The 72,089-nt window shown below is 35.1% G+C and overlaps 1 long non-coding RNA gene across 2 annotated transcripts; it reads left to right on the plus strand.

The window, feature by feature from the left end:
- The first annotated feature begins 19,314 nt into the window (after positions 1-19,314).
- LOC105374669 (uncharacterized) lies at positions 19,315-37,345 on the plus strand. Of its 2 annotated transcripts, XR_925815.1 has the most exons (5): positions 19,315-19,418; positions 30,545-30,610; positions 31,132-31,176; positions 32,957-33,008; positions 37,032-37,345. It is a non-coding gene; the product is annotated as an uncharacterized LOC105374669 (long non-coding RNA). The 2 variants fall into 2 exon arrangements; XR_925817.1 differs by lacking the exon at positions 31,132-31,176.
- Positions 37,346-72,089: the final 34,744 nt, after the last annotated feature.

The following is a 72,089-nucleotide window of genomic DNA, read 5'->3' on the forward strand; positions in this document are numbered from 1 at the left end:
ATGTCTTTTTACTTTTTTATAGCGATAGCATTTTGAAGTGGGTATATAAATATTCACAATGAAATTAGATTCTAGCATCCTCATAGTTTGACCTAAACATGTGATCAAGAGCTATGAAATAAGTTGTGGGAAAAACTGATGAGCTTCTAGACCATGCCTATCAAAGAAGACTTGTCCTCCCTTTTCCTATTTCTGTTTACTGCTTACTGGAAAGCGGATAATGATGATGGAGTCACCTTGAGCAATGCACGGAAAAGTAATATATTATCAAAAGAATAGGCAACAGGCATGGGGGCTCACGCCTGTAATTCCAGTACTTTGTGAGGCTGAGGAGGGCAGATCATGAGGTCAGGAGTTCGAGACCAGCCTGGCTAACATGGTGAAACCCCATCTCTACTAAAAATACAAAAGTTAGCCAGGCACAGTGGCGCATGCCTGTAATCCCAGCTACTCAGGAGGCTGAGGCAGGAGAACTGCTTGAACCCGGGAGACAGAGGTTGCAGTGAGCCAAGATTGTGCCATTGCACTCCAGCCTGGGCAACAGAGCAAGACTCTATCTCGGGGGGCGGGGGGGAAAGAAAAGAAAAAAAAGAATAGGCAAGAAGCATTTCATCCTTTTTAAATTTTTTTAAATTTTTTTTTTTTACTGTGCTGTCTTGACCCAGCTAGAACTTGGTCAGTTCTCCCTCTTGAGCACAGTCCTAACCACTTTCCTTATTGAGCTATCACACTCAGAGCCACTATACGTCCACTCTAATTGCCCCAGGGCCAAGTACTAGATAGCTAGGGATAGCCTTTATGTCCCAGAGATGGCCAAAATTATCCAAATTAGCCAATCACAGGGAGCCCTTGATACTTATCTAATCCCACGCCACTTGCCATAGACAACCTGTCCCCTGAGGCTCCAGCTTGCCATTCCCCTGTCCCCAGGTGTAGCACTCTGTGTAGCCCCACTTGGTAGTCTTCTATTTTTTGGAGTTGTAAAAAAAAAAAAAAAAAAAAAAAAAAAAAAAAAAAAAAAAAACTGCTTCTCTTCTATCCAAGAGTCATTGTGTTATTTCCCACCATGAAAAAAATATTCTTCAAATCTTATAAATCACTTTGCCACTGTGAAGCCACAATAACTTTCTTAGGCTATTTTATACTTTAACCATGATATGCATAAACTGTGGGCTTCTGTGATGTTTCAGTATGTCTGTGTTTTACTTTGGTTGGACAGAGATGAGGATATAAACTTCATATTGTTACAAATGATAGAAGTCCAGAATTAGTATAGCTTATCATTAACTAAAATATGGCCACACTTTGTATCAGAATGTGGTGAAATAAAGCATTCAGGTTAGATACACAGGTAGATAAGTAACTGGATGAATGAATGGAAAGTGAAAGGTAGAAAGAGATTACAGAATGTAGACAGAAACATAAATAACAGAGCAGATGTTCCCTTATTTCTAAACATTTACTTCACTGACTCTTCTCCATTCAAACCAAGCTAAATTCCAGAACAAAATAGCGTCACTGCAATCCACTACCGACAAATATTAGTGATATGTCATTGCCATTTTTGTCTCAGCCATCTAGTTGTTATTCTTTGGAGTGCTTGCTATGTTTTGCTCAGTTTTGAGAGATTTTACAAAAATTATTTACTTCGTCATTTCTAAAATGCAGATGCAGTGACAGGGATGAAAGCACTATTAAAAAGTCCATGACTATGATTGTATTGAAAGTAAAATAAATTCCACTGATGGAAAAATGATTAAATGTGCCCATGTGGATGAAACAAATTATTCAGTAGGAAGAATTCCGAAGGACACAGTATAAATAATACAGCATGTTGAAAGTGCTGTGAGTATGAAATTGACAGTGATGATTAAGAGAGGTATGTGATGAAAGAAAGACATAAAATAATAAAAAAAAATCATATAACTAGACATGAGGCCTAGATTTTCACAAAACAAAAAACACAACAATATCATTGATTGCCTATTAAAAATTGCAAAAAAGAAAAAAAGAATTGACATGAAAAATTTGCTCCAGATGGCTCTGAATTACAAACTTTGTGTAATCTGCACAATTTCTTTGTGCCTTGACGATAAATGAAAATATCACGAGATGTCCCAACAACATTTTAGGGATTATCAAAAAAGGATATTTTAAGGGAGAAAGATTACCTGCCTTAAAAACTATTCAGTGTGGATGAAATTGATGTAGTTTGAGAAGAGATGAGTGAAATAGATGAAAGGATAAAGAAAATATAATGTATATAAATAATGGAATATTCTTCAATCATAAATTGAAGGAAATCCTCCAAACTCTGGAGAACATTCTGCTAAGTGAGATAAACAAGAAACAGAAGGACAAATACTGTATGATATCATTTAAATGTGGAATCTAAAAAAGTTAAACTCATACAAGTAGGGAGTAGAATGGTGGTTTCAGTTATAAGATTAATTTAAGTTCTGAGGATTTAATGTAAAACTCTATTGTTTATTTGAAATTTGTTAAGAGAGCAGATTTTATATATACACACACACACACCACATGCACACACACAAATAGTAATTATAAGCAGTGATAGATGTACTAATTGACTGTAAAAACAGTACACAAATGTATAGGTACATGAAATGTATAGGTACATTGCACAACTTAAATATATGCAATTTTTCTCTGTCAATCAAATATTTTAAAATAAAAAAGAATGAATGTAACAAGGCATATATTAGATACTGTTAAAAGTCTTTATAGCGTTATTTTTGGACACCCAGGGTCCTTTCCTCTGTGTCTCTACCTCCAATAATATCTCAGCTGATAGATGGGAAGGAGAAGATTGTGCTTAGGAGGTTTTTGTTGGCCAAACCTAGAAATAGCCAAATTATTCAGATGTATATTTCAATGACCAGAACTCAGGTACAAGGCCACATCCTATTGCCAGGGAGGAAGAGAAATGTACTAAACTGAATGTCCAAGAGTAAAGGGAATCAAGTTTTTGTGAAACAACAATCTCCTCTAAATAGGCTCTAACCCTATATTTTTACTTTTGTTTGACGATAGAGTTATTTATAAGAATGTTTTTAATCTTCATTTTTATTCGGTTGTTTCATCACTTATTATTACTACATAGTTGGTCTTCTTAAATTATAATAAAAATGTTTTCTTTTTAACGTTTATAAGTTTGAGAACTCACTGAGGTCTTCTGTAAGCTATGATAATGATTAAATTTGATAAATGTTACAGTAATGTGTGGAAAGGAGATATTCTCAGTTTTACAGTTGAAAGTCCAATATATTAAATATGTTGATTTATTTTTATTTTTTCATTGTTGCATTTATTTACTTTTTCAAAGTCCAGATCTCACTGTCACCAAGGCTGGAGTGCAGTGGTGCAAATATACAGCTCACTTCAGCTTTCAACTCCTGGGCTCAAGTGATCCTTCCGCCTCAGCCTCCTGAGTAGTGGGGACTGCAGATGCATGCCACCACGCCCAGCTATTTTTTTTTTTAACCTTTTGTAGAGACAGGTTCTCATTTTCTTACCCAGGCTAGTCTCAAACTCTTGGCTTCAAGTAATACTCCTGCCTCAATCTCCCAAAGTGCTGGAATTACAGATGTGAGCCAACATGCTTGGAGTGTTGATTTTATCATTAAAATTCTTTTTTAAAACTTTATCTGTCAATGCTACTGCTGTCCTTTTATATTAAAATATTATAAAAATTTATTTATATTAATAGCAGATAGTCCATCATATATTATGATGTTATGTTACTGGATATATAATGCTCCTTTAATTCATTGTGGATTGTTTCAAATATTGCTCATGTAACAATATGAATTATTCATTTATTCTCACACTTAATTCAATGTGATTTTTCTATTGACTTTGCCACCATTTATCACTTTTTGTATTTGTTTAATACATTTCAATTAATATTTCATTTTTATTTTATATTTTTACTTTTAACAATTCTACACCAGCGTATGTTTGTATGCCTCACCTAAGTACCATATAAATTAAATGAAGCTCTATTGCTTGCCTTGCCTTTTTATAGGGCTATATTATTTGTCATCATTTATTGTTACTGTTTCTGTCTTAATTTACTACATTTCCATTTCATTTTGTTTATTTCAAGGTTTGTTAGTTATTTTCATATTTTAGTTTTACATTAATAAAAAGCTTACAGTTTGAATTTATCTGTACTTTAAAAATGATAATGGTTTTCTTCATTTTTATGTTTCTCATTTTCATATAGAAAAGCTAAATAGTTTGACTTCCTATATTATGAGAAATGTGGCATACTCTTTGGTCTATTTGTTCTCCAACATCCTATTCTTTAACTTTTTAGTCTTTATCAATTTATTTGAGTACACTGAGCCATTCTATGTATCACTTTTTAACAAGAAGTTTCCCTCAGATATGAAAACTACATTTTTTCCATATTTGCACCATTATTTTATACTTAAAATTGTCCACTAATGTATTTAAATTTACAGCACCAGCTTTCATTTTAAATTTTATTCCAGTATTTATTCCAAAATTTACATTTTAAGTTAACTGCTTTGATTTATTTCTATGTCAAGTAGACCAATTTGTATGATGGTATTTTGTTTTTACTGATGTATTAATTAATTTAATTTCCTCCAAACCCTTAGTAAACTGCTTAACAAAGGTCTCCATATAGCTGAGTAATGGGAAGGCCAGGATTTGAATCCAAGCCACCGAGTTCCAACGCTGTTCCCATCACTGCATTGCCGTGTTAACTGCCATTGTGCCCAAGTGGTTTTGTGGTCTTTCCCATGAACCATTAACAATTTTTATGTATTTAAAAAAGTTTGTTTACAAATATTCTTTCTCAACATCCTTTGGTTGTAGAGCTCATGTATAAAATACACTTGATTAAAAAAATTTGGAAAAGAACAGAAAACAAAATTTTCCTAGTTGGTTTTTAGGGGAAAAAACCAACTTCTTTGAGTGTAACTCTTCACTTTACATTCACATTCATTGACTGTTTTTCTATACAATTTAATAATTTGTAAAAAAAAAATTCTTTCTTTCCGGAGATGGGGTCTGGCTGTGTTGCCAAGGCTGGAGTGCAGTGTCTATTCAGAAACATGATCCCACTCTTGATCAGCACAGGAATTTTGACCTGCTCCACTTCACTCCTCCTTACGCCACTCCCAGGAGGTCACCATATTGATGCAAAACATAGTGAAAATACCAAATCGGCATTGAGCACTACAGCTCAGAACTCTTGGGATTACGGATTTTCCTGCCTCAGCCTCCCAAGTAGCTGGGACTGTAGGCGTGCCCCACTGTGCCCAGCTTTTTTCTTTAAACTTATCATTCTTAATGGTGAACTTGCATGTGTCAATGGTCCGTGTGGATGAACTGTCCCTTCCTTGTTCATCACTTGTCCTAGAGGCGCTCCAGCTTCCCCTCTTGGAAGGCCACTCTTTGGGGATCCTTATCTCTAGCAAGCAGTGCTGATTGTCTGATAATAGACTACCTCTCATCAGATTACCTGGTATTCTGGCTTACTTAGAAATGCAGATATGGTGAGTTCCGTGTTATTAAGTCAGATATAAAAGATTGCATTCCTGTTTCTCTGACCCCCAGCATGGACTACTTTCAAACAGACTTTCTGAGTCTGTAATTTTTGTTTTTTTTTTTTTTAAAAAAATAATTGTCCCAAAATTCAATGCTATTCTAATTTTTATAATTATTAAGATAGTTCTTGGTGGTTATGTGAATAGATGATAGAAAATGCCAAAATTTTGACTTGGAATATAGTCCCACAAATTTGGAATAGCTGCTTTTATTGATATATTTCCCTGGATGGTAGAGGTCCTGAATATTAGGGTTAAGCCAGAGACACAAAAACAGAGTTAACCCAATGCATACACAGTCGATCTTTCCTAACCATGGGTACCATATCCCTGGATTCAACCAACCAGGGATCAAAAATATCTGGAAAAAAACATTGCGACTGTACTGAGCATGTACAGACATTTTTTCTTGTCATTATTTCCTAAAAATGCAGTACAATAACTATTTACATACCACCAACATTGTCTTAATTATTATGAGTAATCTAGAGTTGATTCAAAGTATGCTGGTGGATATGAATAGGTTATATGCAAATACTATGCTATTTCCTATAAAGGGATCAACCATCTACAGATTTTGGTATCTTCGGAGGTGTCCTGGAATCAATTATCTCATCTATACCAAAGGACAACTCTGTGTGTGTGTGTGTATGTATGCAGCCCGTTGTACTATTTTTATTCTGAAAGCAAAGCTTATGACATGGCAATATGCTTCCTAATTAATCTCTATGAACAATTCAGGGCTGACTCTTGCCACCAACTCCCTCCAGATGGCTTACCTTCTATCCACACACACATCAAACATCAACCATTGTCAACTACCACTGTCCTTTCTGAATTTTTGTCTACCATTTTATTCCTTTAGGTTTTGATACTCTTGAATTCTTTGTACTTTTTTTTTCTTTACCATTGCCACGGTAAAAAAAATTTAACAGAAAGTTAGTGATGTCACTTACATGGCTTGAGGCCCTGGAATGTTTTGCAGATTGCATGGCATTATTTTAGATTCAGTCTTGTGAGACAGTTTACGCTGACAGCTGCAGTTTCTGGCACAGTCCATTGAACTGATAACAGGAGCCACCTCTTTTCTATGGTTGAAAATTGAAGTTAATTCTAACTTGGGTGTTTTCCATTTAAATAACACATTTGCCCATGTATAGTGGTGGCAACAACTGATGTACGCTTAGACTAAAGCTGCATTATTTCCACAATATGTGAACAACATTTCTCGTATTCATTTCACATAACAGAACACACTTTAGTACATGAATCATGTCCACCATTTACTCCTAATGGACAATGTCAGCAATGTAGGCATCCAGATGAATGGATGCTCTCATGCTTTACCTTTTAGTTTACCATCCACATTTGGGAAATTATGTAAATTCTATAGAACATTATTCTGTTGATCTTCAAATTCCCCTTTAATTTTTAAAAATGTCTTTATTATTCTCTAGCACATACTTTTATCTGTAAATTTACTTATTTTATCACACAGTAGATATTATAAAGGATAAAGGTATAATACAATATTTCTGTGTTAGTTGCTTTAGAAGTAAATAGATTAAATGTTATTGCTGGTCATCAGTGATTCAGGCATGATTTTACTTGGCAATAGCAAGAAACTTTTAAACTAATGAGAAAGAGAAAATGAGAGAGAGAGAGAGAGAGCCTAAGTGTACAGTAGTTCTTCTGTGGGAGTTTAGGACGTAGCAGACCCAACTGAAAGGAATAGGAAGTTTATTCTTAGAGATGATCCTTAAATTTACTCCTGGTAGATGGATTGAATTTAGATATGTCAATTTCAAATAAGGAATTCTAAGCCGATGAAGACTTTATGGCAATAGAAATACTTTATTTTGTATATCTCACCTTTTGTTATCTATTTCCTTATTCATTGTATATCTCATTAGAGATACGTATCTAAAACAGACACAGAATTAAAGTTCCTAAAATAAATAAAATAATTTTGCATATGCTGTCTTTATGTAGTTTAAAAAACCTTTTTCTTTCATAGTGTTCCATGATTTTGTGTGCTCAGTAATCACCATATTGTTTTAGAACAGCCAAGTGAAACTCTCATAGCAAGTAGCCTTGAAAAATAAGTCATAATCAGTTGGTATATCCCAGATATTCAACTATTGCCCCTCTAGTCTATTTACTAATGAAGACTGATGTGTATTTTGTTGTTTTTGTTTTTGCTCTCTGTGTCATCTATAAAAAATAATGCATAGGCAAATATTTGAAAGTATCCTATGTCATTTTGTCAACAGTCCGGGCCTATCTCATAGTTGAAAGATAAATGTTAATAATGTTATGTAAAAGTTTCATAGTGATGATTTAAGGGTTAATGACAGTGAAGACTACAACCAATTATAATTAATTCCCAGAGTAATATAAAAACATCATTAAGTCACTCTTAAAAACGAGTCCTTGTAAATTCCATTGGAAGAAAAATGTTTATGATCACATCTTAGGGGAAAACAGACTGTCTCCATTGTAAGCAGTTCTGTGAAAATAAATTTGAAATATACACACTTTTTTTTTATTGGGACTTTTAATATCTTAACTGAATATTTCCGAAGCCACAAGTGTGTTAAACAAAAAAAAAAGAACTGAATGTATGGTCGAAGCCAGTCTAATCAAGGAAAACAGTGCTATGGCATATTTTGTTTTCACTGTAGAAAAATCCAAATGGGACTTTCCAATGACTGAAACTGAAATTGATTTTATAAGCACTAACATTTGTGGGTGTTTCACACATGCAAGTACAGAACATTCCTCTTGATGATGAACCAAAATGTATCAAGACAGACATAGACTGAAATTCACCACTCCTTACAATCGAGTTTATATCACCCATGGTTTGATTTGTCTCACATAGTTTATACATTCTTTTTCTTACCAAAACATGTAAGTTAAAACAATGATAGATATTTTTAAACTAATGAGGTTAAATAAATGCGCAAGTATGAGGTTAAATGCTTGAGCATTATTTAACCTTGAGAAGTATGTTACTGTCATTCAAAAATTTGTTTTCTACTCCACATGTTTGTGCTGCTTCCAAATTAAAATAAAAACCCCTGTAAAAATAACTATAAATTTAAGAAATTAAATGTTTTGTCTGGAAAAACATCACAAAACCACCTGATAAATTGAATCACACAGTGGAACCATTTTAAATGTTTTGTTTTTTAGTAAATTAAAAACAACAGTTGAAAAAAAAGTGTAGATACCATTTTTTGAGCATAACAATTGAAAATCTGACTTGAAAATTATCATTTGGATCTATGACCAGAAGCACCCATTTATTGAGCAAGTATATATTTATAAAACATTTTATGTGAGCAACTGTGCTGGAGATTCAAAGACACTATCCAAGTCCTCAAAGGTCTTATAAACTAAAATGCACATAATATTTCAACAGTTGACATAATTCTTGTCAATAACATATAAATAAGGTCAATCGCAATACAGGCATAAAATCTGCAACTTATAATGTGTATACACTTTGCATCTAGTAGTCAAAATTATTATAACCTTTCCTACAATTTAATGTATTCGATTACATTTCAAAAATATGATGGAACAACAACAACAAAGAACCCCAGCATAAGTAGCTTTTGTAAACAATAGTCTAATATTGACTAGAAAACATTATTGTCTTTTACATATGAAAATTCTGATAACATAGTATGTCTCTATTATATAATACAGACAATTCCAATTTGATTTTAGTTTTAGTGCTTTTCTTCAGAGAAGATGCTATTTGATGTATTAATCTGGGTTTTTCTGATGTTTTATACAAACAAAATCATTTTCTATTGGTAAAATTGCTTTTCCTTCTTAGTATATATAGATGAATATGAGTCATCAAATATGGAGCAGTAAAATTTAAATATTAAACTATGAAGCCAAAAAATGTGTTGCCCAAACTACTAATCCAAATATTGAATGTGTGTTGGAAATGTATTTCTCGCTTCAGAAGCCTAAGTAATGAACATTGGGCTTTAGAGAATAAACAGCATGGTAGTGAGAACCACATCATTAGAGTTATATGTTAGGACTAAAGAATAAGTCACCTAGTGGAGCCAAGATCAGTACCCATTAGGTGTCAGCTAGTCACCCATGGATCTGGGTCATTCATCTTTGTTTATTTTTAATATCTTATGTTATTGGCTTTCTAGTTGTATCCTTTTGGCTTTCTATTTATCTTCTTTCATTCCCTATATTTGCGTTATTAAGTTTTTGCCTCCATCTGGTAAAAAAAAAAATTATACATTTTCTTACAAGTACTTGATTTAGCCTATGGATTTTAATAGACATACTTAACATTCCAAATGAATAGGGATCATTATCCCTATTACACATGGAACATATCACCCAACTTAGAATACTTAAAATTAAATTTTGTCTTAATATATATTTGATTTTTGTTATGCATTTTATTTTTATTTTGCTTTTATATGTTGTTGTGTAATGCAATGTTTGTTTAGAATTTACCATGTATTTACTATCTTATTTGCCCATTATTAGTTCTGTATCTCAGAATTTTATACCCTGAAAAAAAAACACTTAAAATGTCTTTAAGTTCTATTTTTTTGGAAAAATTTGTCTATGTTTTCATTGCATGTACATAGAATTTATGCGGAAATCCAAAGGACTTAGGAGAACTAAGGCACATATAAATAATAAAGCAAACACTAGAAAACAATTCCTATTAGAGACAAGATAATAATTAATATGGTGCAAGAAAAGAAAAATAGATCAATACAACTAATGGAGAGCCAGGCAACAGATCCACAACAATAGTAACCTGTTTCTAACACAGGCACCATTCCAATTTAGTGAGAGAAAAGAAGGTCTTTTCAATAAACAGTTCTGGGTTATTTGGTGATCTATGTATTTTGCGATAGAATACATACCTAAATTTTAAAGATAAAATAATAAACCTTTTAGACAAAATGAGAGGAAAATATATTTATGAATTGGAATTAAATAATTTTTCAAGTCTTATTGCATTTGTTTTCTATTGATATTATTAAAAATTTTCATACATGTAAAGGCATAAAATAATCCAGATTTATAATCCCACAATTCTGGAGGTAAAATGTTCTAAAATCAATATGTGAGCAGGGTTGCATATTTTTTTGGATGCTTTAGGAAAGAATCTGCTTCCTTGCATTTTCCAATTTTTAGACAGCATTTGCATTCCTTCTACTTCTTCCATCTTCAAAGCCAACAGAAGAGAGTATTTAAATCTCTCTTTTTGTCTTTTTACTTCTTCTTATAAGGTCACTTATGATTACGTCGGACACACTGGTTAATCCAGGATGATCTCCCCATTTCAATATCCTTAATTTAATCATATCTGCAAATTCCATTTTGCTCTATATGGCAAGATATTCACAGATGTCCAGATATTTGAGATACTGAATTCTAGATATTCAAGATCAACGTCCATCGGAATGTAAAAAATAATAATAATAATAATTCCATCTTAACATCTCCAAATGTCTGAGCCCATTACAACATCAACTCAAAGTCCAATATTTCTTTTAATTTTTATCAACTCAAAAGCCTCTGTGAAATCTTATATTTGAATCAGGTAAGCGTAAGAATATGGTGTAATTGATACTGGAGAAAAATTCTGCTCCATCTTTACCCTGTGAAACTAGAAAATAAGTTAACTGCTCCCAAAATACAATGGTGGAACACACATAGCATACTAATTATAGACAATCTTCTTTCAAAAGAAACACAATAAGAGGGGAAAATGGTTACTTGTCAAACAATTTGGAAATCAAGCTAGGCCAAAATTTAAGTTTTAAGATTTAATAATACTTTTATGGGGTTATTAGTTCTATCCCCTGGCTTACGGTTCTACCCTTGGACTTAGTCTTTCATTTTCATGAAGAGTATTTTATGTTTTTATCTGAGTAATTTTATTTTCATGTGGAATTTGGCTAATCTTAAAGCTTTCTCTTATTTTTTTGTTTCTGTTTCTTTTAGTCCAAGCTGGTAGCATTTCTGCTGGTGTAACATTCACAAGAACCTTCTAGGTTTTCTGTATATGGCAGATGAATTCACATCATTTCACAATGTGACTTCTCCACTCATCTTTCCTGGATAATATCATGTCTGTTCTTGCCTTCTGTGTTGAGATGTCTAAGAAGATCCATGAATCACTTGTATCATCTGTTCAAAGAGACTTTTTGTGACTGGATACTCTAAACTTTTGCTTCTTCCAAGGCAATATCCAAAGATTGTCCAGCCACATTCTTGACTTTCTTTGCAGAGCACACTTTCCTGACGGTGAATATTGATATGCCTAACATTAGCATCTTTTACAATTTAGATAGACTGAGAATTTCTCAAATCAAAAGTAATGGCTACGTTTTGCTTCACAGTTCTTCCCTCAATTTATCCATTTTCTCCATAAACAATATTTTACTACAAGCAGCAAAAAGAAACCAGGCCACACTGGTTTTGCTTGGAAGCCTGCTCAGCTAAATCATCACTTGCAATTTCTCCCTATTACATAGCTGTTTGATATACCCAGACAGGTAAGATATCTTCCACTATACAATAAGGACCGCCTTTTATACAGTTTACAATAATATGTTCTTAATTTCTTTCTAAACTCACACCAGCAATTACTTAATTGTCCATATTTCTACCAATAGACTGTGTATGATGATGTAAGTATTCTCTAAGACATTGCAGGTTTTTTTCTACCAGGCTTTCCACTTCCTTCTGAGTTCTCACTAGCATAGTTATTTACACATACATATATTTATATATTTACATATATATAGTGTGTGTGTGTGTCTGTGTGTGTGACAGCAGATCTTGGCTCACTGCAACCTCTGCCTCAAGCGGGTTCAAGCGATTCTCCTGCTTCAGCTTCCCGAGTAGCTGGGACTAGAGGCATGCGCCACCATGCCCAGCTAATTTTTGTATTTGTAGTAGAGACGGGGTTTTGCCATGTTGGCCACGCTGATCTCAAACTCCTTACTTCAGGCAATCACATGCCTTGGCCTCCCAAAGTGCTGGGATTACAGGTGTGAACTACTGCGCCCAATATCCGTATTTTTACAAGCAATTTGTTCAAGGCTCTTTCTATCATGCTCCTTGAAATATCCTGTGCTTCTACCCTTTACCCAATCCTAAAGCCAATTTCAAATTTTTATTTGTTATAGCAGCATCACATTTTCAAGTACTACAATTTTTACCAGTCTCTAATTACTGCTTAGAAAAATAGTACAAATTTAGTGGTCTAAACCAACAAATTTATTATTTTACAGTTCTAGAGGTCAGAAATCCTCTACTCTGTGTCAGGGAGGGCTGCGTTCCTTCTGGAGGTGAAAGTCGACAAACAGCTGCCTTTCATTTTTCAGTTTCTAGGGGTTGCCTGCAGCCTTGCCTTGCGGTCCTTTCTTCCATCTTCAAAGCCAGCAACCTAGCATCTTCATATGTTTCATTTGATTGTCAAGTCTTCTTTTCTGACTGTTACATCATGTCAGCCTCCATCACTATGAGAAAATACATTTCTGTTGTTTTAACTACTCAATCTATGGGGTTTTGTTATGGCAGCCTTAAAAAAATAATACACATTATTTGTAGTCATTTTGAAAGTAAAGACATGTTTTGAGCAACTTAGTGTGGAATTTATGTAAAATTGTGGAGCTTCCATTTTGAAAAAATATGTTTACTGCCTAAGCTTTATACTGTGATTGTGCTGAGAAAGAAAGAGATGGATACTCTACAGGATGATAGGGAGAGAAGGAAAAGCATTATTCATTGACCACCACATGGAAATGTGTGAAGATGTTCACTGGTACGGTTGTATAGTGTGGCACACTACCCGCTGCCACTGTTATATAAATAAATATAAATAAATAGATTAACATTTCCCATAGTAGACAGTAAGAAGGTGATGGCAGGGTCCATTGATTCGATATTCTAACTCTTCTTGGACTTACACAGTATATTCCTAATACAGTCACATTACACTTGGAAAAAAAGAAATAAATTTAATTATATTGAAATTTTAGGTTTTTTTTCCTGCCATAACAGTCAACAGAGAGTATGCCCATGACTGTTATAAACTAAAAAGATATAAAACGTCTATCGCTGACTCCATTTTCCACAGAGTGATCCAAATTAGACACCATGCAAAATAAATAAATTTTTAAAACCACAAACATGTATTCAATAAAAAAGTTACAAGAACAGCTGTTGATTGCCTGTCAATCAAATGGCAAGCAAGGAATGAGATGCAAGAAAGTAAAATCAAATTTAAGTGTTTGTTTCAGTTATATTTATATAAGATTAGTGTGAGTGATTGAAAAGTGACATTTCAAATTTCAGTTGATTAAATGCCCATAAATTAGCACATCAAACTTTATTTATTACAGTCTCAGAAATAAATTTTTAAAAATTTTCAGATTTTAACTGTGAGATTAGTTGCAAATGCTTGGTTTCATAGAAACATTTTAACCAGAGCCTGCATAATAAGAACCAATTAATATTATTTTTGTGTGTAAATGAATCTTCTTTAGACAAAAAAACCCTGAACATTTTATTTTGTATCCAATTTAGTAGCTATCTAGCTAATTCTATATCATTCTATATGGTTTTCGAACTCTTACAATTCATACAAAAAGCAACATATATAAATGTTTGTGCCCAGTATTTCTACATAAATCTGTGAAACCAAAAATATTTTTAAAATATCGAAGGTGAAGTGATTTTTTTCAATTTACAGAAAAACAGCTGTATATATACAGTCATGCATCACTTAACAGTGAGGATGCATTCTGAGAAGTGCATTATTAGGTGATTTTGTCATCATATAAACATCACAGAGGCTACATACAAAAACCTATATGATATAGCCTACTATACACCTGGGCTATGTGAGATAACCTACAGCTCCTAGGTTACAAACTTGTACAGTAGGTTACTGTACTCAATACTAGAGGCAGATATGAATTAATGGTATTTGTGGATCTGAACATAGCTAAATATAAAATAGTTATGGTAAAAATATGGTCTAAGAAATAAGAAATGGTGCACCTGTACAGGTCACTTACCATGAATTGAACTTGAAAGACCAGAAGGAAATTGCTCTGGGTGAGTCAGTGAGTGGGCAGTGAGTGAATCTGAAGGCCTAGGACATTACTGTACACTACTGTAGATTTTATTAACCCTGTATACTATGCTATAGTAAATTTATATTTTTTCTTTTTTCACAATAAATTAACTGTAGCTTATTGTATTTTTTGCTTTATAAGTTTTCTACTTTTTTAACCTTTTGAGTCTACGGCATAGCTTAAAACATAAATGTTGTACTCTTGTACAAAAATATTTTATTTATTTATAAACTTATTTAATAAGGTATTTTCTATTTAATTTTTTACTTTTGAAACTTTTTGATTAAAAATTAAGATGCAAACATACACATGAAACTACGTCTACACAAGGTCAGGATCATCAATATAACTGTCTTTCACCTCCACATCTTGTCCAAGTAGAAGGTTTTCAGGGCCAATAACATGTATGGAGCTGTCATCTCCCACGATAACAATGTCTTCTTTTGGAATACCGCCTAAAGGATCTGCCTGAGGCTGTTATACAGTTAGCTTTTTAAAAAAAAAAAAAAGTTGAAGGAGTACTCTAAAATATTAAAGATGTAATATAGTAAATACATAAGCCAGTAACATAGTTGTTTATTTTTAATATTGAGTATTATATACTGTACATAATTGTATGTACTATAAATTTTTTGTGTGTGTGTGTGATGGAGTCTCACTCTGTCACCCAGGCTGGCGTGCAGTGGCATGATCTTGGCTCACTGCAACCTCCATCTCCAGGGTTCAAGCAATTCTCTGCCTCAGCCTCCCAAGTAGCTGGGATTACAGGTGTGTACCACCACGCCCAGCTAGTTTTTTGTATTTTTAGTAGAGATGAGGTTTCACCATTTTGGCCAGGCTGATCTTGAACTCCTGACCTCATGATTCACCCATCTTGGCCTCACAAAGTGCTGGGATTACAGGCGTGAGCCACTGTGCCCAGTCTGTACTTTGTTTTTTTTTGAGATGGAGTCTTGCTCTGTTGCCCTGGCTGTAGTGCAGTGGTGCAACCTCAGCTCGTTGCAACCTCCACCTCCCGGGTTCAAGCAATTCTTCTGCCTCAGCCTCCCAAGTAGCTGGGTCTATAGGCGTGTGCCACCACACCCAGTTAAGTTTTGTATTTTTAGTAGAGACGGGGTTTCACCATGTTGGTCAGGCTGGTCCTCAACTCCTTACCTTGTGATCTGCCCACTTCGGCCTCCTAAATTGCTGGGATTACAGGCGTGAGTCACTGTGCCCGGCCTGTACTATACTTTTATGAAGCTGGCAGCACAGCACGTCTGTTTACAAAAGCATCACCACAAACATGTGAGTAATGAGTTGTGCTACAACATTGTGATGACTACCATGTTGTGATGGCTATCACCTTACTAGGCAGAAGGAATTTTTCTCCATTACATTCTTATGAGACCATCTTTGTATACATAGTCCATCACTGACCAAAACGTCTTTATGGGACAAATGACTGAACATACTTGTGTGTATACACAGACATATATACACACAGATAAGGGCATTGATGGTTTGTTTTGTAAACTTCTTATTAAAAATGAAGTAAGTCCATATTGTGACCCATGTAATAATTTTGCTTGCATCTTTTGCATAGATAGTTCCTAGATTAGAAATATTCAAAAGATCAATGTCCAATCACTGGGTTTTTCTGACCGATTGTGCTTCTTTTAAAATAACTGTTAAATATTCAGTAATTTTATAAAGTTCTAAGTCTTGAGGACCAAATATAATTCTAATAGCTGTTATCAGTTACAAAGTGGCCTCAGATATGTATGCTTCCCTTGTTCCAAAGTTACAGTCATTTTTTAACCCATCTCAGTTGTCAACCAAATACTTCTGATTAAGTACACATAATGAAACTTTTGCCTGAGTGCCAATTTGAAATACAATACAGAATAATAAGATAGCTCTATCTCACACATACACATATGAATACATATATACTATTCCATAGCATTTGCTTCAGAATGTCCTATTACTCTGATTTAAATACCTGTTTTATTTGGGGTTAGCCTAAAATTATTATTTGATAGGAGTAGTCTAAATGTATTGCATAGATTACTGCCATTATATAAAGGAAAAAGGAAACCAACCTGTCAGGTGTCATCATTATGTTAGTTAGTATAATGCTAGCTGCTGTAAAAAAAATCTCTACATTTAAGTGCCTTAATACAACAATTTAATCATTGCCTGCTTTCGATGCTACTAGGTTCTCTGGGTTTCAGCAAAGAGGGAAGATGGTGAATTCTGCTCTGGAAACTGCCATCTTTAGCACTTGACCTACAAGATGGTTTTATGCATGAACACTCAGCCGATCAAGCAGTGAGGTGAGGGCAGAGGGGGCAAGTCTACCTCTCATCAGTTTCCGCTTAGGCATGAAACACATCACTTCTGGCTAAATTTCATTACAGCAAACCAGTCATTTAGCTCCACCTCCGTGCAGGGCTGTGAGGAGGCGAAAGTAGGGGCTGGGAAAAAGTAGTTCCTAGATGATTAGCCATTTCTAAGCAAAGCAACATATATAATCTATGGAAAGGAGTCTGCAATTTTTGATAGTCAGATTATGCCATCATCTTCTCTCCTTTTGAAAATGATCCTAACATCCCTTTCTTTTTGTGCCTAGAACAGACTCAAGCTCGCTCAAAATCCTGTCCAGTGCCTTCATCGTGCACACGTTCTAGGCTCTCCAGACACATCTGTCAGTTTCTGAGGAGTTTTTCTGTGATCCAGTAAACTTTGAACTAAAACACATGTCCCACAAGAAGGCAAAAGGAGAAAGTGAAAATTTTGAATCAAAAAGAGAAACATGGCAGACATATAAACTTTTTCATCTACGAATCCATCTATGGATCACACAGTAAAACCCTCTCTCCTGAAGAGGAAAAAAGTCTTATTTATTTATTTAATTGACCCATACTAATTGTATATATTTATAATGTACAACAGCCTTTCCAAATATGTATACATTATGAATGGCTAAATCAAACTAACTAACCTATCCATTACCTCACACATTTATTTTCCTTATGGTAAGTACACGTAAATTCTACTTGTTAGCACTTGTTAAATATGCAATCTATTGTTAGTTCTTTTTTTAACATACACCCCAGAAAGGTAAATATATTGGTATTAACTATAATCACCACGATCTCTTAATTCTGCTAACTGGGAGAAACCCCACTATTCATTGTTGTTCATGGCTCCTGTATCCCAGCACGGACAACTTTCTTGTAGATTATTTCCCATAACCATATCTCAAGTGAGAATTACCAAGGTAAGCTTTCAGAGACTAATTTCTACTTACTCAATTTGAGGACCTGTACATTATTTAAATACTTCCACAGTAAATGATGATTTTAAGTAAGATATTTCACTGGCAATATGTAATTTATATGCATGGGGATCGTATTCATTTGTTTCTCATCTGTTTCGTGTGTCTTTAACCATATCCAAATATATTTCTTTAATATAATAATTAGAACTGATGTATTTGCCACCTTGCTCCAATACCTTACATTCTTAAGTTAGTGAAAGCTAATTTGAAGCCTAAAAACAAAGCAAAACAAAAACTCAAAAAAAAAAAAAACCCCAAAAAAAAAACAAAAAAAGGTTGTATGGAAAAGCAGTAAACTTAGTTTCAACTTTGGACAGGGATAAATTCTTATAGATGACTGGGAATGCTCAATAGAACTTTATTGCTCAAAGGTGTTTTTAGAATCTTAGCTCAGACTGTTTGGGATCTACAAGGTTTGCCTTTTCAAACCTTTCAGTTTTCAAACTTTGAAATCTTTCTAGCTCATTTCAAGTCCACTCTTGAATCAAACAATTATTTCTTGAGTTTTCCTCTTTCTTCTATAGATATTTCAGTTGAAATGCAATATAATATATTTATGAAAAACTTTATGATTCCCAAAATTGAGTCAGATGAGAAATAAAATGCAGCATCAGGTCAATAGAAATGGATGTGGCTCTATAATCAAAGCAGTTACAATAATAATTTTAAAATTCCTTAACAAAAGCAAAGCAAATATGTATTTTAAAGTTGGAATGAAGACAGCTATTTACTTTGGTAAATGTAGAAGTTCATCTTAAAATTGTCAGTAAAGATAGTTTGATGGAAATGGGTCCAAGGAAGTAATGAGGTAGCAGAGTGTGACACAAAACACCAAGATCTCCAGTTCCCTGTGAGAAGTACTTTCAGTACAGACCAGATGCCAAACTGAGTGAAGAGGAAGAAAGAAGCCTGAAGGATTATCATGTACCACTTTGCATTTCTCTGTTGTATTCATCATTATTAATATACTGCGCAGCCGGTTGCTATCACTAAGTGGTTCAAAATATCAACACGCTATAAAATAAAAAAAAAATCCAGCATATTTCCTGCATTATATTAACATCACCCCCTATTCACCATGTGTATAGGAGAGAATTTGCATAAAATAAACACGTTTTAGCAGAACAGAATGCAAAAGCTTTCAGAATGCAGCAAGTAACAATCAGCATTCTACTAACATTGTGTTTCCAATGCTTCCCTAGCTACAGGCACTGTGAAAACTACATCTGTCTTCTGAATTATCGCAGGAAACAGTTCTACCAGTTGCACAACAAGGGTATTCATTTCCCAAGCCTTTGATAAATATGTCTTTGTCACCTGCTGTGTGTAGTGGTAAGCACTTCTGATAACAATTTCTATGTTAGGAAAAATAACACAGATAGCTATTACCAAGTCCAAATTTTCAGTGGATTAACATTTATACATGAATTTATTATTATTTTAAAAATTCAAAGTAAATGTTTTAGATTAATATGAGGGTAAATAATTTCTGCTTTTCAAATTTATGTAGGGAGCTAAGCTGAAGGATGCCCTGTCAGCTTAGTACATGATTTTCAAAGTTGACTTGGTATAAATATTCAGCTTCCAGAAGGACCAGACAAAACGCAAAGGAACATTTTTTAACCACTTCAGCCTCAAAGTGAACGTTCATCTTTTTCATTCAAGGAGTGGTCATATAATCCTATTCACACTGAAATGGGGCTAGGAGGTGCAGTCTCTTGCAAGACAGCTACTTCCCAAACCACATTTATATACAATGAAGCAAGGTAAACCATTCCTCTTGTGTCTTTTTTTTTTAATCAAAATCAACTGACTCTCCTGCAATCGTCCTTGATACCTGCATTATTATCTCAGCACTACTCACAATAGGAGAGATATGGAATCAATCTAAGTGTCCACCAATGAAGAACTGGAATTTTAAAAATGTGGTATATGTGTACACCATGGAAAGCTATTCAGCAATAAAAAGAATGAAATCATACTTTTTGCAGCAACATGGACAAACTGGAGTTCATTATTTTAAGTGGAATAACTGAAAAACAGAAAGTCAAATACTAGATATTCTCACTTATAAGTAGGAGCTAAATCATATGTACACATGAAAATAGGAAGTGGAATAATAGACATTGGAGACTCAGAAAGGTAGGATGGTGGGAGAGAGGTCAGGGATGACCAATCACCTATTGGATACAATGTACACCATTTGAGTGATGGTTACACTAAAAGCACAGATGTCACTATGTAATACAGCCATGTAAAAAAAACTGTGCTTGTACCCCCAAATCTATAAAAATAAAAATAAAAATAAACATGCAGAAAACTCTATAAAATTTAACATCTATTTATGCTAAAATCTGCCAGCAACATAGAAATAGAGATAGAAGAAAGATTCATTAATCAAATAAGTGGTATCTATTCACAATCTACACCTAACAATTGGGTCCCAGCACACTGGAACAATTAGATGTCCATATGTAAAAATATGCACTGCAACACATGAGTCACATCTTATTAACATTAACTAGAAATGGATAACATAATTAAATATAAAATGTAAAGCTATAACAAAAATGTACAGGGCTAGGCGCAGTGGGTGACACCTGTAATTCCAGCACTTTGAGAGGCTGAGGCTGGAGGATCGTTTGAGGACAGGAATTTTGGACCAGCCTGGGCAAAATAGTGAGACCTCATCATTACTAAAAATTAAAAAGAAAAGCTGAGTGCAGTGGTGCACACCTGTAGTCTCAGCTTCTTCGGAGGTTGAGGTGAGAGGATTTCTTGAGCCCAGTTGTTCAAGGTTGCAGTGAACTATGACTGCACCACCACATCCCCACCTGGGCAAAAGGGGGAGACCCTGCCTGTCTCTAAAATATGTGTGTGTGTGTGTGTGTGAGAGAGAGATAGAGAGAGAGAGAGAGAACATCTGTGTGATCTTTGGTTTAACAGTTTTTGAAATACATTAAAAATATAATCCATAAATAAAGTGATAAATTGGAGGACTTCAACAAAAGTAAAACTTTTACTCTGAAGAAGACACTATTAAAAGAATAAAAAGACAAGATTTAGGAGAAATTATTTTTCCATTACATATCTGAAAAAGGACTTATATCCAAAATATACCAAGTACTCTTAAAACCCGACAATAAGAAAACAAGCAACCCAATTAAACAAATGAGCAAAAGACTTGAACAGAAAAAATTCTCAAAGAAGATATATGGATAATGAATAAACCGATAAAAAAGATGCTCAACATTATTTGCTATCTGGGAAATCCACATTAAAAGCATAGCAATCTACTCCTGCTCACCAGCCAGAGTGGCTAAAATACAGATAATTGACTATAAGCAATCCCAGTAAGGTTATGGAACAGGAACACTCATTCATTATGGATGCAAATTCAAAATACTATAGTCAGTTTAGAAGACAGTTTGGCATTTTCTTATAAAGAGAAATATAAATATACCATAGAAAACCGTAATCTCATTCGTAGTTATTTACCAAGTGAATTAAATACATATGCTTATGCCAAAATATGTACATGGATTTGTGAAACAGGTTCACTTATTACCAATTACAATAAGGAACTTCCACCGCATCGAGGATAGCAAAGTGCATCACCTGCTAACTACCAGAAAAAGGAGTCCATACATACACTTCAGCCCACTGCGTCTTTAGCTGTACTTTTACTATTTTCCTGAGTCTGGTGATACAGAATACTCACACACATCACAAGTTGCATAAAGCAGGATTATTACTTACAGATAAGCAGCAAGGGACAATGGAAGCCTAGGATTCATAACCAGCCCGTCTCCTAAGGCTCAGAAAAGCTGGCCAGGGTGGATGGAATTTTGTTTGATCATGCCCCACTTGCACTGCAGCTGAGAAACCCCAAAACCAGTCCACTCTGGGTTTGATGCCCCAAGGGAAATGAGAATCTCTGGAATAAAGCATTGTAGAAGATTTTGCTCTAGGAGGGACAATAGCAATGCCTGGGCTGGCCTGAGCAGTTTGCTGTCTCAAGAAGTTGCATTTCCTAAGAATGAAAGAACCAAAGCCTAGGCTATTTTGGACAGGATTTTTTGTTTTGCTTTGTTTTGTTTTTTATTTCCTATCTCAGGATGTTGCCTTCTGCAATTTTTCTGAGTACTACGGGCAAAAAAAGGGGAAAAATCTGGGTCAGCAAAGGCCATCCAAGGACCATCCTGTGGGATGTTGAGAGCTTCTTTATTCATAATCACTAAAAACTAGAAGCAACCAGGATATCCTTCATCACAGAAATGAACAAACTGCAATATATCCATGCAATGGAATACTATGTATGTATAAATAGAAATTAATTAGTGATACACACAACAACATAGACGAATCTTTAATGTATTTTACTGAGGGAAAGAAGTCAGGACCAAAACGTTATGTATTGTATGATTCCATTCATAGTATATTCTGGAAAAGGCAAAACTCTACGAATGAAAAACAAATTTGTGGTTTTCAGTAGATGGGTATGGGGAATGGTTGACCACAAAGGATGAAAAAAACTTTTTAAGTTGGAGGAACTGTTATGCGGTGTTGGGATTGTGGATACATGACTGTGCATTTGTGAAAACCCATTGATTTGTACATAACAAAGAGGAAATTTTCATGTGTGCAAACCAAAAACGAAAACAGAATACCCAAACAAACCACAATCATGTACACAGAAACTCGACCAGAAGGTTGAGGGATAATACAAATTCTTTTATAAATGTATCAGATAAGAAGACTAAAGAGTGGAAGGTAAAAACTCATGTGTGAGGAAATGACCTATGTAACTATGGAAAATGCTGTTTTCGCTAGAAACCATAAGGCTAATGACAAACAAACTGAACATAAGTGCTGTACTCTAGTTGATATATATTTTTTTCTCATAGAGATACAGGTTACAAATTTTAAAACTTTGTTAAATTAATATAAGATTTAAACAAATAAATAAATGGATGGTAGATTGTGGGAGCCAGAATTCTTATTATCAGAAAAGAAGGTTATAATCAATAAGGGAAGGTTGGAATAAACCCCATCATACTGAATTTAAGTTGGAGGCATCCGTATGAGTTCACATTTAGCTTAGTAGTAGTATAATTAGACAGGTAAAAACACAATTTTATATATATATATATATATATGTATGTGTGTGTGTGTGTATATATATACATATATACATATATACATATATATACACATATATACATATATACATATATATATACGTATATACATATATATATACGTATATATATATAACAGTTTCCTATTGCTAACGTGGCAAACACCACAAACTTAGTAGCTTAAAACAACACAAACTTTTTGTCCTAAAGTCCTGAAAGATCAGAGGTTGTAAATTGGTTTTGTAGTGCTAAAACTAAGGTGTCATTAAGACTGTGTTCCTTCTGGAGGCATTGGAGTAGGATCGTCTTTCATTTTCTAGCTTCTAGAGTCTCCTTACGTTCCTTGGCACACGGTCTCTTTTTCATCTTCAAAGCCAGCAATGATAGCTGGAGTTTTTCTCACACTACATCACTCTGACACTGACTTTCTTGCTTCCCTCTCTCCCTTATGGGGATCCGTGTGATTATACAGGGCTCACCCGGATAATTCAGGTTAATCTCCTCATCTCACAATCAGGTAATCAGCAGCCCCAATTCTGTGTACAACCTTAATCCCTCCTAGACTTACAACATAACAAGTTCAAGACTCTGGCAGTTAGAATGTGGAAAATTTTGAGATATCATTTTTCTTTCTACTCTGTGTGTATACATGAGTTAATATATATTAATAAATTATTGTCTATAAGAAATGACATTCCAGTAGCAACAAACACACCACGTACCCAGATCTTGGTTTCTAAATATCTGAAAGACATGCAAAAGTTTTAGCTAAAATGATTTAAGCAAAAAAATAAATAACAGAGTAATCAATATAATCCAAAATATAAAATAAATATACAATAACCCATATCGAGAAAATAAAATATTGAATAGGTAAAGAAGAGAAAACTATTTTTTACAGAATATCCCAAATAAAATAGCCATATACAGACATTCTCCTCTACCAAGAGAGAAACATGATTTCCCCATACTTTCCTTGGGGTAAACTGGACTAAGTAACTCTAGGCCAAAGAACAGCCTGGATATAAGAAGGAAAACAGTAAATGTAAAGTGAAGGAACTTGCCAAACACTCTCTTAATCTAATGACCAAAGTTAAAATGACTGTTGATGCCATGTAGATATCAGGTAACTCCTGAAAAAATGTAATAAGAGAAGACTTCACCTCTGTGATACTCTTTTCTGAAACCTATAACCTACGTCTATTATTGAGGAATGAAAAATCATTTAAATACAAATTGAGGGATATCCTACAAAATACCTGACTTGTAATTTTTAAAAGTGACATTGTCATGAGAAACAAAGACAGAGATTCTTACAGACCAAGAAAATAAGGAGACATGACAACTAGTTGCAATATGGTATCCTTAATGGGTTTCAGGAACAGTAAAAAACAAAACCAAAAACAAAACCAAAAAAAGTTAAAAAACTAGTGAAATCTGAACACAATATGAAGTTTTGTTTTTAAAAAAATCTCATACTCTCTTGAATTTCTGTAAGCAAAAATGTGTGTTTGATATGAAAATTTCAATAATAGAATGATCTAGAGAAGATAGGAAAATATATAAATAATTTTTTAAAATTTGGAAGACAGGTAATAACTGGAGCTATAACAGACAATAGCAAATTTTTAGAGTCCATATAAAAATCAAGTGTAAGCAAAAACAAAAAGATGCATAAATTAATACATTAGAATAGAACATACAGAAAAGAAATCAAGCGTGTAAGATTTGATTGTCTTGGTTTGTTTTTTGCTGATGTAACAGAATACCTGAGACTGGGTAATATATAAGGACAGACATTCATTTTCTCATAGTTCTGGAATCTGGGAAGTCCAAGATCAAAATGCTGTCATCTGGCAAAGGCCTCATGAGAGTCCCCATGGCCTGCTTACCTCTTAAAGGTCCTCTTAATACTTATAATCAACTAAATTTCAACATGAGTTTTGGAGTGAATATTTAAACCATAGCAATTATTATAATTATAGTACTTGTCAAGAAGGAATGTATGCATTATTTATAAAAGTTTGAGAAAAAATGACTATTAACTTCAAAATTACTGGCTTGATTTATATCTCAATTAACATAACTATAGTATAAGTTGTTTCTAAAATCTAGAAAATAAAACCATGTGCAAGTTAAAATTTCTATTTAAAATTGCTAGCTAATTTGTGTTAAACCACTTCATAAACACTACTCTTAAGGGTAAGAATTGTGAAGTCCAAGGCTGACAGTTGAGAGCAAAAAATGACATATTCTTGTGAACTAAATATTGAAGTTAAAAATGAGAAACACTGTTATCAATCTAGAACAATATTTGCAATTGTTCTGTAAAACAGAGAAGGGTGAAATAACTGTATTATGAACAAAGCTGCCAAATCATTAAACACTTCTTTTTCCAGTGTGTCTAAAGATATGATAGACAATCTACTTGAGAAAAAACGAAAATGTCAAGCATTTAAAATGATTTCAGTCCTGTTTCTAATAAGCTTAATTCATTACAAAATAATATTGTCTGCAGATTGGCAGAAATCTAAAGAGTAATGCTGCTCCTTCACCGTTTAGGGTGGAATATATGAGGAAAGGTCATTCTCTTTTGTTGCTGTAGGAAATAATTGGTAGAAACATTTTTTTTTTCCTTTTTCTTCAGCTTTATTGAGGTATAATTGGCAAATAAACACTGTATTTATTTACGGTATGCAGCATGATATTTTGATAGACAGGTACATTGTGAAATGATTACCACAGTCGAGCTAATTAGCACATCCATTATCTCACATCATTACCTTTCTTTGTGAGAATGTGGAGATTTGATATCTTAGGAAACATCAAGAGTATAACACAATGCTGTTAACTATAGTAGTCCCTCTTTATCCACTGGCAATATGGTCCAAGACACTTGGTGCATGCTTGAAACCACGGAGAGTACTGAATCCTAACCATGCTAGGTTTTTTTCTTATATATGTATACCTGTGACAAAGTTTAATTTATAAATTAGGGAGACTATGACATTAAAAACAGTATAATCATAAAATAGAACAATTATATGCTATAATAAAAGTTATGTGAATGTAGTCTCTCTCTTTCAAAATCCTTTTTTGCACTGTACTCACCTATTTTCTGACTACAGTTGACTACAGGCGACTGAAACTGCAGACAGGAAAACCATGGATAAGAAGAGACTAATGTGTAGTCACCAGGCTGTACATTCAGTATCCAGAATTTATTCATCTTATAACTGAAATTTGGTACCCTTTGACCAGCATCTCCCCTTTTCCCAAGTCCTCCCCCACCTGTGATAAACACCCTTCTACTCTCTGTTGGTATGTGTTGAAATTTTTTACATTCCTCATATAAGGGAGATAATTCAGTATTTGTTTTTCTGTGTCTGGCTTATTTCACTTAGCTTAATGATCTCCACGTTCATCCGTGGTATCACGAATGGCAAGATTTCCTTCTTTCTGAAGGCTGAATAATATTCCATTGTATTGTGAAAAGACATAAAAGAGAAAGTAGAACTAATCAACCCAGGCCTGTTCTAAATCTCAGTTCTGGCCCAGGGATGTGCAGAGGTGCAAAGGCAGCTATGGTAGCTAGGATTGCATGCTGTAATCTCCCATAAATAGAAAGCTGTAACCTCAGGGTCTATAAGCAAAAGCTGACCCCTTGCCTATGTAATTGAAGTATGTTAAATATTTCATTGACAAGTACTGGTATTAACCTTGTTTATTGAATGTAGAACAAGGTAGAATGAAATCAATTATCCTCCCACCAGACTCTTAAGATGCCTACACAATTATTAATCTTTTCCTCCTACCCACTCAACCACATATTTGTTCTATGTATAAATATCACTGGACACTAATCAAATTTGCAAAAATGTAACATGTGCTTTGCTGCCCATCCTCTGTATTGTGTATTGTACTTATCCCTTTGCTAAAAAACAAAAACTATATAAGTATTGTGTTTCATGTAATCGACACAGGCTACTGTAATCTTGGCTTCCTGGGTGCGCATCCTCAAGCTCCATCTTAATAAACCTCATTAGGTTGAGATTCCTGTATCAGTCTCTCATTTAGATTGATGGTACATACATATCACATTTTCTTTATCCATTTTTCTGTCAACAGACACTTAGATTGTTTGTTTCCATACCTTGGCTATTGTGAATAACATGGCCGTGAACATGGGAATGCAGATATCTCTGTAAGACAGCAATTCTATATACTTTGGATATATAGCCAGAATGGGATTGCTGGATCATGTGGTAATTCTATTTTTAATTTTAATATGAACCTCCATACTGTTTTTCTTAATGACTATACCAATTTGCATTTCCACCAACAAGGTATAAGGGTTCTTTATTCTCATCTTCATTGATACTTGTTATCTTTTGACTTTTTTATAGTAGCATTACAGACTTTCTTAAATGGGAGGATGGGAGTAGGGTTAGGGTGAAAATAATTGCCTATAGGGTACAATGTTCACTATTTGAGTGATAAGTTCACTAGAAGCCCAAACATCACCATTATGCAAAATGTCCATGTAACAAACTTGGACATATACCCCCTAAATCTAAAATAAAAAAATAAAAATAAAGAAAGAAAATGTACAAGTAGATACAAAAACCTTTGAAAACATAAAATAATGAATGCATTTAACCTAGGAACTTAGATTAAGGAAATGATTGGAAAATTCTAGGCAAAAAACAAGTGTGTATGCAAATTATATTGGTTAGGCTAGGTTGTAATGAGAAAGTGGCTGAATACTATGCAGTCATTACGAGAATGGTTGATATGAATGAATGATTTGGTTCATTCACTTGCTCCATGTAGATTGCTTTTGTCCCAAAATTTTTGCTAACTCATTGTAACCTATAATATTCTTTTATAAAGCAGCAGTAATTGGAGTGAATGTTGATGACTGTACACTTCTTTCTTTTTTAACTTTTATTTTAGGTTTGGGGGTACATGTATATTTACATATGTAAATATGTGTCATGGTGGATTGTTGAACATATTATTTCATCACCCACGTCTTAAGTCCAGTACTCAATAGGTATCTTTTCTGCTCCTTTCCTTCCCACTACCCTCCATCCTCAAGTAGAGCCCAGTATCTGTTGCTTCCTTCGTGTTCTTATCATTTAGCTCCCACTTATAAGTGAAAACATGTGGTATTAGGTTTTATGTTCTTGCATTCATTTGCTAAGGATGATAGCCTCCAGCTCCATCCATGTTCCCACAAATGACATTATCTCATTGGTTTTTATGGCAGCATAATATTTCATGGGGTATATGCACCACATTTTATTTGTCCAATCGGTCATTGATGGGCATTTAGGTTGATGCCATGTCTTTGCTATTGTCAATAGTGCCGCAATCAACACCTGTGTGCATGTGTTTTTATGGTAGAATGCTTTATATTTTCTGAGTATATACCAGGTAATGAGATTGATGGGTTGAATGCAGTTCTGCTTTTAGCTCTTTTAGGAATCACCATACTTCTTTGCACAATGGTTGAACTAATTTACACTCCCACCAACAGTGTATAAGTGTTCCCCTTTCTCTTCAACATCACCAGCATCTGTTATTTTTGTGACTTTTAAATAATAGCCATTCTTACTGGTGTGAGATGGTATCTCATTATAGTTTTTATTTGTAATTCTCTAATGATCAGTGATACTGAGCTTTTTTTCGTAGGCTTGTTGGCCCGATGTATGTCTTCTTCTGAGAAGTGCTTGTTTATGTCCTTTGCTCACTTTTTAATGGGGTTGGCTTTCTCTTGTAAATTTAAGTTTCTTATATATGTTGAATGTTAGAACTTTATCAGATGCATAGTTTGCAAATATTTGCTCCTATTCTGTAGATTGTTTACTCTGTTGATAGTTTATTTTACTGTGCAGAAGCTCTTAAGTTTAATTAGATCCCACTTGTCAATTTTTGCTTTTGTTGTAATTGCTTATAGTGTCTTTGTCATGAAATTTTTGCCATTTCCTATGTCCAGGAAGGTTTTGCCTAGGTTGTCATCCAGGGTTTTTATAGTTTGGGGTTTTACATGTAATTCTTTAATCCATTGTGAATTGATTTTTGCGTCTGGTGTAAGGAAGTGGTCCACCTTTAATCTTCTGCATATAGTTAGACAGTTATCCCTGCAGCATTGCTTGAATAGGGAGTCTTTTCTCTATTGCTTCTTTACGTCATCTTTGTTGAAGGTCAGATGATTGTAGATGTGTGGCCTTATTTCTGGGCTCCCTATTTTTTCCATTTGTCTGTGAGCCTGTTACACAGGACTAGAAAAAACTATTTTAAAATTCATATGAAACCAACAATGAGACAAAATAGCCAAGACAATCGTAAGCAAAAAGAAAAAATCTGGAAACATCACATTACCTGACTTCAAACTATACTACAAGGTTACAGTAACCAAAACAGCATGGTACTGAGACATGTATACTTCTTTTGGTTAACAACATGTATTAATTCCCTACAGCTATCATGCATCTCAGAATTATTCCAGTCTCTCCCCATTGCCAATGTGAAAGCCATCTCCATATTTTTAAGTGTTTGTTATAGCAGCACTTCATTTCCTGTTGCCAAAAGCTATATGAAAGTCCGATGGCTGCTGTAAAAAATTATCACAGATTGGTGGCTTAAAAACACAGAAATCTATCCTTTCACATTTCCGGAGGCCAGACTGAAAAATCAAGGTATTGTAGGACTGTATTCTTTCTGGAGTATCTAAGGGAGAATCCATCTTTTGCCTCTTCTAGCTTCTGGTAGCTACCGGCCTTCCTGGGTTTATTGCCTTATCACTGCAATCTTTGCCTCTATCTTCACATCACTTTCCTTTATGTGTGTACCTGTACCAAAATTTCCTCTGTTTCTCTCTTGTTAGACTACACATGATTTCACTTAGGACCCATACTGATAACCCAGAATAAACAACTCAAGATTCTTAACTTATCTTTTCCCATTGGGAAGATAATATTAACTCTTCCCATATATGGTAATATTTATAAATTCTGATATTTAGGATGTCAATATACCTTTGAGGCCACTACCCAGCCTGCCGCCATGTGAATATGCTCATACAATCGTAAATGAAGACTAACGAATAGAATTTGCATTTTGAAATGAATCTATGATACTTTTTATGTACTTTTTCTCATATTACAAATAAATTTATGGTCATGAAGTATACTTTTTCAATAGGTTTTAATTGATGTACCAACATTAATGTTTTATTATCAATTTCAGGTACAAATGTTTAATTTTTGACTTTATTATGAAATTGAGTCATTTTCTTCTGCACTCTTTTAGGAACTGAAAACACTCATTACCAACTTTTCTGTCACCTCCAGCAGTAATTCTCTTCTCCTTTCCAAGGTATTGTTACTGCCTAAATGAACTTCCTGTATCTTTTCCATATCTGATGCTATTCTCAATGTAACAGTTTGTCACTTCCCAGAGGCACAGTGCAAGCAATTTATTTTCCTTTGAAATGTTCACTCTAAAAGAAGTCAAAACTTGTCACAAGTTGAAGGCAAAGGCAGAGGATGCTTTAAAAGTGTGAGGTGAGCCAGGGGGCAAGATGGTAGCTTAAAAGAGAACAGACTTTGAAGTCAGACAGACCATTAGCTGGGGACCCTTGGGCACTGCACAGAATTCTCATGAGTTTTAGTTTCCAACACTGTAAAATTGGTGTAATTATCTAGGCAATGCACATGGTTGTTATAAAGATGCTCCCATTCCACATAAATGTGTTAATATTGCTTATTTAACATTAGGGAGCAGAGGTATATAAATAGCCCAGCACAGGGCCTGGCATGAGAATGCTTTCTTTTTAAAGGTACTAGCTATTATTTTATTAATGCTGAGATAGCATATTCGTTATTGTATCTTCACAGGCTGCAGTAAAGTCTCCCAAATCTCAGGAACTTAGCAAAATAAAGGTAATCTCTTTTCCATGCTACAAGTCCAGTGTTATTTACTATCAAAAGAAGAAAAAGAAACAGTTTGACTTTTTGTGGTATGGAAGAGGTATTGCAAACCATTTCCATGAGAATTTTTTCTTTTAAGTAGAAGAATGAAGATCACGTCTCAAACTGCAGTGCTCTTTGATTTTTCTATAATCATATCCAAGGCAGGTTCACCGTGAAGTGTGCCTTAAAGGTATATAGCCTTCCTGTTAATGACATAAAGAAAAGATAGAGAGTAAGTGTATGTAGACTCTGGGTCCAGTCTACCTAGGATCAAATGTGACACAGGTGCTACAAGCTAGCTTTGAGGTAAAAGACCTCCATGAGGAGTCACTTTAGAAAGCTCTGCTTCGGTTGTCTCCACTGGCAACTGCAGTTGATGACGATAACGGCATCTATCAAGGTTGGTTGCTAGGAATAAAATGTTCTAATCCATGCGAGAACACTGAGAACAATGCTTCATATATAATATTGCAAAATCCACCCCTAGGGGATTGGAGAATGACAAGTAAATATGTAAAGTAAGATGTTGCTGATCCAGACCCAAGGTAAACAGAAGGCTTCTATCATTTTCTTCAACATCATTATAAAGAAAGATTACTATTGTGCCTTGGGGCAAGGTAATAATTTGATATGAATCACCAATAAAAGTTGAAAACTTCCCAGAGTTTCAGAAACCCTGAAAATTTATTACGAGGGCGAATGCCAGTTGAATTGATGCTCTAATTTGTTTTGTTTTTTTTTTACTATCAGGTTTTGTGTTATGTATAAATCCATTAGTTTATCATAAGTCTGCCCTGTTTGAATACAAACCTCATGAAGGCAAGGTTTTTGTCTTGTTTTCTTCTGTGTACCCATTGAGAAATGTAGAACTCTCCGCACATAATAATTCAGTCCAGACCTCTGCACTAAGAGATGACCAAATTCTAGCATGGCTTCTAGCAGCATAAATTCCTGTCCCTAGGATGACCCCAACCTCCCCACTAAAATGCCTGCCTGAGAAATGATCAGCACTGCCAGGAGAATAGATAGACTGCTTGTTATAGCCATAGACTTCTTGTTATGGCCAACATAGGAGATAGGCCCCTGACCTCCCTTAGAGCAATTACTAAAAATAGCTTACATTTATGAATACTTTCTCTGTCCCTTTGAGATATGTATGTATCACCTATAACTCAGAAGTGTCTTTTTTAAGGACGTGAAAGCCATTCCTTTGAAATGTAATTAATCATCAAGGAGGACGGGCCTCTGCATCCCAGTCTCTGTGGGACAATAGAACTCTTTCTTCTATAATAGCCAGCTAGCAGAAAAGCTGGCCTAATTGCGTTTACACTGACCAATCCTTTGTAAATTTTTACTTCCTGGCTCTGCTGGAGTCCCTACCCACCCGTTCCCTCATTCTTTCTTTAAAATTCCCAGTTACCTGCAAACATCAGAATGAGCACAGCTCTTTCCTCCACTGTTAGTAGTTAGTGAATAAAATCCGTTTTTACTGATTTAACTAATGTCCGGCTGTGTTTATCTTTGATACCAGCTCCTAGAATATGGTACCAACTCCTGACCTATATATGCTAATCAATATTTTTGGGTTAATGAATCAGTAAGTAAAAGAATCTTGTCACTTATTGATCTTTTATAGTAACAACTTTCTCTTAGATGTTCTGCCCAGAACAATTTGCTTGGCTTGTTAATTTCCGACAACTTGTTAGGCTGATTCTTGGGAATTCTAACTGTTTATTTTTCTAAAATGAAGGATGGCCACCAATGCCAATTACATTTCATGAAGATAGAAAGCCGATATACAGGTAATTCAATTTTGGTTAAATTTGGTTAAATATATATATATATATACACACACACACACACACACACACACACGTTTATTTGTAAAAATATACATTTAGAAATTTAACCAAATTATATATATATATATTCATTCTATATATACATGCCTGAATTTAATTTGTTTTTCCCCCAAAAGGAATATAAGTGGAGTAAATTCTGTTTCTCATTCAAATTAGGTTCACGTTGGGTACAATTCACATACAGTAAAATCAACTTATTTTAGGTGTGTACAGCTTTGAGACAGATATGAGGTTGTATAACCATCCCTGGCAACCACTGACATGATCTTAAAGTCTTGCCTTTTAGTACGTCACATCAGTGGGCCCAGACAGTGTAATATATCCATTACATTTTCATTTCAATGCTCTTTTTGAAATTGTGTGTGTGCGTGTGTGTACATATATATATATAGAAAGAGAGAGACAGGGAGAGAGAAACATATCAGGTGATGAAAATAGACATGTTACAAGTAGCTTTTCTGCTGTGATATTATCTTTTTGCATGTGTAGTCGATCATTTTGCCTTTGCTTCCCTTGACATATCCCCACAAATTTTGTGATTTAGCAATCTGGGACTAAAGTATTTAAGGTAGAGTCCTAAGTGTGACAAATCTAATGCATTTTTTTTGTTTTGTTCTTGACAAACAAAACAAAATAGAAAACCAAAGAAAGGACAACTGTGATCATCTCTCCCTCCCCCACCCCCAAACAAACTCCTTCCTGTGACTCTCTCTTTCAGTGTAAGCATTCTCCCAGTTCGCAGAAGGGTCTTTGTGACATTCCAACACTGATATTCCTCTCCCTCATTGTCAATCATTTGGCATTTATTAAATATTTGTTTACATATTGTTTCTTTTGAAAATATCTAAAGTTCAAAACAAAGGCTTCTGTTTATTGATTCTTTACACACAATTCACTTACTCTCTGAGACTCTAGAAATATAATACAATGTATTTTTTGGAATCTGCCCTTTCCTTCTTAGTGAGGTTGCTGTGCAATGCAAGTCAAATGATACAATGGGAAAGAAATCAAATTAGGAAGCATTATGCAATGATCAGGTGTCATTTTTATCTGCCACTGTTCTAACTCACCCTTGGTCTACCGAAAGTTCCTGACAGGTTAATTCCTCTAATCTTCTCATGCTCCAAATTCATTCCCTGTCCAGCTCTTAGTTTTATCTTTTTAAAACACAGTTCTAATCCTATTATTGCCCTGCTAAAAAGTTCTTGATGGATTCTCACCACTGACCTCACTAAACCCAGATTTCTTACCCTGCTGCTTAAAACCTACTGCAAGAGCATCCTAAAAAAATGTTCTTTGTTTTATCTTTCTATAACTTCCCTACAAACCCTTATGCCCTCATTACATTACATTTTGTGCTCTTGCCAGAACAGGCCCAAATTCACTTTTGCCTCACTTAGAAGGTCCTGACACATTTGCAGTGCAAAGTAAATATTAATTCCCTTTAGTTAATCAGGAAAATAAGTAGGCAGTATCAAATCCACAATTTTGAGACATTTTAGTGTTAAGAAAATAGTTAAATAATAATTATATAATACTACTTTTATTATCTTTATTTAGATAGTATCAAGTACATTAAGTCAGAGTAAAGTTAATTTTATTGTTTCCTGTACGCCAGTAATTAGTTCAGCAAATGGTTATTGTAACACAATCAATAGTTACAGTATTATAAATGCCATTATTTAATAAGGTAAATATAAATTTTTAATTATAAATTGAAAAACAATTCTCTGTGATGACGAATGTTTTAAAATTAATTTAAAATTTAAAGGAAGATTTGAAATTAGGCAAATCATGGAAATATTTTGTAACAGGTAAAAGATGAAGCCTGAATCATAAAATCCAGTTAAAGCAATAATGCTACAGAATTTGGTACAAAATATTCCTCTACAGTGATAACTTAAAAATGATTAAATGTAATGAATCTCTTTTTTATCTCATATGCACACTAGTGCATACATGAAAAGCACTTACACAAAAAGTTTTCAAACAGTACCAGACAATGTGCTGTGAGTTCATGAACTCTACCACAAAGTATTTTGCTAAGTCCTCAAACTATATCTCCTGATAACAGACATTAAAGTGATATGTGTAGTTCTTATATTGAGACCAGTCTAGTCATTATTCTTAAACTAAAGAACATATAGATGATGAACCAATTATAAATACTTTGAAAGAATAAAAAATGCCTATTTCTAATAAATGAGATATAATTTAGGAAGGATTATGCCTTCTCTGATTGCTTCCATAGATCTAGAAAAAATTATACATTCTGATAGGCAAGTGTGTTCATGTGATACAATAAAAGATTCTTATTCTCAATAATTTTACCCAGCAATTCTGAACATAAATTAAATACAAAGGGGCAAATGTCAATATATGTATAAGGTTAGTGCTTTTTGATTAAGATTTATGTTAAATCTCTGTTCATATGTTATTTGTTTTCTCTAAATTAGTTCACTATATGTTTTATTTCTATATCTAATAGATAAGTGATACATACCTATATATGTTTATATGGATATGAATAATATATGCATATATATGAGTATATATATATTCATACATAATTTCACAGTAGTTGTTGGTACTTTAGTATCTTTGATTTGGTTAGACTACTAAAGACCAAAGAAACAAATCTAAAACAATGTACAATAAAACATGTCTGCATTTCCCTTTATTACGTCCTCACAGTGTGTTTACTCAGAGACAGCATGCCAATTCACTAGTCAACAAAACAGATACTTAACGTTGTTAAGTTACACTGATGTCCATGGTGTATCACATAAGCAGTAAAGTGGTGCCTACATTATTGTGCCCTTTTAGTTCAATATTTCTGTGTTTAGATAGTTATATAAGGCATTGAAGGCTAGTGGTTAAGCTTGCAAAAGCTGGAATCTAATTTTCTAATTCCGGTATTGGTTCTAATACTTTTTAGATGTATGCTGACAAACAAGAATCTTAAACCTCTCTGCCTCCATTTTCTCATATATAAAATGTAGCTAAAAACAATCTCAAAGTATAGTATACAGTTTAAATGAATTAATATTTGTAACATACGTAGATCAGTGACTTAATCATAATAGACATATGGAATCATTTATAAAATAAAATAAAACCGCCAATTTTCTTTCTTGTGGTTTCATAAGAAACAGGGCAAAACTTTCCCCTCATGGCAGCCATACAAGTTTATGGGATTAATATTATTTTTTATCACTCTTCTGCTTGTCTTTCCTCTTGGGCCAGAATTTCATTTTCCTAATTGTTTTATTTACCAATAGAATATTTTATACATTTAGAGGTCAAGGCTTGTCTATATTTATTGTAATATGTAAAAGTTATTCTCACCCTTGCTCTGTCTCTCTTTCTCTCTGTGTGTGCATGTGCGTGTGTGTGTGTATGTATGTGAGTGTGTGTGTGTTATTTTTATACCTGAGCATCTCCAGTGTCACTCATTTGGTAGATATTTATTGATACCTTATTCAATATTTGCAATTACTGAAAAAGACATGGTCCATATAACCCGTGCTTTTAAGAAACTTACATTTTGGACATTTTAAAATATTTGATATGAAGACATAAAACCAAATACCATATCAAAAATTGCTGTATCAAATTGATCTTCTCACCATTACTATCTAATGTATTACATTATAGATTATGTTTTTTTAAGTAAGACACAATAATGTAGCATTGCCAATTATTTTCAAAGTGAATCATATAAAATTAGTATACAATTATTATAACTTCACAGAAAATAAATATAGGTTAATAAAAACAATAGGAGTAACGAATTAAAAATAAAGGGCAGTATTTCACAGAAAGGGTTGTAATTTACAAATAGAACTTTAAAAGCAATTTAAAAATAAAATTTTAAGTTTAAAAGTAATAAAACACAGTGTTAATTATGGTATTTGATTTATTCATCTACATTGAAATTGTCTTTGTTTTCTACATTTCTAGTTAAAAACGGCATATTAGAACTCCACAATGACAAAGAAAATGGAGATGCAAATCAGCAAATGAAAGACTTGGGGGAAGAAATACCCTACAAAACACCAAAATTTTCCTTAAGTTGAGGAAGGCAGAAAACAGAGAAGGAGGCAGAAAACAGAGAAGGAAGTAGAAAACAGAGAAGGCATGTGAAGCTTCAGATTCAGTGAAAGTGCAGGCTTATGTATCAATGACATAATTAATGCAAACAAGAAATCTAATGTAGTACCATTGAAATGCAAAAAACATAAATACAGGAAAAAAATAACAGCCACATTTTTCATTTGTCCCTAGCATTGAGGCGTTTTGTCCTGCCTGTTTTCACATAATGCAAAAAAAAAAAAAAAAAAAAAAAAAAAAACTTACAGTCGAGAAGCACCAAACTTGTATTCAAAACTAACATATCTGAGTTTAGTGCCTTTTTCTGATTGAATAAACAAGATGCATTAACATGAAATTGAATAAACTAGGTAAAACCAGTTAATAATTGGGAGAACTAAAACACATGAAACTTCAATTACTATATTTAGTATATATGAAGAAAGTCATACATACATCAGAATTAGATGCCTTGATATAAAAGTAATCTGAGGCTGAGCACAGTGGTTCATGTCTGTAATCCCAGCACTTTGGGAGGCTGAGGAAGGTGGATCACTTGAGGCCAGGAGTTTGAGGCCAGCCTGCCCAACATGGTGAAACTCTGTCTCTATTAAAAATACAAAAATTAGCCAGGCACAGTGGAGCATGCCTGTAATCCCAGCTACTGGGGAGGCTAAGACATGAGAATTCGTTTGAACCCAGGAGCTGGAAGTTGTAGTGAGCTGAGACTGTGCCATGCACTCCAGCCTAAGGAACACAGCAAAACTCTGTCTCAAAAATAAATAAATAAATAAATAAATAAATAAATAAAATAAAAAATAAAAATAAAAAAGTAATCTGAGAAAAATGAGACCTTGAAAATTAATTTGTTTGGTGTAATTTTAAAAAAACCCATTGTAAGCATCATCATATAATATTAAGGTCATTATCAAGACTGCAGAGACCACCTCTTCCATCACCAGCAATGAAAGGATGTGAACCAAAAATTAAGAATAAACATGGCAGCAGATGTTTCAATTGAAACACTGGATATTGAAAAACAATGTAATAATGTCTTCAAATTTTTGAAGAATGAATATTTTCCACTAGAATCAATAATCTAGAATATTAATTCAATATGAGTGGAATAAAGATATTTGCTTCCATGCACAGCTTCGAGCAACATTGTTCCCAGTGTCTTCTCATGAGAACTGAGTTTGCTCTAGCAAAATGAGAGAGTAGCTTCAGGAAGAGAAAGATTTTGGAATCAGTGGAGTCAGCCTGAGAAAACCAGTGAGAGAAGCAAGCCACACAGTGTCGTGGATAACCCTGGCTTTAATGAGCAGATTAACGAGCACAAATTAGAAGAGGATATTATCATCTGGAAAAGAAAGGGTGCTTGACAAAAAGAAAAAGCAAGGTAGAGGGAAACTTAGTAAACAAACCTTACGAGTCATAGATTTAAAAGTGTGAATTATATGAAGGACATTTTTGACAAAAGTATATTAAAAATGTATGCTTATAAAATATTTCAAGTGGAATCAAGTTTAGAGAATAAAGGTTGTGTTTAAAGTTAGGCATTTACTGTGTTATATGCTAAGCAGAGGACAATTCTAATATAAGCACATAAGCAAAACTATTTTTATCACAATAATATTTTGATCTCATGAAATAGGAGGAGGAAATGTAAGTAATGAGAATAATAACTAAAATATAGAGTGTTCACCTTACTCTATTTCGGGCTTTCATTACTTCTTAGCATTTGGAGACATTAGAATAATGCAGATAGATTATGACGGTGGTAGAGGAATGATTATTTGTAGTTTTAATAAGCTGTGACTGACCTTTAGGACATCAAATGCTATTATTTGTAAACTCTTACGGGCAAAAAACAAAAAAATAAAACATTTCTGGCATCAATGCCATTTTAAAAAAATGAGACATATTATGCATGCTTCTGGAATACATTACTTACAGAAGAGTCCTGAAGTGGATCACCCCAGTTCTTACAAATATTAGTCTCTAATAATGCAAAGTCAAGAATATTCTCATAATGGAATGAAGTGATTTGATGTTTAGTAAAATATTCACATTCACACATATTGAAATTCACAAAGCATATTGAGAAACAGGTAGGAATTCAGAGCTCTGTCCTCAAATATTTCTGCTTGTTTCAATACAACATGTTAAGCATATGTCAAATCCACAGTCTAGTGATAACTGTTGCTAAGCAATGCTCGCTTGGATTTGTTTCCATGTAATCATCTTACTTATTACAATATTCTAGTGCAAATAGAGATTGCTTAGAAGAAATTGTCTCTGTATGACTAAGGTTCTTAACAAGCACTTTCCTTCTCCCTTTTAAACTTCAAAATCTTTTGTACCTATGCCAGATAAAAAAAAAGGCTCCATCTCTTGGATGTCTTCATTATAATTGAATTGAAACTACCTACTAATTTTATTCATCATAACTTCTCTCATCACCATTTCTTTATCATCATGTTTTGACTAACAAGCACTGAAAAATGAGGAGTTGAATGAAAAGTAAAAATAAAGGATTATCAGATAATGATCTCAGTCAGAATAAAATAATGACAGCAAAATCAGTTGCATGTCATTACAATTCAAACATAGTTATTTGTTGACTTATGTATTAGTTTTATTATTATTATACTTTAAGTTCTGGGATACACGTGCGGAATGTGCAGGTTTGTTACATAGGTATACATGTACATTGGTGGTTTGCTGCACCAATCAACCCATCATCTACATTATGTATTTCTCCTAATGCTATCCCTCCCCTAGCTACCCACCCCGTGACAGGCCCCATTGTGTGATGTTTCCCTCCCTATGTCCATGTGTTCTCATTGTTCAACTCCCACATATGAGTGAGAACATGCGGTGTTTGGTTTCCTGTTCTTGTGTTAGTTTGCTGAGAATGATGGTTTCCAGCTTCATCCATGTCCCTGCAAAGGCCATAAACTCATACTATTTTATGGCTCCATAGTATTCCGTGGTGTATATGTGCCACATTTGCTTTATACAGTCTATCGCTGATGGGCATTTGGGTTGGTTCCAAGTCTTTGCTATTGTGAACAGTGCTTCAATAAACGTACGTGTGCATATGTCTTGATATTAGAATTATTTATAATCCTTTGGGTATATACCCAGTAATGGGATTGCTGAGTCAACTGGTATTTCTGGTTCTACATCCTTGAGGATTCACCACACTGTCTTCCATAATGGTTGAACTAATTTACACTCCCACCAACAGTGTAAAAGCATTCCTATTTCTCCAAAAGCAGTGGCAACAAAAGCCGAAATTGACAAATGGGACCTATTTAAACTAAAGAGCTTCTGCACAGCAAAAGAAGCTATCATTAGAGTGAACAGGCAGCATACAGAACGGGAGAAAATTTTTGCAATCTATCCAGCTGACAAAGGGCTAATATCCAGAATCTCCAAGGAACTTAAACAAATTTACAAGAAGAAAACAAACAACCCCATCAAAAGGTGGGCTCAGGATATGAACAGACACTTCTCAAAAGAAGACATTTATGAGGCCAACAAATATATGACAAAAAGATCATCATCACTGGTCATTAGAGAAATGCAAATCCAAACCACAATGAGATACCACCTCACGCCAGTTAGAATGGCGACCACTAAAAAGACAGGAAACTTATGTATTAGTTTTATACTGCTTAACAATTTGCCACAAACGTAGCAACTTAAACAGCATACACTTCTTACCTAGGAATTGTGAGGAGTTAGGAATCCGGGTGGGAATTAAATGGACTGTCTGCTCAGGGTCTTACTGGGCAGAAATTAATTTGTTGGTGGAGTGTTTGGTCCCATCAGAGACACTGAGTCTTTTTTCAAGTTTATTTGATGTGTTTGCTGAATTTAGTTCCTTGCAGTTACAGGAAGAACATTCTATTTTCTTGTAGGATTTTGGTGAAGGTCTGTTCTCAGCTCCTAGAAATTAGCTTCGGATACTAGCCACAAGCCCCTCCTCAAACATAGCAGCAGCTTGCTTCTTCAAAGCTAACAAGAGAATCTCATTTGCTTCAAATATTTCCATCAAATCTGCTAAATTGGAAGCTCATATAATGTAACCTAATTAAAAGAGAGAAAATCCATCATATACAAGTGTTCTACCCACACTCAAGTGGAAGGGATTATACAGGGAGTGTGCATCAGGTGCAGGAGTCTTGAAAGTTCTATTAGTCAGGATTCCCTAGAGGGACAGAACTAATAGGACAGATGTATGTATGAAGGGGAGTTTATTAAGGAGTACTGACTCACACGATCACAAGGTGAAGTCCCACAATGGGCCGTCTGCAGGCTGAGGAGCAAGGAAGCCAGTCCAAGTCCCAAAACTTCAAAAGTAGGGAAGCCAACAGTACAGCCTTCATTCTGTGGCCAAAGGCCCAAGAGGCCCTGGCAAACCACTGGTGTGAAGTCCAAGTGTCCAAAAGCTGAAGAACTTGGAGTCTGATGTTCAAGGGCAGGAAGCAGTCAGTATGGGATAAGGATGAAGGCTGGAAGACTCAGCAAGTCAGCTCCTTCCACCTTCTTTTGCTTCCTTTATTCTAGCCATGCAGGCAGCTGATTACATGGTGCCCACCCAGATTCGGGGTGGGTCTGCCTCTCCCAGTCCACCAACTCAAATATTAATCTCCTTTGGCAACACCCTCACAGACACACCCAGGAACAATACTTTGCATCCCTAAATTCAACCAAGTTGACACTCACTGTTAACCATCACAGGAGTCATCTTAGAAGTTTGCCTACCACAATTCAACAAGCATCCCTGAGTATCAACAAGATTTCAGTAATTAAGAACTGTTTTAATACTCTATTAATTGCTTTAGCAATTCTCAAATCTGTTGCCTATTTGAATCAAATGTTAAGCTTCAAAATATAGCAATTCTTAGGCTCTATTCCAGCCAATCAAATTGGAATTGCTGTTAGTGTGGCCAGATCACAATATTCTTAATGTTTGTCAGGTTATTCTGATATGAAAGGAGGGTCAAACACTCCTTCCTTCAATAGAAAAAGCAGGTGAAGTTCTGTGTCTCATGAGTCTTTGTTTTGCTTCTATTGAATTTCTGCCTATGTGAAATTTAAAAGTGCCCTTATCTAAAACAAATAATTAATTTGATAGAAAATTATCACAATGCTCAGTATGTTTTAGAATGAAACATATATTTGTTAGAAAAATAGCCAAGGAATATTTGGTAGTACAAGCTAATGGAATAAAAAAATGAGAGCAAGAAACAATAAGAAAGAAAGAAAGGGGAAGTATGGGTGTGTGTAATACTGGGCACATCCAAACTAAGGTAAAAATCAGTGGAATTAAATGACTAATTGCTAGCTTTAACAGACAAGGACGGTAACATTTTGAGAGATATAACATATTGTTCTGATCTCACCAATAAAGGCTGGAGGGGTTTCAAACTAAGTGCTTTCCCGTTGCAAAGCCTATGGGTCATGCTGCTCAAAACAAGCCCTTTCTTAACCCCACATTACATGGGAAATTATTTTCTGGAGTTCCACAACACTTATATATGGTTTGATCTTTACGGCCTTATTTCTATCCATAGAAGAAATTTTATGGGGGAAAAAGAACTAATTTTATTTTTCTGCTTTTGACTTTATAGTATTAATGAAATTATATGTTTAGAGTGTGGATGTAAAACAGTCTGAGTTCATGAAAGGAAAGCAGAAGACATAAATTTTTAATACTTCAGAAAATACAGAATTTTATATTTTCAGAAAATATTACTTTTTATGTTTCAGAAAACACAGCATTTTATATTTCAGAACATATAACAGGGAAATGAAAGTAGCAATAAAATCATTGACAGGTTGATCTATAAATTCCAGGGGATGTTGTTGCAGAATTTTAAAATTCAAATCCTATACAAACTAAATAAAACGATAGATATGTATCTAGTATTTTTTTGCATATATAAAGATTATTCTCTGCCTTTAATTTAGCTGATTGATACTCAGACTTGAATATATATGTTTATTTTCTTCAAATGATCAGATCCTTAAATGTTGCTGTTTCAGAATAAAGGGTATGTAAGGACCTTGCAGCTTTGTGTTACCTGAATCTAAGATAAATTTCTGAAGTCACTTCCCAGTATGTCCTACCTTTTAGTTTCTGATGCTTGAGAATCTAATGCTGAGAAATTTGAAGGATGAGAAAGCTTCAATTCTGCAAATGGCTTCTGTTGATAATTAGAGTAAATTAATATGCATGCTTATTTTATGGATTACTAATAATATATGAGAAATGTCTAGCAAATATGTCTGAAACATAGAAGACATTTCATTTGTGAAAGCCATTTTAGTAACTGAAAATTTAATCTTTCTTAGGGTATTTTAAGACTTTTAATTTATTAAATTCAGTTGCCATATACTTTATGCATTATTTTCTAATAATTAAGGGGTAGTTGAAATTTGTATTTTTTTCAGTAAGTTTGAATGGGACTGGTAAATATAAAGAAGACATCAGAATAAAGTAAAATTTGCATTCATTCACGTGTTATTTTCCCAGTTCACTAATATTATACACCATTAAATAAAATCAAGTGGATACAGGGCATATTAAACAGGAAAATGCAGCAAGCATCAGTAGAAAACAGTAATGTGCACATCTATTTGTCTTCCATTCCTTCTATTATGCCCATGTTAGCCTTGAGCTTTATCTTGGAAGTGTTTATTGTATGAGGCTACGTAATCTTTGTGCACTTTGTGTTTTGGTTCCTCATAATTCAGCGATGTCAAGGAGTTTCACCTGTTCTTTAAAGGAAACGTCATTTATATAATATAATATTTATTTATTTATTAAGAAATTAACAGATATTTAGAAAATATTTTAATTAATTTTATTAGAGTTGTTTTGGTTAGTGCTCTGGTTACAAATTTGTATTTACTCTTCTGTGGTCTGCCTCTAGACTGAATCTCCCCCTAAACTTTCTTTTTAGAGTACATTCTGCAGAATGAAATATTTACAGAAGCATATACATTGCATTCTAGCAGAAAAAATTCTATTTACTTTTCTATTATATATTGGATAAGATTATTATCCATTAGAGAATGCATTATAACTTTATGATAAGCAAATAAGAATGAAAACTTGAACAATTAACATTTACATGCAAAATTATAATTTGGCAATTAATATATTTGACTTAATAAACATTTTTCAGATTCTGATTCATGTCAGACTCTAGTAAGTGCTAAGATTAAATTTTCAAAAATAATGAGTAGCTTTACTTCCTGCCTTTGTGAAATTTATATTCTAGCTGGGGAGACAATAGATAGAGACAAGAAGTAGCAAAACAGTATAATAATGAGATTTTAAGAATGACACAATATATGCTATGGGGCATAAGAGTGTGATGTTATGATTTCTGAATTTAAAATAATTTTTTAAAATTCATACTGGTTAGTTTCCTTAGGGAAGACATTTGTTAAATGATATTAAGTCGCTTGCAGATTTTCCAGGAAATTTAAATGAACCAAGTTTGGCAGCTGCACTGCCATGAATGTTGCCTAAATTGCATCTCAGGGCTTTTACAGTGGAGGGTCTTCAGTGACCTTTCTGAGTACTGATGTCATAGATCACATCACTTACAGTGGGCACTGAATATGACACTACTGCTACTATCTATCTTCATCAGAATATAATCAGTAATAAACATTTCTATATGATGCCACTTTCTGAATCGAAGTTCTATGAACATGTACCTAATTGAAGCATTTTATATCATATGCCTGAGCCATAGCTATGTGCTACCTAAAAAAAGAGGTTCTGCTTTCTACTTTTGAGAATCATATGATCTCATAAGTTGAAAACTTTCCTCTAAGAGAGAAAAATTGCATATAAATGTTGGCCAGCCAACTATTCTGAAAGCAGTCCAGTACTGTCCCCCTCTTAGACTGCCAACAGAACTCACCTAAACCGACACAAAGCAGTAACAATGACAATGAAGCCATAAAAACAACAAAGATAAAGTTCTCTTAATGGACTAAGCATTGTGTAATTCTGAAAAAACAGAAACGTATATGTAAAATCAAGTCAAGGAACTAATATCTTCAATAAACATCTCAGCATCCTTGTCTCATGGTGTAATACACTATTTTTCACCTTTGTATTGTCTTACTGACCTCCATGATGTCACTTTAGATCTTGTTTAATTTCTACTTTCGGTGGATACAAGAGTGAATGAAGTATCCTGGAAATTCTAGGTTTCACGTAAAGCCTACAGAACACACAATCATGACAATCATTATCATACATCTATCTAGTTAGCTTCATTAGGAAAAGCATTTGTTATATGATATTAAGTCACTTGCAGATTTTCCAGGAAATCCAAAAGAACCAAGTTGGCTGCTGCACAGCCACGAATGTTGCCTAAGTAACATGTTAGAGTGGAAAGCCCGTAGTGACTGAGGATAGACAGAGAGGGATTTATTTGTTCAGTGACCTAAGATGTTCAAATGTGAATCTGAACTTATTTGATGAAATGATTTGGTGTTCTCTTGGTGGAATTACTTCTTCTGAGGAAACTAAAACTTCAAATCTAGTAGAGACTAGAATGATAAAAATATAAGGTAAAAATTATATTTCATTAGATATAATATTTCAGGACACCATCCATATACTCTGATTATCAGAGAAACAGTAACATATTACTTCTTGATTTAGAACATGTGCCATATCATGTGGGATCTAACCTTAAATTTATAAGGTATCTAGTTCTTCCTGTTATGTAAAATGAGCTTCTGGTAGATGATATGGTATTTGCTAATATCAGCAAATCACAAGGAAATTACTTTTTTCCATACTTCTCTACCACAAAATAAATATTTTAGACAAAATCAATGGTATGCATGAAATGTGTAGTAAGTATATTTTGCTAAATTAATAAATGAGATTATAGACAGATGTGTGGTGAACAGAAAACACAAAATCGAATTGTAATACAATATAATTGGTGTTTGCTTTACCTACGATAAATGACAAGATGCAATTGAATCAACTGACCTCTATTAGCTATTGGTACACTGGATATGTGATACCATGGTAGTTTTCCTTGGGAGTCAGCAATATTGGAAACTCAGCAAGTCTAACCAGATTGGTATTACCGAAATAAAAATACTGTTGCTGAGTCCATGCCAACAAGGAAAATATCTATACATTTATTTCAAAAGCATTAGAGATAGGGAAAAAGAGTGCCTGACAGTAACAGCAAATTTTAGTGTCAACCTAAGTTTGAAAGACTTTATGTACAATAAGAAGCCTTGGTTCAACATTCACATTTGGTCAGTTATTATCAAATTTGATTTACCTTTGCCTTTTTTTCTGAAAAATGTCCTTCTAACTAATTCTCTAATAGCTTTTGTTAAAAATCTGAAACTGCTTACCAGACAGATTTTCCTATTAACTGGTGAATCTTAACCTCAGCTTATCTTTTCTTCCAGATAATGAGGACAGATAACTACATTTATCAATAAAAAATACAATTTCTCTCCCCTACTGTCTTCACTCCCCAGACACCAGCATAATTATTATGTCTAACAGATCTCTTCTGCCTATGTTAACAAACTGTGCAAAATCATCTTGTACTTATAACCAGATTTCTTTTTCAAAGTTTCTTTTCAGTTAAACAACCGTAGAGGTATGTCAAGGGAACTAAACAGGTGAGCTTTGGGAGCGGGGACATGCTGGGAGGAGTAAGTATATAAAAATTGTGAGCTACATGTTTATTTAACTTAATATTACCTTAGGGGACTGACTTTGCTTCATATTCATTACTTCAATTTAGCAATTAAATACTGCTAGTAATGCATTATTTTATAGCCTAATGAATAAGATAATACCAGGTTCATGAAAGGCAACTCCATTCAAATGGTTACCTTGTGTTCTATGTTGGTCATGCAGTTCATTCTGTGACTTAGTAATAAACTAAGATCCATTTCTCAAAAATAGTACAGCCACGTTCAGGGTCCTCCTCTATGAATTTTTAATTTGCTTATTTAGAATTTTCCATTATCAAAAGAGTTGATGAGAACAATTGGTATCAAGTGCCTATATGTCAAACAAAGAAGCGAAACCACTGGTAATTTCTAGAGAGTATACACAAATTAGTTCTATAAATCCTAGCTATGCATTACCTCTGGGAAATATGTTATAAAGTGAATAAGATTGGTGAGAAGAATTATATTTGGAGTGCTGTCCACTTTCCCTCCCTTCTATGTTCAGTGAGTAAATGTGGAACATCAACAGGGTGAATGCTGTAGCTACTTTAATCACACAGTTAGGAAATGGGAAATTAATCTTGACATAATCTTTGGTTTCCAATTGTCCCAACTTGTCACCTATTTAAGTTGAAAACTCTACTTTTAACTTGAACTCCATAAATCTACACCCTAAGCATTCAACTACTATGGTGTTTTGTGCTCCAGAAGTTTAGATTTAACTAATGGTCTTTCTGCAGTAATCTCCATTGTCTCTGGATATCTTCTTTCCTCAATGAATTGTTATTTTCAGGAATATCCTGAATGCATGTCATCTATTAAGAAGTTTGTGCTTAACTTTCATGTTTTGGGAAGATATTTCCTCAAAGATTCCCAGTGTATTCTTCGTTCAAGTGACTCTGAGTCTGATAATTGAATTGGGTCCAGAAAATGAGTGAGAGTTTTTGTAATTATCAGGGAAACTCAAAGCTGTTCTAGAGTTGTTTTCCTTGTTAAATAGACCAAGTGCTATTTTTGTATGTTGCTCACCTATTTCCAGACTAGGAACCTAATAGTATACTATTCACTAACAAAGATCCCAGCAGTGGTCAACCAAAATATCCCATGCTTACCTTGCCTCTGAAGGTTAACTGCTGTCAGTTGGCCTCAGCAACTCAAAAAACCCATATCCCTACTTAAATCAGAAAGCCTGTTTCAACTGCCACATATTTTCCCTGAAGAGAACAAACACGGTGGCACATTTCAATGATGCTGTCACTCTGCTCACCAATAAACTTGTCAATCTTAAGGTTAAAATAGCACCTCCTGTATCTAGTTAAGGGATATATTTAAGGATTAGGTTGCATTACTATTCTTTAAAACTTTAGATTCTTTCTTCTCTTCTCAGCAAGCAATTTCTGTCCTTCAAGTTCATTTGCAGGAGGCCACAGTTAAGTAGAGATTTTAGTTAGTCAACCAAGCAAACAATTTGAACATCTGTCTACCTATTGAATTACCAGGTTTTAATCACAATCTCTGGAAAGTACACTTGTCTTAGGTCAGATGCCCTAGAAGCAGAGCCTGAGATGGAGACTTATGTCTATTTGATTTATTAAAGGAGTGTTCTTAGGAGAAATTGATTAGGGAATGAGGTAAGGAACTGGAGAAAGAGGAAGAAGCTATAAAAATGTAGCTTTGAGTAAAATTTGGAATGATGTAATCAACTTGCAACAAGTGCCTTGTAGGTCTCTGCAAGTGTGTAGGTTATGGTGGGAGTCAGTTTCTTTATATTCTGCCGACAGTTTGGACATTTAGAAACAGCAGTTGGTGACAAGAAGCCCATGTGGGTGGGTATTGGCGTAGACTTGACCTCTGCCACCTGCCAACTTTAGTCAATGAGTTCACCATTGCACAAGCTGTGAGGTCACTGAGGAACAAGATTTATAAACCTTGAGGTTAATGTGTCTTGACAAAATAATTCTGTCCATTTGTTTTATTAGAAACTATTCTGCAGTGAATGCTTCCTGATACATGTTACTGTGCAGTAAAAAGACACCTACAATTTGTATATTGTTCCACAGACCTGTCTATGTATTTATTCCTCAAACATCTGTTTCCATGACTGTTAAATTTTGCTTCTTCAAGACACCAGACCAACCATTTGTAAATGCACAAATGTCAAGCTGTTTGTAAATGCACATACATCCATGTATGTCTTTAAACTAGGCCACTTTATCTCCAAATCAACTAGATAGCCAGTTGCAGTGCCAAAAGCTCTGTTCATTGGAGAGCAATCTATGCCTAGTGGCTTTTAAGTTCGTGTCTAAACATGTCTTTAGACCATTTCAATCTGCACTAACATACCAAGCCAATTCATCCCTGAATCAAGTCTAGTACATTATTCAACTCTCAGCTCACATAAGTAATATTTTCATTGTATTACTTATAATATTTTATAAATATGTCTATGAATATATATACAGCAGTGATGCTGGTACAACAGAGGGGATTGACATGAACATATGAACTACGTGTGTATGCAGTTTAGTTTACATATGACCAATACCAGATGTATGATCTTCATCTTACGATGGATGCTGCTATGTCTACTCAATAACCCAATTATGTAGTGAATTTGAAAGCAAACAGCTCATGATGGGCAGCTTGGGTGGCCAGGTCATTTGCAACTGATGGACAGGTACTCATTTATTACCAAGTCCCACTAACATGATAAGGGCTGCTTTTGAATGGTGTACAGTTTTCTGTTACAAATGGGAACAGAATCCTATAGCTTTGCATTAAAACTCTTCTTTTGAGCCTTGCTGGAGACTCCACATGAAATGTTCTTTCTCTCATAGATATTTCTAGTATTACTATGGTATACAATAGATCCTATGGACAAAGTGTCATTCTTCTTGTACTTGCCTTGAACCTGACTCAAAATGAGCAGACAGTCATATTACTCGATAAAAGGATCTAAGAGTACTCACAAGTGTAAATTATTCTGCCTCTAAACTGTGGGCACTGGCCACATATTGTGGTCATTTTTTAGTGGTAACATTGAATAGCTAGTACATTTTGAGAGAAGCTGTCCTGATATGCCCAGGAATACTGGACTGCTAAAATATTCACCAATATGGCAAACCTTTGAAACTTTGTGAGGGTTATCTATAATCTTCCAGAGTGCCTGTGTCTCACAAAAGTATGCAGAGGCTGGAGGTCTGATTAACTCACTGGAATCAATATAGTAGAGCAATGGTAAAAGTCTGCTCAATGTTCAGATTTCATGTTTTTGGTGGCTATATTGTGACAGAGAGATAGAGAAATAGCATAGCCTTGGGGCAACATGCAAATACATACTGCCATTCCAATCAAGTGATTGCAAACTCTTTTCTGCCCTCTCTTGAAGGAGAAGGGAAGAATGTCAGACCAAAAGCTGTGTACCATCTACCAAATGCTGTAGTAGTATCTTTCAGTAAGAAATGTCACATCTGGTACAACAGCTGAAATTGGAGCTGCTGTGTTCTTAAGTTTGCGGTCATCCACTGTCACCTTCAATGTTGCATCTACGTTTTTCAGGAGCCAGATAGGTGTACAAGGAGGACCACCAACCCTGAAGTCCTTGACTGTCAATTTTCCCTACCATTTCACCTGAGATTTGCCATCATTTCTTATTTACTCTGTCAACTCAGTCCCACAGGAGATAGCACCTGTTGACCATATCTTGTCACCTTGAACAACAGAATGTGCTCTGGGTTTCCTAAGGAACATTTTCATCTGGTAAGTTTGCAAGTCTCACATAGTAGGTAATTTCTAGCATTCTCAATTCTCTGAGCCTTATATTCCTTCTTCCGTCTTCCACTGTCACACACCTTACAGCTGTACTTTATTTAAGGTGGATTATGTTATTTGTGAAACTTCCAACTCCTACCCCCGCACTCTATCTGCACTGTTTCCTAAGGACTTTGCTGGACATCAAATGTATCCAATGTCATATCTCTCTTTCCCTTCCTTCCTTCCTTCCTTCCTTCCTTCCTTCCTTCCTTCCTTCCTTCCTTCCTTCCTCCCTCCCTCCCTCTCTCTTTCTTTTTCTTTCTCTTTCTTTCTTTCTCTTTTCTCTTTCTTTCTTCTTTCTTTCTTTTTTGTTTCTTCTTTCTTTCTTTCGATTTAGAGGGTACAAGTGCTGTTTCATTACATGAATATAGTGTATAGTACTGATGTCTGGACTTTTAGCGTAACCATCATCCAAATAGTGTACATTGCACCCATTAAGAGCTACTTAACCTGACAAACTGATACTGGCAGAAATGAAGAGAACATGCCTAGGAGTGGCTCCTGAGGAAGTCTGACTATGGAGGAAGGAGTATAAAGCTGGATGAGGTGAACTTGCTCGAAATGGAACAGTCTCTAGAAGGGAGTGCTACATTTTGAGAAAGTTTACCTTGAGTGCTCCACTTTGAGAAAGTTCATCTTTTCCAGCTTTATATTCCTCTCCTTTTAGTCCGGATTCCTCGAGATCCGCTACTAGGCACATTTTTTTTGTTTTTGCCAATATATGTTAGTCAGGCTCAGCAGCTCCTTCTGTATACATAATTTCATTCTACTCGTGACAGGCTCAGCTTCTCCCTAGTTAGATCTCTGGGAATTAAACTTGGCTGTTACTATAATTGGCAGGAGGAGAGAGGGTGCTGTCATGTGAGTCATTTGCATCATTTAAAGCCACCATGTAGTCTTCAAGCATGGGAGAAGGATACTGTCTTTTAATAAGAGGACAGAGTCATTTTTGCAAGTCCAGAGGCTTCAGAGTTCAAAGTTTTCCAGTGCACCTGCACCTACCCAGATCTCCCAATCTAGAGTCAAGGTACCACATCTTTCCTATAAGGACCCTGATGTTGGCATAGAAGGTTCATCTTTACTGAGCGTTTAGACTTCCCTGCTCCTGTGCTCCTGAGCTTGATATTCTGCCTTTGAGTGCCGCATTGAGGGTCACTTTAAACACTGCCAATGAGGACCTCTGACTTTAACACTTTGCTTTAAATTGATGATTAATTGAATGGAGCCTGTCCTTCTTTTCTCTCTAATGTATTAATGGTGATTTGCAACAATCATGTGATTCCGCAGTCTATAGTTATCATCTCCACTGTATCTGTTCAATACCAGAATTTTTCATAAGCCACTGTAGCCTTTGTGCCTGTATCCCCTCTCTGGTCACCACAGCTGAAAACCTTAGCAATTGTACTGCAACTGCATGCTTGAAATTATCAATACTCCTCCTTCCATGAGTAATGATATCCCAGTTGTCAGCCAACTGGAAGATGCTCCAGTTCTGGAATCTCATCGTGAGTGTCTCTTTCCTAGGACCTCTCCTAATAATGACTCTTTTAGGTTGGGTTTCTTAGAAGAATAACTTGAGTTGAGATTCATATACACGTTGATTTAATGAGAGAATACTTAATCAAGGAGCAAGTAAAGGGGTGAGGAAAGTGAAATAGGAAGGAAGAAAAGGTGAAAATAAGCAAGGATGGGATTTCAGTGAGATCTAGCTTCAGCCTCATCCTGCAGTGGGATCTAGAGTGAAAATAGCACCACATTTTTTTTTTTTTTTTGTGACAGAGTCTCGCTCTTTCGTCCAGGCTGGAGTGCAGTGGTGCGATCTGGGCTCACTGCAAGCTCCGCCTCCTGGGTTCATGCCATTCTCCTGCCTCAGCCTCCTGAGTAGCTGGGACTACAGGCGCCCACCACCACACCTGGCTAATTTTTTGTATTTTTATTCATTTATTTATTTATTTTTAGTAGAGATGGGGTTTCACCATGTTAGCCAGGACGGTCTCAATCTCCTGACCTCGTGATCCACCCGCCTCGGCCTCCCAAAGTGCTGGGATTACAGGTGTGAGCCACCACGCCCGGCCAGCACCACATTTTATTTCAACATGGGGGAATAATTTTTATACCCAGTCCATATTTAATTAATTTGTTAATTAACGATCAGAAATTGCAAGTCAGAGTAAGCTTTGGACGACATGACTTGTATTACCCAAGGGCAACCCTTCAGAGATATGTGCAGATTTTAGCTGTTATGTAGGCTGTCTGCTGCAGCACTAAAATCAATACATAGTCTGATATAAAATTATATTTTCCTTCCTAGTTAAGCTTATTTAAAATCCATAAACTTTACACAGGAATTACTTTTATATCTCAATAAATGTATATATTTTATGTGTACATATGCTATTAAAATATATGTATATATGTATATATATATCAGTATATGTATATATATACAGATAGATCATTGATAAGTGATAAGTGATTGGTGATCAATGCACAAGATGATAGAGAAATAGACATAGGCAAATAAGAAAATTTTGTAATTATTCAATTAACTAATAAGCTGTCTTTCCTTGGGTTTTACTTTGTAATTTGTTCGCTGAGGGTAAGTTTGGGCCTTACTGTTATAGAGCTAGAGAAAATGACACATTGGGGGGTGGCAAAACAAAAAGATTAGGATTCTCTTTGTAAATTAGCTGCCTCAGGTTAGATGGGTTCAGCAGGTTAAAGCAATGCAGAAATGGTTCTATCAAAAGTTAAAAGGATCAACACACAAAACTGCTTTGGCTGGCAAATATATTCAGAGGACTCTGAGGGTCTGAGTCCTTTAAATCTTTTGTGACCCCTTTAGAATGTTCAAGTCTCATTTTTACTGATAAGTGAAGTAAGTCTTACGTAGGAAACTGGATATATTGCAGTCTCTTCATTTCTATGATGAAGGATATCTTGGTTCCTCCTGGTTTCTAGTGATTATGAATAAAGAGGCCTTCAACATCCTGCAGGATGGTCCTTGGATGGCCTTTGCTGACCCAGATTATTCTCCTTCTTCTTGCCCATAGTTCCCAGAATAACTGCAGAAGGCAACATCCTGAGATAGAAAAGAATGGCCCAAAATAGTCCAGGCTTTGGTCTTGTCCCTCTTAGGAATGTAACACATTGAGATAGAGAAGAACTGCCCAGGCATTGTTCATGTCCTGCCTGACTGTGAATTAAATTGATCTAAATTGGCACCCAAAAAGAGCAAACTCTTCATGTGAATTTTGGCTGTATGAGCACCGTATCCCAAAAAGTTAAGATTCTTTTAGCAGAGAGATAGTTCCTTTGCCTTTGAGTGTGTTTTGAGCTGAAAATTCTCAACTTATTTTCCACTCTCTTTTCTTCACTTCTCTGGCACCGTTAGAAATAGCCAACCTAACTCTTCAGTTTCTGTATTCTTTGTGCCCCTGATAATATTACTTATGAGTTGCTATCTAGTTCTCAAAGCCTTGCGTTTATTTTGCACATCTTTCTAAATAACATATGTGATAATTTAACTGCTTACTTCTGTAGGAGATGGCTCCATCTTATTCCTTTCTGTAATAAAAGCATGCTTTTCATTATTTTCACACCGAAAGAGATCTAACAACCATTTCTCTAGTTCTCCATTCTCTTTTTTACTTTGAGCATCTTCTACCTAAAATGCTCTTGGTACTAAACTAGTAGTCACTGTTCCTTAGTGCAAACACTGGAAATAATCCTATAAAAATTGTGCAAAAATTATTTTTAAAGTGTTTATATTCACTAAATTTCTGGAAAGTCTTGAAACACACACACACACACACACACACACACACACACACGGATATATAAATCCAAAATTATACCATGGACTGTTCTGCTGGTGAAACATTTCTGCTGTTAGGGAGCATGAATATTAAAACTCCATTACAAATACTAGACTCTTAGATTCTTATATTGCTGTTAATGCTGAATCTGAAAGCTGAATATCTCTTCTGCTGACCTATCAGGGTGAAATCTCTAGGTGGCCTAATTTTTCAGTTCTACTAGCATCTAGATTAGGTAGATCTGATTGTCACGGTCATAAGGGAGGCTAAAAAATATAAAGTTTTAGTCCTAGTCTTGCAAAATTATGCATTCAAGATTTAGAAATTTCCCAAATATTTGGAAGGTGTTCAAAAATGCTCATTGGGCAGAGAGCATGCTAAATTGCATGAAAAATCTAGCGAACTTTTGGAAGAACCTGTATGTTCCTTAAGTGGCATATGAGGCAGTATTTATAAGGCAAAAGAAATAGTTATATGAGAAGAGACAAAATGAAAGTAAGTCAGAATAGCAGGAACACAGATGTATAAGGCTATAGCTATGGCAAGGGAAAATTAGGGAGGGTACCAAGGACAAGCAATAAGGCTGGTTAAGCAAGCAGCAACTTAGGTGATGCAAGACTTCATGAGCATCATTAAGGCAATAAACACTGAGCAATGGAAAATATCAAGAACTATGAGGTGTCTAAGATTTTTCTTTACCTGCAAACTGTCAAGTTTCATGAATTCCAGTTCTGTGGAAAAACACAAGATTTTCCTGACAGACATAAAGGATAGTTTAATATTCATAGCCATGACAATAAACAGTTATCTTGTTGGTCTGCTAAGACCAAATACCCACAGGACCATGTGAAAAGTAACAGATGACACCTGCCCCTGTAGTGTGTTAAACGACAGAGGAGAAACGCTGAGTTTAGTGGACCAACATGTTTTATCTTGGATACTAAGCTTATTTGCTTTTCCTCTGTAGCAAGACATTTCATTATTTTACCAGAAATAAGCATGTCTTCCCTTTGTTCCAAAAGGAGACATTATCTCTACATGCCAAGATTGTTCACTATAAAAATATTTTTGAAAAGATAGTGCGAAACCAAAGCCAGTCAGTTTGTCTACTTGAATGGTATGTAGACACGTGAGGGAGCCGGGGAGAACCATTAAATAATCCCAGTGTGAAGATACTTGATCTATAACTCCTCTTCTTCTCCTTCTTCATCCTTTTCTAAATATTCTGTGGAAAATAAAGAATGATGTAAGGGTTTGAGACCAGCCTGGCCAACATGGTGAAACTGTCTCTACTAAAAATACAAAAATTAGCTGAGCATGGTGGCGGGTGCCTGTAATCTCAGCTAGTCAGAAGGCTGAGGCAGGACAATTGCTTGAGCCCAGGAGACAGAGGTTACAGTGAGTGGAGACTGCGCCACTGTACTCCAGCCTGGGTGACAGAGTGAGACTCCATCTCACAATAAATAAATAAATATAAAATAAAATAAAAAGAATGATGCAAGAGTATCCTTGTTGAATAAAGTGAATGGGAGTTTGGGAGTTCTAGAGAACAAACTTCAAGAGAAGAGAAGAAGCAGTTGTATGTTGGGTTAAAAAAGAAGTAAAGAACTACATAGAAAGTATGAGAAAAATTATATATCCAATACTTTATCAGACAAATGGTTGTATGTTTAATAATTACACACAATAATATCCCTTCACCACATGTAATTTATGAATACTTGTAGGTAATACTGCAAATGCAATGACTTACTTTTGTCCAGTTAAAAAGCAATAAATGCACACCTGCATATAACACAGACAGCATAAGCTTGTAAATATCACTATTTTATGCACATTTATATACATATATATTTTATGTGTGTATACATAAATATGTGCATATTTATTATTTAAAATATGCACATATTTATAGATATGCTATATGTATACAAGTGTTTATTTATTTACAATTCTATCTTTATTAAGTGAAAGCTGGTCCCAGATTGGAAATTAAATTTTGCTACTATTAAGTTAAACATTGTACAAAACACCTTATTTTAACTGTGAATAGAATTTGCAAATGAATCATACACCTAAGACAACTTGAGACAACCGTTCAACTCTATCTAATATATCAGATATTTCCAGGAGGAAATCCAGAAACCCAGACTGTAGACACTCAGCAACTTTTTTTCCATATTTTAGTATTTGTTGTGAGAATTCCAATTGTAAATTGCATCCAAGACTATTTACTTTATGGACCTAGAATCAGAAATAAAGGAGAAGTGTATTACCTAGATTTTGAATTGAGTCATGATTTTAAATTTAGGTAAAGGAAAAGCTGATTTCTAAAACTCTGAGCTTTGTTTTCTCATCATTTCCAAAATCACAGCCTGGAGCTATGGCTATTGCTACTTCTGTGAGACTGGTGTCTGTTGCTGTCTTCACTTGCTTTATTGTTTATAGTATTCACAATCTCCTTCTCTATAATTTCTCTAAGGATTTTTATCTTCTGTGTCAAAAATATACATCTTTTACAGATTCCACAGGCAAGCAACAAATGTAATAGTCACACATATATGAACATAAATCTTGAATATTCCATTACTTCCCAAGTTTGTTGGCTTAAGAAGTACGTTTTTAAATCAGAAGTTTTATTGTTATTGTTGTTCATCTTCTGCCTTGTTTCATATACTAACAATGGATGCTTTATGCTAGAATTATAGAATATTTCAAAAGACTGACCATTGTGTAAACCCAAAGTCTTAGAATTCTACTTAAATATTTCATGTTTTCCTAATATCACATCAGAATTCTTGCAAGTAATAAAACCTGCCCTACCTCCTTTAGATTTGTTCTGATTGGGTGTTCACCAATTGTAAGTCAAATTTTTTTCTTAACAAATTCATACTATTTTAAATGATATTAATTTCCCCAGTAAATAACACAATTGTTCTAAATATTTATTTTGACAATATAAATTCACTACACTAATAATTTATATGAATCTTTTATATTTTCTTGATATATTAGGATATTACTTGCATAATTTGGTTTACTTTTAGAAATAACATAAGAATTTTTAAATGTTATCTTTCCAAAAAGCATGTTTATTATTATAAGTTTGGTTTGTTGGCACCATGAATAAGACTCTTAAAAATTAATATTCTATATGGTAATATTTGAATAAGATGAAATACAGAGGAACCTAAATTTATTCCTGTGAACAGAAGATGTGATAATGTTGAATATGTGAATTACAATTCAGGAAAGTATTATTTTATATTTTTACAGACTATACATCTAAGATGCAACTTTTAACTTAAAAATTTCTTTTTCAGGAAAGTATAGGAAATAATTTTTTTGGCCAACAAATAATCTTCAGCTATTCAAATATTTTCAAGCAACTGGAATTGCTTTTCATCAATGCTTTTAGTCTGAGCAGAATGGAATATTTAAGAAAACTTGGTCCCCTGAAGTGATGAGCTGACACACAGTCAGGGGTTACATTATATAACTTAATTGGCCTCGACTCTTTTTGGCTCAGTTGCTTCTTTTATATTTGTTTTATCCTTATTTTAAACCTCACATACACTTAATTATAGTAAAAAAAATAAGACATTCCTCTTAGCATTCCAGGAAGAGGCCTTACTTGTTTTTCTTAAATATATTGCCCTTTACACACCAGGCTTCAGGAAAAATTGTGATGGTAATTTTATATACATATGTATATATATGTATTTTTTTTCAGATGGAGTCTCGCTCTATCACTCCGACTGGAGTACAGTGGCATGATCTCAGCTTACTACAACCCCCACCTCCCTGGTTCAAGCAATTCCCCTGCCTCAGCCTCCCAAGTAGCTGGGATTACAGGTGCACACCACCACGGCTAGCTAATTTTTTTTGTATTTTTAGTAGAGACCAGGTTTCACCATGTTGGCCAGACTGGTCTTGAACTCCTGACCTCAGGCAATCCGCCCGCCTCAGCCTCCCAAGTTAACTATATTTTTATTTTCCATTTGCATTTGAGGTATCTGCAGTATGGCCTTTCTTAGCAATGTCCAGCTGTCCAGTTGGAAGTCAGTTTTTTGTCACTCCTCAGATATTAGTTCATAATACTTAAGATGTTCATACTCTCAGAAAATTGTACCCTTTGAACAGGAACTCTGGTGATAGTCAAAGTTCTCAAGATCCCAAAGAAGGAATCACTAGTGGTGACGAATAACCGGAGAAAATACTAGGCAGTGACTCTACTTCCTGGAAGTGTTCTGATTTGGGACCAATAATCAATTATTCAACTTAAAAGTTAAATAAAGTGAAAAATAAAAATAATATATAATACTTTAAATATTTTATTTAAGCTTTAAATGTTTGTATATCTATGTATTTATAAATCATTTGAACTTGACCAAAGCCCTTTCTGTAAATAATATTGTAAAAATTAAATTAATAATTATCTAAAGGACAACTTACTTAAACAAGTGTGAGAACAAAACCGACTTTCGGGAAGTGCCCTGCTTGATTGATGAAAGCCAATGTGTGCAGATAGCCAGAGACATTACGCTATCAGCCGCGAGTGTCCATTGTACCATGGCGTTTATGAATGTTATTCAGATAATGGAACACATTAGTTAATTTCAGTTAAGAGACAGTCCAAAAGAGTTTTTACCCAGTTCTTCAAAATACACTATTTAGGACGGGCGCGGTGGCTCACGCCTGTAATCCCAGCACTTTGGGAGGCCGAGGCGGGTGGATCACGAGATCAGGAGATCGAGACCATCCTGGCTAACAAGGTGAAACCCCGTCTCTACTAAAAATACAAAAAATTAGCCGGGCGTGGTGGCGGGCGCCTATAGTCCCAGCTACTCAGGAGGATGAGGCAGGAGAATGGCGTGAACCCCGGAGGCGGAGCTTGCAGTGAGCGGAGATCACGCCACTGCACTCCAGCCTGGGCGACGGAGCGAGACGCCGTCACGCCCACCCCACCCCCACCCACCCAAATACACTATTTTGTGACCATTTCACAGGTTATTCTAATAATCTTTTCTATGCAGTATTCCCATGCATGATTCTTCTAGAATTTGAAAATAAATTGAATAGTCAGAAGAATATTGCATAAGAAATTGCACTTCAGAGAAGTAAAATAAACTTTGATTTAGAAAAAGCTATTTTGCTTCAATTCTCAGTATACATTACAAAGTGTGAAAAACATAAGTGATTCAATAACTTTTGATTTGGGTCTACACAACTCCCTGCTAGCATTGTCCCATCTACCGTGGAGATACAGCTCCTATCATTGCCTCTGATCACTCTGTCTTGGCTACACTGGTCTCCAAGCTAGTTCTCCCAGGAAAGTTGGTTTGCATCTCAGGGCCTTTTCTTTTATAACCCTTCTACCTGAATTGTTTTACTTTCCGCTATGACTTACAAAATTGATGAAAGCTTTTTCAACTTTATGAAAGTGCAAAAGCAATAAACATTCATTAGACACCATACTTCAAGTACCCATACAAGCATTGTGTTTTTCACTTTCAGAACAGAATTCAATAAAGTACCTGGGCTATTCAACATTTTATTATACAATAGCCTTTGTATTCGATGATTTTGCCCAACTGTAGGCTAATGTAAGGGTTCTGAGCACATTTAAGGTAGGCTAGGCAAAACTATGATGTTAGGAAGGTTTGGTGTATTAAATGCTTTGTTAACTCAATGATATTTTAACCTAATGATTGGTTTATCAGGATGTAACCCTGTCATAAGTCAAGGAGAATCTTAATATAACTACATCTTTCACTACATATTTGGCCTGTGCTCTGAAGTTTTAACGCTGTAATGTATCTCTTTATTATGAAGTTACAGATAGTACTTATTACTACCTAGCATTTTATAATGTACAGGTTGCTTTTATTGTCTGTTACTACCAGAAGCTGAGATCCATTACAGCAATAGTGCTGTAATCCTAATGTAGTGAACAACACTTGGCATACAATAGGTGATCAATAAATATTTGTGAATGAATGAATGAAATAACAGTATTTACTATTACAGATATAATTTTGAATGTATTTTTAGTTTATTACATTTACATGATTTTTAAATGTTCATTTAAAATTTTCACCATTATAACTCCACTTTTAAGAGACAGTAATTATGACTACAATTATTATTCAATTTTAAGGTAATTATAAAAATTGGCTGGGAGCAGTGTCACATGCCTGTAATTCCAGCACTTTGGGAGGCCGAGGCCAGGGGTTCAGTTGTCCTGGCAGGGGTTTGAGGTTAGAGTGAGCTATGATTGTACCACTGCACTCCAGCCTGGGAGACAGAGTGAGACCTAGTCTCTCTCTCTCTCTGTCACACACATACACACAAACACACAAAGATAAAAAAGATTTTCTCCTGCCTAAGGTGTTCCAATAGCCTTCTTATTGTTGAATCAGGAATACTCAGTTTATTTTTCTAGAATTTTCAAATAAAATAAGTTGCTCAACTTTTCAAGGAAAGAATATGAAAAAGCAGATAAAAGCCTGTTGTGTCCACTGCTTGAGTGGACTTCATAGCAAGGAAATGTGCAAAGGGGCAACGCTTTCTTAAAGTTTCATCTTTTTTATGATGACTTCAGAGATCTCCCATTCAGAATTTTTCCCTGTTGAAACTCAGTTTATCAAAGGTTAAAAGGCATTGATTGAGTACAAAATTTAGGTTTCTGGTACTTCAGTGATGTTCTTGGTAGTTATATTAGCAGCTCAAACAGTTGGCTTTATCACCACTGACTACAAATAAGAAAGGCCAGTATATAATTAGGCTCTTTTAATATTAGAGGAAGCATACTCCACAACTGAGAACTCTATTAAAGTGTCTATATAAAATTATTCAACATTTGGCAAACTTACATGAGATGGTCTGTAACCAGAAGGTCTGAACACAGTTTAAGCAGCCAGAAAACACTTCTTAAATTTGGGCTGCTTTCTCCTTCAGATGCTATAAAGTAACAGGTGTCTATAGCAAGTGTGAAAATTTGCCAATAATACTTTGTTCATAATTTCTGGTCTCTGGCTTTTGGATTAAGAAGTTCTGTAGATACTAAATGGAACACATACTCATGTAGAAACCATTTTTACACCATTAGTGATCAGTGGTACAGACAGACCATGTCACCAAAGGATACATTTGCCTCTTCGAGTTGAAATACATAAGCTGCAATGAGCCTTATCTGAATCAATGTTTTCCAAGTTATGCCAAGACCCAGAAATTTACATTGTGAGATAGAAATAACCTGTCTAATCAAGTGCAATGCCCTGTCTTAACTAACTTCACAAAAAGTTGTGACAACTTACTCTCTAGCTTTACCTCCCGTCTAATTAAACCATGAGCTTGCTTTTGTTCCTACTTAGGTGATTTGTCACTTGGCAATGAAACGGTCCATCCAAAACACAGCCAATCTACAGTGACAAAATACCTAGACAACTTATGCTACTAAAAATGGATGTCATGGGCTGAAGAACTTTGGGTATTGTTTCCATCCTTACAGAAATTTGCCTGAAATTGACTAATATTCATCTTTACTCAGGTTTATGGACTTAGACCAATATCCTGGTTTTATGTTATTTATTGTGCCACCAATACTAGAATATTAAATGTACTCAAACTCCTTTGGAAACAAATTACAGTAACTGTCACAAATTCAATCTATTACTCATATTCCCTGCCCAATGTAAAGGGCCGAAGTTGGAAGAAAGTTTCCATAATTAAATAGGTGATCAGGCATGTTTTGGCATAATTTCTCCTGTAGCCTGCTGGATCCACGCTTTAACTCACCTGGGAAATGAAGACATCAGGAAAGAGTGGGACTCAAGATTTATTTTTAAAAATCTCTTATTGGAGTACAGGTATCTTAACAGCCATAGGCACTGCATTGACATTCTGTGCTCTGCCTTAAGCCTCTTGTATCACATGATTTTTATGTGTTAGCATTCATTTGCTGGAGATTATGCATAATCATAGTGTGATTATAGCACACTGCTCTGGAAATTTGTAGGACACTTTTTCACAACCGGTTACTGGCTACTGCCTATGGCATTTGCAATATTTCAAACTGCTATACTGTTGGGTTTGTCTCCACGTTTTCATTCATATTTTCTTGCCACTTAAAAAACTTTGACACACAAAAGATAGTGCATAATTAATTTATACAATTTGGTGAGCTTGGAGATAAGTATACACCCATGAAACTATTATCACAGTTTATGCCATAAATCTATTCAACACCTACACAAGTTCTGTCCTACTCTCTTATTATCACTATTGTGTGTGTGTGTGTGTGTGTGTGTAAGAACACTTAACACGAGATCTTTGGTCAGCCCTCTCTTGATCTTCTTTTTAGATGCTTCTTCCTACCTACTTAAAATTTGTATCAATAGGCAACTCCATATTTTATGTCACTTTACTTCGGAAAAACAGATGAAAGTGCTGTTGGCTGATATTTCTCATATTTATACCTTTCTCAGTAGAACCTTACTAGAGTGTTTTTTCTGAATATAGAAACAATTCTTTCACTGAGGAGAATTATTTTAATTTCTCACGACACCTTGAAATTTGTATTCCAGGGTATAAATGCAATACTATTGACATGGAGATTTATAATGATTAATTGTTCATTTACAAGAAAGCTGGAAAAACCCCCTTTTAAAAGTATATTGCATGTGATTTTTGCACATTGATTTTGTATCCTGAGACTTTGCTGAAGTTGCTTATCAGCTTAAGGAAATTTTGGGCTGAGACAATGGGGTTTTCTAGATATACAATCATGTCATCTGCAAACAGGGACAATTTGACTTCCTCTTTTTCTAATTGAACTATCTGATCTTTGACAAACCTGACAAAAACAAGAAATGGGGAAAGGATTCCCTATTTAATAAATGGTGCTGGGAAAACTGGCTAGCCATATGGAGAAAACTGAAACTGGATCCCTTCCTTACACCTTATACAAAAATTAATTTAAGATGGATTAAAGACTTAAACGTTAGACCTAAAACCATAAAATCCCTAGAAGAAAACCTAGGCAATACCATTCAGGATATAGGCATGGGCAAGGACTTCATGTCTAAAACACCAAAAGCAATGGCAACAAAAGCCAAAATTGACAAATGGGATCTAATTAAACTAAAGAGCTTCTGCACAGCAAAAGAAACTACCATCAGAGTGAACAGGCAACCTACAGAATGGGAGAAAATTTTTGCAATCTATCCATCTGACAAAGGGCTAATATCCAGAATCTACAATGAACTCAAACAAATTTACAAGATAAAAAACAAACAACCCCATCAACAAGAGGGTGAAAGATATGAACAGACACTTCTCAAAAGAAGACATTTATGCAGCCAAAAAACACATGAAAAAATGCTCATCATCACTGGCCATCAGAGAAATGCAAATCAAAACCACAATGAGATACCATCTCACACCAGTTAGAATGGCGATCATTAAAAAATCAGGAAAGAACAGGTGCTGGAGAGGATGTGGAGAAACAGGAACACTTTTACACTGTTGGTGGGACTGTAAACTAGTTCAACCATTGTGGAAGTCAGTGTGGCGATTCCTCAGGATCTATAACTAGAAATACCATTTGACCCAGCCATCCCATTACTGGGTATAAGGATTATAAAACATGCTGCTATAAAGACACATGCAGACGCATGTTTACTGCGGCACTATTCACAATAGCAAAGACTTGGAACCAACCCAAATGTCCATCAATGATAGACTGGATTAAGAAAATGTGGCACATATACACCATGGAACACTATGCAGCCATAAAAAAGGATGAGTTCATGTCCTTTGAAGCGACATGGATGAAACTGGAAACCATCATTCTCAGCAACTTATCGCAAGGACAGAAAACCAAACATTGCATGTTCTCACTCATAAGTGGGAATTGAACAATGAGAACACATGGACACAGGAAGGGGAACATCACACACCGGGGCCTGTTGTGGGGTGGAGGCTGGGGGAGGGATAGCATTAGGAGATATACCTAATGTTAATGACGAGTTAATGGGTGCAGCACACCAACATGGCACATGTATACATATGTAACAAACCGGCATGTTGTGCACATGTACCCTAAAACTTAAAGTATAATTAAAAAAAAAAGAAATAAAAAGTATATTGCAGACAGTGACTACAGGTTCTGAGTTAAGCAAAATGGCAAGTTGTTTTAACCATACAGAAATATTTCACTTTTGCTGTTAGTAAAGGTTATCGAGGGTGTTTTATTTCAGTAGCCTCCTTAAAGTGTTATATGATCCTTGTCATTGGAGGATTATGAATGTGCTGCTTGTCTATTCTATGAGTACAAATGAAGTAGCCCAGCTATTCATCAGTGACCTGATTAGACATGCTCAAAAATGCTTGTAATTATGCTTTAAAAGTATCAGAACTTTTTCTGTTGTTATGTAGAAGATTTTCTGCATATTTACAAAATTTGTAAGCTCACATAAAAGAGTGATGGTAAGTGAGAAAGCTTCTATTCCAGTAGAATTTTAGTTCCTTATATTTAAGATAGAATAGCAACAGGATCTTAGAAAAAGGATTGCCACAGAATGTTTTTTATGAGTGTCTTTAATGCTGCATGAAATGCTGCTTTCACTTATTTATCATTTCCTCCTTTCTTTTCTCCTCTTTTCTGTTCTTATCTCTTATTATTCTTGTATCTAAAGCAGCATTTAGCAAACTCGAGGAGAATGAAGAGCATTGATGCTATGAAAGAAAAAGGCAGAGGCTGACATTTTGCTACTCAAGTTCTGATTCACAAATATTCATAAACTTTGAGACAACAAAGGTACAAACATGCATTTTTATTCAACTTAACATTCTAGTTTATGTTTCCTATTTCTCATTCTGCAAATTATGTTAAAATATAATTAATGCTATAATATATCAGCTTACACAACCATTCTAAGAATAATTTAATCCATCAATACATTTTAAACCAAGAAGGTAAATTTTTTACATTCTGGGGAATGTGTCAGAAATAAAACTCTTTACCCCAAACTTTATTTTAAAAAAATAAATGAATCGATAATCTCAGACAAAGCCAGTTTCAGTTCCTATTTTGCAAAAAGTAATATTACACTGCCAGGATAAACTCATTTGAAGTAGCAAGCCTTCAGCAAATGAAATATTTTCACTTGAGAATCATAGTTAGCATTCTAACTGCCTGTTTGTTATGTCATGGTAAAACATTTTTTGTTACCACAAAATATCGAACAGAAGAAAAACATCTGAAAGCAGAGTTAACTATGGAAATTTTTATTGACTGTGGTCAGGGAAATGCGTCTGCCTGATAAAAGGATTGTTGTTGTTTCTCAACCCCACACTAATAACCCAGCCTGCTCTTTTCAGTTATCAACAGCCGCAGGCATCCACGTCAGGGTGCAAGGTTTCATCTCGGGTTTGCTACTTGCCTGGGACAACAAGCTAACAGAGTTGCAAAGCTCTTTCTTTGCTGCTGGTGGACTGCATTGGTTTCAGGCTTCCTTTGGCCTTGCTCTGTCCCTTTCTGAAGATGTTTTACTTTTTAACTTTTTGTCTCCTTCTAGAAGGAACCAACACAGTGATCCTGCAATTCCTGTGGATTTCCTGATCATTTGTTGCATTTTACAAACTTTTGACTTTTTAGTATTTTACTTAACCATTTTTTTTTCCTAGTCCAAATCTAAAGCCACCTGCATCCCATATGCTACTGCTGTGGTTAAAATCTCCAAACTTAGGTGGCTCTTTTTCCTTAGCATTCACTTCTTGCTGGACTCCTTAGATGGATAATTCCCCTTTGTTCACATCTGGGGACTGTTATGTGGTTGTACTCTTTTGAGAGATGCTTTATTTAGGCTGTTTTATTTTCAAATTAGTTTGTTTTTTAACTTCGGATGATGACACTTCTTCTCTCCATACAAGACAACCTCAAAACCAGTCCTGACTGCTAACACTCAGTGAAGACAGGCTCCTGAGATTTCCACTTGTTTTTTCAGGAAATGTGACTATATTTTCCCTGTGCCACAAGACATTGTCTGAAATAATGGGGCACGTTCCTTTGGTGCGTTCAGCCCACGCTTATCAGCTGTGACTGAATCAGGTGTATCTGACAAAGTTGATCTTCCTGCTGATGGAGATCAGCCAGGAGGTGCTGATTCGTGGTCCTGCTGAACCTCTGGTCACTCTAGAGAGGTTTATAGTGACCCTACTCTTTGTTAGTATGTTTTGTAACCATTTATAAAATTCACATACATTAAATTCAACTATTTAGACTACATTTAATTGCTTTTCCTATATTCACAGGGTTGTGCAATCATCACCACAACCAATTTTACGACATTTTCATTACTATCCTCAACAAACCTTACGGCCATTAGCAGTCACTTCCAAATTCTCCCTAACCCCACTTTCCAGGCAATAGCTAATCTATTTCCTGTCTCCATAGATTCATCTATTCCAGACATTCTACATCAATGGAATTATATAATATGTAGTCTTTTGTAATGACTTGTTTAGTATAATTATTTCAAGATTCATTTACATTGTAGCATGCAACATATTTCCATTTTATTGCTGAATAACATTCCATTGTATTAATATGCCTCATTTTATCCACTTATGAGTTGATGGGCATTTGGATTGCTTCTACTTTTGGCTCTTATAAACATTTTTGCACAACTTTTTGTGTGGATACATGCTTCCATTACTCTTGGGATGTGTGATAAATGCATGTTTAAAGTTTTCAGAAACAGTCAGAATGTTCTGAGTTTGCTCCATTACTTTACATTCCCCTAAAAGTGTATGAAGGTTCCAGTTTATCTACATCCTGACTAATGCTTGTCATTATCTGCCTTTTTCAGTATAGCTACCCTAGTGAGTACAAAGTGATATGTCATGATTTTGATTTGTGTTTGTCTAATGACTAATAATATTGAGCATATTTTCATATACATGTTGGTCATTTGTATGTATTATTTAGAGAAATGTCTATATCTACTTTGTCTATTTTTAATTGGATTATTTGTCCTTTTATTATTAAATTTTAAGGGTTTATATATATATTTTAGATGCAAATCTTTTATAAGGCATACAATTTGCCTATATTTTCTCTCATTCTGTGGGTTGTCTACTTTCTCAATGTTATTTTTCTTGAAGCATGAAAGTTTTAATTTTGGCTAAACTCAATTTATTTATTGTTTTCTCTTTTTGTTCTGTGTTCTTGATGTTTGTGTTGACCCTTGAAGATTGATAAGTTTCATTTCTGTTTTTTGTGCCTCAACAGTAACATTAAATTAAAATCCATTCAGGAAGCAGCTGCAATAAATAAGGGCGAAGTTCATGGTAGGTGGCTGTTTAAGGTGCTTTTCCACTTAGGAAGTATGATCTTAGGGATGCCAGAGTTTAAACCTGCACATCTTCAGAAGACTAGATTTTACCTGAAATCTAAAGACAAATTTAAAATTGGTTAAAACAAGGGAAAAATTCAAGAGATGTGTGAATTATTTCCGGGCTTATCATACTAGGAGTAAGTATTTTTTTAGCATCATCTCCAAGCATCATACCCATTATGACAGTTGATCCTCTCCCACGTGCACCTACTAGATCATTTTATTCTATCTCTAATTTCTTCCTACATTTATAAATTTCACTATTTAGTATATCTTAAGTTCTTATTTTTTATGGAACACAAAAGTATTATATTCCTAACCTTGCTTAGGGCATTTAGAAACATAAAATAATCTGGTTTGTAATATATGTTTATTGGTTTAATAATAATTGATTTTTTTTATTTTTACTTTTGGAGGGGAGAAGAACATATAAGAAAAGAAAAATTTAGTGATGGGGACTTTTTTTTTTTTTTTGAGACGGAGTCTCGCTGTGTCACCCAGGCTGGAGTGCGGTGGCGCGATCTCAGCTCACTGCAAGCTCCGCCTCCCGGGTTCACGCCATTCTCCTGCCTCAGCCTCCCTAGTAGCTGGGACTACAGGCGCCCGCCATCACACCTAGCTAATTTTTTGTATTTTTAGAAGAGACGGGGTTTCATCGTGTTAGCCAGGATGGTCTCGATCTCCTGACCTCGTAATCCACCCACCTCGGCCTCCCAAAGTGCTGGGATTACAGGCGTGAGCCACTGTGCCCAGCCAGTGATGGGGATTATTCCTTACCTGTATTGTTGAACCAGGTTGTGGTTGATTAGATGACAAGCTTTCCTTATGGTATAAGCCTGGGATTTTGTATAGAGACACTCATTAGGACAGAAGCAAGAGCTGAACACCTTCCCCATTGGGAAGTTGTCAACACAATTGATCTGGTTCCTGAGTCTTTACTAAATGCTGTTGTACCTATTTGAAAACATGGGAAATCTTTTGCATACATATATACTAACAACAGTCTATCAGAATGTCCATCTGTTTATTATTTGTTGAGAAAACAAGTGAAAGATTCTTTCACCCCAAATGTATTCACTACCAATGAGTAACTGATAGATTTTCCCTCAACCCTATACCAACAGAATAAATTTCATGAAATAAATGAGCTGGAGCTAAGATACTATTCACCCCTGTCCTGATCTAAATGAAGTATATTTTACATGACATACTAAACTGAAGTATATGATTTTATGTGTAATGTCACCAGGGAGTGATGACTATCTGGGCCGGTGGCACAGGGGTAAAAGAATTTACCAAGAGAGTTGTAGATAAAGGCAGATTTATTCATATAAGTTGGAAAATACATCGCAAAACAGCAACATGCAGACAAGCAGAAGCGACAGCAAAAAAAAAAACACAAAGGTTTGCTGGAGATTTTATAGCATAGTTTTTATGCAGTATGCTGAAGTGGGCTTTGTGCAGTACTGATAATGCCAAGGTTGTAGTGAGCTAACTTTCAGGTGTTTGGTGATAGTTGGGCACGGAAGATTGTGAGTTATTTACACAGGAAGGCTATGTGTCCCGGACTACGAAGAAAGGCATACTTGTAGCTTATCTGCTTTTTGTTTTTCCCTGGTCCTACCAGCCTGACTTCTTTTCCCTAATTAGGACTTCACATTTGAGATATGTCTTCTTATATTTGCTCATGTTCTGGACAGCCTATGATGAGTTATTGGCACATACTTCAATTTAAAATGTAGGTTAGTACTCAAATTTACATGCCGTTTAGACAAAGTACAGCAATTCATTGTTCATGATAATAAGTCACTCCCCAGAGAAACAAAAGCCATCTATTTCAGGAGTCCACAAGGGAGGACATGCTAAAGAAACTGGAGTAAAGGAACACGCCTTATCCCAATTCTCTCTAAACAAACTTGCAGAAATATCCAAATTAAAAGTTCATAAAACCAGCACTTCAGGAAAAGAAAGAGGCCATTTCAATGAGTGTTAGCACAATGAAGGAAATAGGAGCAGCACCCACTTATCCCTCCCTCCTTCTTCTCAATCTCTGACCTTATTCTTGGGGCAAGATGCTATCAAGGAGCCTGCATTCTTCTTGTGCAAGGATGGAATGAAACCATTGCTGCTTAGCCCACAAGACCTTATGTGAGTTTGGTCACTGCCAATAGCATGTGTTGTGGCAAATTTCATAAAGTCCTGTTGGTTTTAGTACTCTTTTGAATAAAAGATGCACACAGATGGATAAGCACTTCCATTCTTTGCCTGGAAAGGTGGTGGCTACACGTTGCACCTCTGGAATGTGATGATATTGATATGAATCCTTAGTATGTCACTTGTCAGTGATGTTACTTAGCAATTTCCTCTGCAAAATAAGGACAATAATAGTCCTTGGTTGATTGGGCTAGTAGATAATTAAATTACATATTATGGATAAGCACGTACACTCTGCTTGCCATGAAGGGGTCGATAAATGCTAACCCAATATTTTACCCTAATTATACCCATCCTCTATACGATATAAAATAATTAAGAGTTTTTATTAATATTTCAATATGATAATATCTCCTTATATTCTCCATTCTACCTTTTTATGGCCATTGCTGTCATGAAGAAGAAATGAAGCTTTCTAATGGCTAGCCATATGCAGAAGACTGAAGCTGGACCCCTTCCTTACGCAATATAAAAAAACAACTCAAGATGGATTAAAGACTTACACATAAAAACCCAACAGTATAAAAACCCTGGACGACAACCTAGGCAATACCATCCTGGACATAAGTATAGGCAAAGATTTCATGACAAAGACACCAAAAGCGATTGCAGCAAACCAGAAATTTGCAAATAGGATCCAATTAAACTCAACAGCTTCTGCACAGGAAAAGAAACTATCAATGGAGTAAAGAGACAACCTGCAGAATGGGAGAAAATATTTGCAAACTATGCATCTGAAAAAGGTCTAATCTCCAGCATCTATAAGAAAAGAAAATGTATAAGAGAAAAACAACCCCATTAAAAAGTGGGCAAAGGACATGAAAAGACACTTTTTAAAAGAAGATATACATGCGACCAGCAAGCATTGCAAAAAAGCTCAATATCACTGATCATTAGAGAAATGCAAATCAAAACCACAATGAGATACTATCCCACACCAGTTGGAATGGCTGATAGTAAAAAGTCAAAAAATAATAGATACTGGCAAGGATGCAGAAAAAGGGAACATTTATACACTGCTGGTGGGAGTATAAATCAGTTCAACCATTGTGGAAGGCAGAACTACCAAAGAGCTGAAAACAGAACTACCATTCTACCCAGCAATTCCATTACCAGGTATATACCCAGAAAAATATAAATAGTTCTATCATAAAGACACATGCACACACAAATGTTAATTGCAGCACTATTCACCAGAGCAAAGACATGGAATCATCCTAAATGCTCATCAACGACAGATTGAATAAAGAAAATGTGGTACATACACACAATGGAATGCTATACAATCATAAGAAATGGGCTCTGGCCAGGCACGGTGGCTCATGCCTGTAATCCCAGCACTTTGGGAAGCTGAGGTGGGTGGATCATGAGGTCAGGAGTTTGAGACCAGCCTGACCAATGTGGTGAAACCCCGTCTCTGCTAAAAATACAAAAAAAATTAGTCAGGCATGGTGGCACGTGCCTGTAATCCCAGCTACTCAGGAGGGCTGAGGCAGGAGAATCGCTTCAACCCGGGAGGTGGAGGTTGCAGTCAGCCGAGATTGCACCACTGCACTCCAGCCTGGGTGACAGAGCAAAACTCCGTCAAAAAATAAAAATAAATAAAAATAAAAGAAATGGGATCATCACACCTGTAATCCCAGCACTTTGGAAGGCCGAGGTGGGTGGATCACGACGTCAGGAGTTTGAGACCAGCCTGAACAGCATGGTGAAAACCTGTCTCTACTAAAAATACAAAAATTAGCCAGGCGTGGTGGCGCGTGCTTGTAATCCCGGCTACTCGGGAGGCTGAGGCAGGAAAGTCGCTTGAACCCTGGAGGCAGAGGTTGCAGTGAGCCAAGATTGCGCCACTGCACTCCAGCCTGGGCGACAGAGCGAGATTCATCTCCAAAAAAAAATGGGATCCTGTCTTTCGTGGGAAC

Source organism: Homo sapiens, chromosome 5, assembly GCF_000001405.40.
Source record: "Homo sapiens chromosome 5, GRCh38.p14 Primary Assembly".
NCBI lineage: Eukaryota > Metazoa > Chordata > Mammalia > Primates > Hominidae > Homo > Homo sapiens.